Source organism: Perca fluviatilis, chromosome 4 (genome assembly GCF_010015445.1).
Source record: "Perca fluviatilis chromosome 4, GENO_Pfluv_1.0, whole genome shotgun sequence".
Taxonomy (NCBI): domain Eukaryota; kingdom Metazoa; phylum Chordata; class Actinopteri; order Perciformes; family Percidae; genus Perca; species Perca fluviatilis.
In genome coordinates this window covers 14,389,111-14,447,257 of record NC_053115.1, presented here as the reverse complement: position 1 = coordinate 14,447,257, position 58,147 = coordinate 14,389,111, and the positions used below count along the sequence as shown (strand labels likewise).

Below are 58,147 nucleotides of genomic sequence, written 5' to 3'. Positions count from 1 at the left end.
GCGGTTACCACAGTGTGTTTATACAAGCAAAGGGGTTGTAAGTAATCCAAACAAGTAGGACCCCTACTAGATTGTCAACCTCCTTTAAAAGGGGTGTGGGTAACCAGACAAAGAACACAGAAGGGGCAAACCTTCAAATCAACCTCCATAAGCGCAGAACAGCTGCGAGAACAGCTTTACATTGTTAACCCATTTCTTGTTCCCTGAAAGGGGCCTTTATGTAGAAATTCCGGAAAATGTAGTTCTACATTATTTTTTCAGTTTTGGGTAACCTTACCTTTTTTTAACCTCACACAGTTCACAACATAACTTTGTGTACCATTTCAAGCTATTCATGGGACTTGAACTGCTAAAATTTCAATACAAAACAAAATAATTGGGTGTTCTACAGCAAAAACGCTAAAACAATACAAAAACAAAAAATAAGAAGTTTGAACAATAACAAACAAAAAAATCGTGTTCAATGACGTATATTTCTATATAATAAAGTTTTCTTTATCTATGAGACCAAACTATAAGGAAGTCACACGAGGAGGTGGAGAACACAATAAGAGGACACAAAAACAATCCTCCAAAAAAAAGGAAAAAAAAAATACATAGGGGAAAAAAAACACAACCCCAACTTTAACTCAATTTGGGAATACTAATAGTAATCCACAACACCAAACCCTTCACACCCCCCCCCTGTTCCTTACCCACCATTTCACTTCCACTAAAATCCAGTATTCCCACCTACCATTACATTCTTACGTTTAAGTTACCAAATTCCCCATCATAAAAAGGAAAAAGACATACACCCAAGTAAGCAAAATAGTAAGATAAACCCACTAGAGCAGAGCAGCCATGAATTAAAAAAGGTGAAAATAGACATACAATCTAATGTAATGCAAAATATAGTAAGATAAACCCACACCCTGCCGCGGGCTCACATTTAGCATCATTAATGACATACTTTCCTTACCATTGTGTGCACACCCTCCCTCTAGGTGATATAGCCCTTTATAAAGACTTCATTTCTTAACCGTAAATACTACACTTATTTCCTCACAAATTTTTCAAAACCCTTCATTTTGACATGTAAAAGCCTGTAATAAAGCTCTTAGAATTAGCGTATTATTTAAGGTTGATGCTAACGGAGGGGACTAAACTTAACTAATGACAGAGATGAGACGGTTGGGCGTAAGACTCAGCAGAACGTGTCAGCAAAGCATGACTGGAAGTGGATAGGCAGTGATAAAACTGGGAGTGGTGAGTAAGCTATCACTGATCACGAGGAAACAGATAAAGATGCCTTGAGCGTAGGGCCGTATAAAGCCTAGGAATAGCGATATTAAGGTGATGCTAACGGAGTGGGATCTAAACTTTAACTAATGACAGAGATTGATGTTTACTGGTTGCGTAAGACTTCAGCAGAACTGTGTCAGCAAAAGCATGACTGAAGTGGATTTTAGGCAGGATAAACGGGAGTGGTGGAGTGCAAGTTAATACACAAAACACAAATCTTCAACTCCATGCTTCCTTATAGGCTCATGTCACCTCTTTAACCATATCTCTCGTTCTATTTTCATACCATAAAGCTGGAACAACTTCTCGTATCGGACCCAAAAAAGCGTAGGATCTGGACGTAAGATAGTTTTGTTTTTTTTTAGTGTCTTCATTGGACACACCACAGAGCAGAGGCACGCCTTAAAGGAAAACATACGCGCTAACGGTACACACCAGAGCAGAGGCACCGCTCTCATTAAGAGGAAGAACATACGCTGGTACTATTTCGATTTTTATAGTTAATACCCCGTATGCATCCTTTGTGCTGACAAAACATGTCAATACTCCACTTACCACTGTAAACGTTAAAACTCCAGTAAACACCCATTCAATTCACCTTTGTGGACAAGACTACACTAATCCAACTATACACGTGTTTAAAAAAAAGTGTAAGGTTACTAAAGAAAACTGAGCTATAACAATTTTAACAAAGATCAAAAAAAAGGTACTAAACATGATCCATTCCATAAGCATTAAAGTAAACGAACCAACCGCTGAGGAGGTGGAAAAAAGCTAAGGAGGTAAAACTTAACGTCATTAACTAAAATATGAACATACAAAGAACCTCTAAAAAAAGGAAAAAAAAGGTGAAGTCCTAGTTATAAAGTCTCTATATATATATAAGCATAAAGTAAACGACAACAACCTTGCTGAGGAGGGTGGAAAAAAAAGAAGGAGTGTAAAACTTAACGGTCATTAACGGTAAAATATGAACATACAAAGAACCAAAAAAAAAAAAAAGGGAAAAAGGGAAGCAAGCAAAAGAAAACAACGCTCTCTCAATTCTATAATAATCAATTTATCTTCATCAAAAAAAAGAAAAAAAAAATGCAACACAAAAAAGGACAAAGAAAGCTAGAAAACCACACAACAAAAAAACAAAAAAAAAAAAACCACCAAAAAAAAACACACCACGTACCACCCATACCCAAAAAAAAAAAAAAAAAAAACATAAGAAAGGTCTACACAAACATTATATCCCCATCAATTATTTTATATAATACATATGTGGGTTCACTCATTAGCATAGCTAGCTGTGGAGGGGGAACACAACTAAATGCTGTCGGATTGGTGGAATACAAGAAACAAACAACAAAAAAGAAAGAAAAATAAATAAACAAAGAAATACATATATATACATATATATACATATATATATATACACACATATATATATATATATATATATATAAAAACAAAAAAAAAAAAATATACATATATATATATATATATATACACATATATATATACACACATATATATACATATATAACACATATACATATACATATATACACACATACATTCAGACACATACATATATACACATATAAAAAAAAAAAAAAAAAAAAAAAAAAAAAAAAAAAAAAAAAAAAAAAAAAAAAAAAAAAAAAAAAAAAAAAAAAAAAAAAAAAAAAAAAAAAAAAAAAAAAAAAAAAAAAAAAAAAAAAAAGAGAGAGAGAGAAAGAGAGAGTATAGATAAATAGAAGTAGAGAGGTTTTTTTTTTTTTTTTTTAGAGGAAAGAGTTATATAAAAAAAAAAAAAAAAAAATAGATATATATACATATATACACATATTACATACATACATACATATATACATATATATAAGTGAATAGAGATAGGTTTTTTTTTTTTTATTTTTTTTTTTATTTTTTTTTTTTTATATATGTATATATGATATATATATAATATATAAAGAGAGTATATAAAGAGAAAGAATATAAGAGTAGAGAAAATATAAAGAGAGAGATAAAGAGAGAGTATAAAAGAGAGAGAGAGAGGAGAAGAGAGAGAGGAAGCGGAGGAAAGAAGGTAAAGGAGAAACAAATAAAAAAAAAAAAAAAAAAAAAAAAAAAAAAAAAAAAAAAAAAAAAAAAAAAAAAAAAAAAAAAAAAAAAAAAAATCAACGGTTTGGTTGAGTGGTGGCAGCGGAGCAGTCAGGGTTGGGGAGTAAACCGCTGTGTGTGTTCTACACCAGTCTTCGTCTCTTGCAGTCTCGCTCCATGTGGTCTTCAGACATGTTGGTGGCGGCACCCAGAGGAGACACTTGGTTCAGCATGGAGTCTTCTGATGCCTGACCAAACAGGGCCAATAGCAAAGCAACGCCAAATCCTGTGGCCCGCTCCCCCTGCAGACAAAATATGAGACAAAAAACAAGGGTCAGATTCCAGCGTCATTACAGTAAACTTACCCTGCAGTTATCCTTTTTCCCCCACTACCCGTAAAATGTGACTGAAACATGAGACCTTCCCCAATTCTCCATGAATGTTACTACAGTCAAGATCTTAAATCATTTGAGACAAAAAAAAAATGCACTGGTGAGAAGAACAAATATATACTGCAGGCTTCACTACATTATAAGTGATTATGAGCCCTGCTTTTTTATGAGCTGAACCACAAGACAGGGACAGAGCAACAGATTTTAAATAATATTTTTTTATATGAAAAGCTGGCACAACCCTGACACACCTGCAGGAAAGTCGTAAAAAGGAGTTTGAATTAAAAGAATACATAATGAGCAGGCGTAATAGAGTACCAGACACGACCAGTAAGATCAGCTGCTGCTGCTGCTTCCTTCAAAAGCAGTGACGAGTTCCATAATGGACTAGGAAAGTAGCAGCAGAAATAAAGCTTCTCTGCAGATGAAGTTGGTGTTTCTATAGATTGTTTGGCTCAACCAGTTTCTTTACAACATGGACACCATAACAAACATCAAGACTGATAATCAGGTTACTTGACTTTCAGGTAAAACTTTTTTCCCCCCACAAAGCAGGTACTGTGTCCCACATCACTGACATTGAAAGTGCATTAGAAATGGATCTTTTAATGTCCAATATAAAAAAGGAGAAATGCTTACACAAGAAAACCCTGTTCAGTGTTCATGTTGACACCTGACTATTCTTTTAAGAAAGAACTGAAAAGAATGTGGACCTGAGGACATGTTAGGCTTCATAGCAGAGTTGTTGCCAAATACATTACACATTCTGCTGACGCTTCTTTCAGGTTACGGAGTCTCTTGTCATAGTTAATACAGTCCTTAAGTTGTATTAACTCAGCACAGGAACATTTTCCACAGCCAATATTGCCTATGGCAATAATTCATATGCAGAGATATAAATAACTTTGTAGTACCATTGTGTTTACATTACTTTGTGGTGAAAAAAATATTAGACCAGTCATTGGTTTGGTTTATGTGATCCTGTAGAGGGCTATGTGCACACATGTCTTTGTCAACTAAAGCCAAGATTAAAAACTGCACTGAATACCAGCAGCTCTAGCGAGACATGGTCTAAACAAGTAGAATTCCTGATTCCAAAGTTGCACTGCAACATGTAATTTGTAATGATGCACTCCTGCTCTGCTCCTCTGCACAATTCAGGTTAAGGAATGTCTTGTCAAGCCAGTTGCAGGCAGCAGAAAACATGCATGGACCCAATAAAACTTTCACTTCACTAAGTTATGATCATCACCTGATTTGCTCAAAGATTAAAAAAACAACAAACCCCCAAAAAAAAACCCAGAGCATTAACTGATTGCACAATATGAGTCAGCACACCGAAGCCCCAATTACTCACAGAATGGACAGGAGAGGCGATATCAATATGGACCCAGACACCAGGCCAATCAAAGCCCAAGTGGGAACCAATGAAGAGGCCGGCACAGGAGCTCTGGGCGTTCTCCCGGTCCTGTCAAAACAAGAAAAGAATGACAAACATCAGCAACTCCCCAAAATAAAATTATAACTTCAGTCATCAAACAAATATGTATACTTCAATATACTTGGTAATATATCTACACTACTGTATGTTACTGGTTTTCAAGTGCTGGCTCACAGGCAATACTGTTGTCACCAAAACAAAATATAGTGCCCATTCCAACCATTCATATGCAGATTTACTGTAAATCAAAATCTAAACTTTAGCAATTCACACAACCTCATCTACCACCTGTATATAGCCAAAGAGAGCTACTCTATCTACCATATGTATCTACACTGAACCATGTTTTTCCGAAGAACTTTCCAGGGTCCAACATGGCTCTGATGGGAACGAAGAAAAACGCATTGGTTGTTCTCGGCTTTAAAATTGGACCAACCAAGTACCATTTAACAGTACGCACTTTGTAAGGGCACATACTAAAAGTAAAACGAAAAAGTTTGCGATTTGGAACGCAGCACAAGTGTCAGTAAAGCCTTTTTTTTTTTGTATATTTGCAAGTACACAATTACATTTGTTGTCCTTTAAACTGTCAATCAGCCAGATTCCTGTGCCCTTTGTCACATCATTTTGTTAAGGCATTTTGACAAACTTGTAGTTTGTCACTTACTGCCACAGAGTTTTTCATGTCAGCCATGGCAGAGGTGAACTCGTTGAAGTGCAGCTCGGGGCAGTAGACCAGAGGGTGAGCGAGATCTCCGCTGCTGCGGCCGGCGCGCACACATGCACCCTCCCATTGCTCACTGTTGGTCATCACGGCTGCATGGAACTTCCCTGTGGAGATCCCCTGGACAACAGAAACAGAAAAGAAAAAGGTTTTAAGATACAAAGACGATACCTGTTAGAAGGCTGAATACACTGTTGGTTTTGGTCTCGTCAGGAGCTGGCTTAAAATAAAATAATAAAATCCTGGTTTTAAGTCTATATTAATTGATTCGTGTGATAGAGGTTAAAAAAGGTTCCAGTTCATACTTGCTGTGGAAAGTTTAACACCACTCTGTAAGCAGCGGTCACCCACCTGTGCCCCAGTCAGTGTGGCCATGTCCAGAATAATATCCGCTGACAGGTCTTTGCTGGCGTACACCACTCCATCAGCCAGCACCAGCCTGCCCTCTGCATCAGTGTTATTGATCTCCACTGTCCTTGAGGACAAAACACACAAATGACAGATGCGTTTTTTAATACCAAAGCCTCCATTCATTCCTGTTAATTTAGCTTGTAAAATAATATCAGTCCCATCTTGTGTGCGATCACACCGTGACGCCACAGACCAATCCAATCAAGTAATTTGACATATTATTATTATTATTATAAAAAAAAAAAGTCTCACTTTCCAGAGTAGAGAGTGTGGATATCATCAGGTCGTGTGGCCGTGGGTCCAACTGCATTCTCTGCAAGGCAGAACACTGCATGGAGGTTGTCCTTAAAGCCCTGTGGCAAACAGAGGAGAGAGTTTGATTAAAACTACTGCTGCAGAGAAACAAAAAGGAGACTAGAACAGATGTGACAGCTGCTGAGGGATAATCCAAAAGCTCACCTGTTTAATAGTAGCTCTGAAAGCTCCTAAAATGGCAGCAGCTCCACCACAGTCTCTCTTCATGCCTGGCATTGTAGTCTAGGAAAAAAAAAAATATATATATATATATATATATATTTGATGTCACTCTAATGATGTACCGCTAATACACATTGACCAGGACAATGACCCAGCAGTTCATATATTCAGTCAGAAAACTTTAAGCTGGTTTTTAAAAACGTGTCCCTGCTAAATAAGTGACCTCTACCTTTCTATTTACATAGGACACTACATAAACTGGTGCGTGCAACAGAAATGACATGTTATCGGATTGCTATTTAGTTTATATCTTAACAGATCAGGGGTGTCACACCGTGCACGTTCGAGGCGACATTCTGAAAGGAGTTTCAGTGAATGGGCCACACACACACACACTTGTCAAAAGTGTTAGCCATGTTGTGGTTTTGCTGGTAAACATGGATACTGTCCAGCAGTTTAAGCTGTAAAATTAATTCAGTCCACAGAATCACAATGAACATCGAATAAACAACTAATTTGGGAGCACACAGTGCTTTGCACTATTGTCTGTTTGATTGCAGCAGACTACATTACAGATAAATAAAGTTCACAGTTTAATAACAATAATACACCATGAAAATAATACACTGTGATTTAGTGACTAAATGCACCATGCAAGTAGTAAGTATGCTTGTGCTTTACTACTTGATAAACAACTGTTACAAATTTAGATTTCTTCTGAATTCCATATCTAAGTTAAAGCACCATTCATAAGCAATTTTCACATATTTGCAGACAAAATCAGATGGGTAACTTTTAGTTTTTTTTGCACAATAGTTACTATCACTTCTCCATAGGAAAAATAGGCATACTTTTCCCTTGATGCTGAGTCCACCAGTGTCATACACAATGCCCTTTCCCACCCACGCAATGGTTTGGGTTGCACCCTCTGGTGTGTGGCTCAGGACTGCTAATGCAGGAGGATGCTCTGCCGCCCTGCCAACTCCATAAATGCCTGACAGGGTAGAAAGAAAGATAAATAATTGTTAAGTACCAATGATCAATCTGAGGATTTGTCATCTCTTGAATGAGGACAGATATACAAGTTTATCGCTCTATGAAAAGGCCTGTGGTTTCTCCAAATTTGAACGGTTATTTTTTTCAAAGAGTTCAATATTAGGGATGAATACTGTCTTCAACAAACATGTCGAGGCAAAGTGAAATGAAATTACAATGCGTTAGGATGGGAAAGATTTTTATGAGCATTATCTCCGCCAGGCATGAAAAAAAGTTTTGAACCGGAGCATCTGCAAATTAGTTCCACCTGATATGTTATGATCCCTTAAGTTAGGCACGATACAAGATCCCCGTTATTGTTATCTTCTCCACCATCTTGACTGTAATGGAAGCCAGTAGGAACAATTGAGTGAAATTCAACGTTTTATTTTTATTTTTTAATTTAAGAAGGCAGAGAGAGAGGAAATCTGCTCTGTGAGTGCACTTCACAAGTTACACTTTGTAATAATTGGTGAAGAATGATTTCCAGAATAACATGTGGTAGTAAATATGTGGATCTAGCTACGAAATATGGAGTCTTTATGTTAATAGTTGCACAACTAAAACTCCTCACTGGAAAATCCACATTTTGATCAACAAAGCTAAATTGGCTTTAATGCACCCTCCTCTTTTGTTTTAAGTGACTGTTGGCATTTTCAACAGCAAAATCATTCAGCAAAAAGGTAATTACCGTAACTAAGTTATTCGGACGGAGAATGGTCATAATGTAAGCTAATGACAGACCTAAAGAGACATCTCCAGACACAGTACCTCCAAATCCTCTTTGTTTCAGCTCCTCTCCGCGAATGATAACCGGAGTTATTCCAAGTTCAGTTCCCACAGCCTTGATCTCCTGAAATGGAAATTACTGTCTGTGACGAAGGGCTGCAGCAAAATAATTAGAACCATGTTCCTGTAGTAGACTCACTTACATCTAAGAAGTGATCTGTATTCATCTCATTGCATGGTGTGTCCACAATCCGAGCTGCCATCCTCACTCCGTGAGCAGCGTTAGAGAGACACTGAACAGAAGAAAAGCCTTCAGCTATGGCAGACTGTAGTTAACATGAACCACAGCATTACAAAAACATGCCATTTCTAAGTACTGCCTTAAAAAGGCCCTGAAAAAAAATGTGTTCAAAAAAGGAACATTTGTGGCCGGTTAGCTCAGTTGGTAGAGCAGATATGTAGAGGTTTATTGCTCGATGCAGAAGGTCCAGGGTTTGAGTCCGACCTATGACTGGTTCCTGCATGTCTTCCCCCTCGCTCTTCCCTTTCAAGTCTGAGTTGTCCTTTCATTAAAAGGCAGAAATGCCCATAAAAAATTATCTTGAAGAAAATACAAAAAAACAACAGGAACATTAAGAGCAAATAAATAACAATGCAGTACCTCAAGTTCTGCGGCATCCAGATGACTGCTCTCTTGCCCGACGATCACAAACTCCACAGTGACATGTTTCTTCTCAGCCCTGCGTGAGGAAGTGGAGCGGCGAGAGAAGATGGGGAAGGCCCTGGCGATGGCACAGGAGGACGCAAACACATCTGAACGCTCACACACCATCTGGAGAAGAAAGAAACACTTCTATAAGCCACTTGGTCACAGAGATTTAAGTGCCATAGGACTTTCAGAGGGAGTCGTAGAAGGATGGTATCCCGGTTGAAACCGCAGATGTGACCTCCTGAAGGAAGTGAGAAAAGGAAAGGAAATTCACTCCACATCCATGAACTACTATGTTACAGTCAAGAACAAATACAATTCTTAAGATGCTGACCACAATGCAGCGGTTGTTCCCTCCAGGCAGACAGGAACGGACCAGACGGGACACGAAGTGGGCAGAAGACTGGCTGTTGTGCCTGCTGACCCGTGAAGGAATGGCAGCCACCGCAGCATGGTTGAGGTACAGAGGGCAGCTGTCCGTAGGGTTTGGGTTCAAAGCACCGAGAGCCGCCTGCCAGATCTGAGAAAACATGAGACAAAAGTAACATTTCAGATTCACTATGGAGACAGTATGGCAGAAACAATTAGCAGACTAATTGATCCAATTGACAGAAAATGAACCTGCAACTAGTTTGGTAATTGATAATTTATCAAGCAAAACTGGCTAACATTACCCCGTTACAACTTCTCAAATGTGTAGATTTGCTGCGTTTTCTTTGTCTTATGAGACAGTAAACTGAATATCTTTGGGCTTTGGACTGTTGGTCAGACAATACAAGCAAGTTGAAGTTGTCACCCTGGAATTGGAAAATTGTGTCGGGCATTTTTTTTTAACCAATTTTGTAGACTAAACAAATGATCTAAAAATAATTGGCACATTCATTGATAATTAACATAATCAAATCATAGTATCTATTTGCATATTTGAAGGTTGAGAAGTAGCCTATTCATTCCACTGGCATCCAGGACTATTTCTCCAGATATTACTATTTAGGGCAAGAAAGTTGACCGTTTGCTATAAACCTTGTAAGACTAATGTCACCAGTGTGTCTAAGCGTGTGTATGATGTTTGAGAGCTCTTTAGATTTATCGCTCTCACTCTTGATGAATGCTTAATTTTCCCAACATCTGGACAGGCCAAAAACAGATGGAAGTCTGCCAATAAAGGGAGTGGAAAATGTGCCAAGGAGTTAAAAAAATAAATTAAAAAAATTAGAAGCTTCCAAGTGTCAAACAAATATCCAGACAGTGTCACAATTATCAGCTTAAGTATGGTAAAGAACTTTTACCATCCAGAAAGAAACAAGCAGAACAATAAGGTTGGTTAATCAATGTCAGAGGCTCCGGGAATGATGGGAAACCTTTCCTTGACCTCACAGACTCACCATCTCTGAGGACTTTGCTCGACGGTCTACAACACACTGCTGCTTACAGCTTTAGATACCATGAGAGTATTTTTTGTCCGAGTCTGACCACTGGACCTGTCAGTGCCACCATGAACAGGTTGCCACCTAGTTTAAGACTTTACATTACTCTCATGACCAAAAAATCCTGCCATTATCCTGGGAAACTCTCTCAAAGCCAGGAAATGGAAAAACCAAACCTCAACAGTCTTCAATTGTAAAAGGTTACATTGTTCCATGAGCATTTAATTATGGTGTTGGTTAACGTTAAGTACTAATTAAAAGCCAACATCTTGCACTAGCTACTATTACTTAGCTATGGTTAGGCAATCAACACTATAGGAAATATAGTTGTTATATTTGACAACATATAACGTATCCTTCATTTTTAGAGCTAACGTAAAATATAACTTGTTTATTAACCTCTCTAAGTTACTTTTACCGTTAGCTAGCTAGCTAGCTAGCTAGCTAGCTGGTTAGTTTACATTATATTCCTAGAGCTAACGAGCTAGCTAGCTAACGCTAATCAAGAGTCGTTAACGTTATATTAATTTAGCGAAAGCTTACTTGGATTAGCATAGCGCTAACATTAACGTTAGCTGTCACCAAACTATTATTTTTATTCACAATACTACCTCTTTGCTAACGACCGGCTGCAGTTTTCCTTTGATTTGGCTCCAGGCGACTTTGTGCAGGTTGGTCTGCTGTCCGATGATCAGGACAGGGCGACTCTGTGGCTCGGAGTCACCGGCAGAAGCCTTAAACTCCAGCACCACGTTCGCCATCTTTGTGACTAGCCGGGGAGATAGCTAGCTGACGGTAACGTTAGTGGACGAACTGCTGTCATTCACTGGTGCAGCGGGTGCAGCCCATGGATGTATTATATTGGTGCAGCCCGGACCGGCGACGGTAGCCGGGAGGACTGGCGAAGGCAAGGCGAAAACATCGCTCGCCCTACTCTCCCTCTGATTGGCTAGTACTCGTTGCCGTCGTTGGTTAGTTTTAGGCAAGAGTAGTGGGATTGGTTAGGGTAAGAATGTCAGTGTAAGCCAATCAGAAGCAGAGTAAGGCGGGACATGCCTTCACCATCCTGGGAAAAACTACTCGCAGCCAGGAGGTGAGGACCGGTGAGGACGAGGACCCTTCTTATATACGGTCTATGATGAGGACCAGGAACCAAACTGTTGTAACGGCAGCTTGCATGTTGCATTACTGCCATCTTCTGGAGTTGACTCCGACTTACAGTGTCCAGTATGTCAGCATTCCTCAACAGCCCTGTTCTCATTGACCAAGCATTTTTTACCTTGTCCACTTACACCACAAGTCTTCAGTATGTATCAACACCAGTCCTTTATTATCTATGCCCTCATAATAAGACATGCACTTTTGTTAAAGCCACTACTTAATGCATATATTTCAAGCATTTTGAAGGCGATTCACTAATTTGCAGATGCCATTTGGCAGGGAGTGTAGTGCTAATTTATATCAACAGTGTATACAAACTATCAAGGAACTCAAATGAAGAAAAATACTGCAAAAACCCTTCTCATAGTAGTGATTTATTTGTTTTGTCTCATATGAATAACATCCACAACTAGATCACACAGAGTATTCAAGTTGGGAGTTACACCCTGAAATCTCGGTAAAATGTACAGAGAACAGTTTGTTAACATGAAAAGCTGTAACAGAGCATTTATTCAAAACATTTCACTGCAACTTGTGTTTAGAAATGTCAAACCATTTCCTCCCAGTAATTTCATCCAAATGAAACAAGGAAGGACATGCTCGAACTGAACTGGTTTCTAATGTTTATTGTAACTTTATAAGTTGTAAAATGCACCTTCAAATTTTATATATTTGCATAAACCTAAGAAGGACACCATACTGTTAAATGTAAACTGTCATGTCAGAGTGCAAATAGTTTAAAGCCATTTTAACACAACAGGTATTATTAAAATGAAATCAATCAGCAAAAGGGGAAAACAAGGGAAAACAAAGTATGTAAACAGCTTTAAAATTATAAAAAGATAAACATGTAATGCAAACCTCCATTTATAAAACGAAAAATGGGGTAGTTTAACTGAGATCACATTTACTCAGTTACACATTCACACCTGGAAGCTGTCCAGTACAACCAGTCTGATCTGGTACTGGCCACTGAGCAGCTCCACTGCAGCAGTTGTGGTTAAGGGCCTTGCTCAAGGGCACCTCAGTGGTGGTAATGAGGGAGGGTCACTTTCCCCATCCAGATTTCTTCTGCTGGTCCAAGGGATTGAGACAAATAAATCTGGGTGGGGAAAGCTCGCTTCTCTAACCTTTAGGCCACCACTGCCCCAAGTGTTATCTTTAAAAGAGATAGAGGCAGTCTTTGTGCCATTGTGCTTATTTATTTAACAAGTAAAAAAGAAAATTAATTAATTCTGTGGGCGTTGCCAGTTTTTCTTCTCTTGATCGTAATTATGTGAAATATTTATGAGACACACAATGATTTCAGTTTCTAGTATTTAACAGAGACCGTTAGTGGCATTTGATGTGAGCAGTTTCCTACATTACATTTCAAAGCGCACGTACAACATTGTAGCAACAACAAAGGTCAAATGTGATGCTGAAACAATAAATTGATGGGTTGATCAACTGAAAATGAATTGACCATTTGATAATTAACATTTTACTAATTCGTCAAGCAAAAATGCCAGACATTTTCTGGTGCCAGCTTCTTAAACGTGAGGGATTTTCTGCTTTTCTTTGTCTGACAGTTTCAATTAAATATCTTTGGGTTTGACGCTGCTGGAAAACAACAATTTAAAAACGTCACCTTCGGCTCTTGGAACTTGCAATGTGCACTTATTCATTTATGTTAAAAAAAAAAAAAAAAAGAATCAACCTATCAATCAAAAATTAAATGCATCTTAAATTGCTGACATAGTTTATTACAAATTTGCAAAATACTTTTACGCTTAACGCTCAGAGACAGATTATTTTTTCCCTGTGCTTTAAAACGGTTCATATTAACGCACATTTATTTCTTTCTTTGACCTTTCATTTGTTTGTTTTATTCTCTGGCTTATTTAACTGAAATCTGTAACTTCTGTCATACATTTGTAACACAACATCAAGCTCAAAATGTGCTTTTTATTGCACCCACAGTACAGTACGTAGTGACCTGAGGTTAATTCTCAATAATTTGGGATATTCAAGATAATACAAGTATAAGGTTAACTTCATTTTAAGAACTATATATACACTAGACTTGGTAAACTATATTACTACTATACACATGCTTGTGACCTTACTAAACTGAAATGTAATTTATGTAAATCATGATAATATTAGAATAATAAGGTTATTTATATCAGTGTACAGTCTGCTACACTCTGGACAGGATAGAAAAATAGAGTCTTATTAATTGCATAAAAGGTTTAAAGCACCTGTTAGATATTTTTAAACAAGTATATTAAGAAGCAATGTCTAATATGCAAAACAGCGCTTGCAGACACAAAACAAACACATATTCATCCGAGTCTTCTTGCACTTGTATCAGCTGAAGACAAACATGGAGATTTCAGGCTTTGGTAGTTAACGAGAAAATAAGCCAATACTGACAGCTGATGGGGTTCAAGTGAAGAGCCTTGTGTAGCGTGCGCATGTTAAAACTTCTTCTCATTTCTAATGGTTAGTACTTCATTAAAATAACTCTACTTGTGCTGAACTCCACTTGTGTGACAGAGAAGATCATCTAAGAGGTCTGCTAATATTACTAATGTGTAAGACTAGACTTTAGAGAAGCAATCGATGCTACTGGTGCATGAGCATAGTGTGCATTCAGCTGCATATGACACAAGTATAAATGTCATGACCATACATGTTTCTGGAAACTTATGTGTGCACGTGGTTATGCATGGAGACTTTGGACTAGACCGGGATAGATGGATTTTTTGATACATAATTGATTCAGAATATTTGAAACGGTTTCAACACTCATTTTCCACACTACCGATACTCTCTCTTCTCTCCAACAGCAAGTTCTCACACACACACACACACACGCACACGCACACGCCTCATTCGCTCCGGTTGAATAGAATAACTTGCAGGTTTTGTTATTGTGTTGGCTCATTAAAGATGGCAAGTGCAGAGCTTCTGCAACTGGTTTTAGTTGACATAGAAAACAGAAGGAGTGCTGTTTCGAAATACTTTGCGTTTGAGGCAAAGGATACAAGCAAGCCCATATGCAAGCCAATATGTAAGCCATGCTACAGAGCAGTGCTAACGAAAAGGTGCCAACACTACAAATTTAGCAAAAGCACATGACGGTTTAATAAAAATCTAAGATTTTATGCCTTCAATGTTGTGTCAATTTTTCCCTGTGGTTTCGAAAATGGTATTGAATCTCAAGTATTGTATCAAAGTCAAAAATTCCAGTATCGTGGCAACACTGTGATGACATTTCACTCCATCAAACACCTGTGTGGCACCTTGACTTAGGCGTGGCACAAGTTACTGCTGGACCCACAGGTGGCAGCAATGCCGCAGTTCTTCAGGATGGGGTTGAAGTGAGAGGCTGTACCGGCGCCGGCCTCTCTCGGTGAGAAAGGCTTCATGGTGGAGAGGATCAGGGCCAGACAGTCTGCCACGTTCTTGTTTGGGGCACAGGCCAGAGCCGGCGTGTGGCCTACCAACAGGCAAAGAATTATCCTCCAGTGACATTTTTTGTTGTTGTCAGGAAACACAGAATGCTTTGGTATTGTATCACAGAAATATAATTATTCCTGCTTACCTTCCTCATCTACAGCCATGACTGCTGCTCCTCTGCTCAATAACACCTGCACTACAGTCGCCAGGCCTTTCCTTGCTGCAATGTGAAGGGGCCTGCATGAGACAGAAAGAAACCTCCTTAAAGCAACCATATTCAATGTTTTTACATGCAATGTTACTGGGGCCGATGGCAGGCGAGTCAATACTGTACACATGGACAACGTTCTTCACGTTGATATCAGGGTGCCTTGTTAATATACAAAACCTACTATTGATAATCAATCATAGTAAAAAATTATTTACCAGCATCATTACAATGCATTTCCTTTTTTTATAATACATTTGAAAAAGAAATAGCAGAAAAACAGAGGCATCTTAGATGAACAGCCTGCAGCTGACAATGACCTTAAAAACCCTCAAAAGTTCCCTCCACCTGTTTATGATTTGGATTAGATTTTGTCATGATATTATGACTTTTTTCTCGCAATGTTATGACTTAATTTTCTAAATTTCCGTTGCACGCGTTCTGTCCTTTTTCCATGTTACAGTTTGTTGTGGCTATATTGCATGTCTTTAATGATTGTTGTTGCAGCTTATTTAGCTCTACAAATGGAGACGTCCCCCCTGCAGTAAGGAGTTCGATCAAGTGTGACGCATGTTTCCATATATGGACATACCCTGTCGAAGTGGCCGTGGTCTATTGGGGTTCCCCAGGATAAAGGAACCAGGGACGCGCCGTGCGGGAGCGCACAAAGAGACTCCATACTGCCTTTGCTCCCATTCCCCTTTCCCCGCGCTTATTAGAATTGTAAAGTAATAGGCAATAAAATGATTTTCATGCATCAAGAAAACTCTTCTCTTTGGAATCTTTCCTTGTACTTAACAGTTCGAATAGAAAACACTGGTATTTTCATGCCCTGCACCATTGACCTGTGTAATCTCTTAACACATACAGTACAGGCCAGAAGTTTGGACACACCTTCTCATTCAATGTGTTTCTTTATTTTCATGACTATTTACATTGTAGATTCTCACTGAAGGCATCAAAACTATGAATGAACACATATGGTATTCTGTACTTAACAAAAAAGTGTGAAATAACTGAAAACATGTCTTATATTTTAGATTCTTCAAAGTAGCCACCCTTTGCTTTTTTTGATAACTCTGCAAACCCTTGGTGTTCTCTCAATGAGCTTCATGAGGTAGTCACCTGAAATGGTTTTACCTTCACAGGTGTGCTTTGTCAGGGTTAATTAGTGGAATATTGTCCCTTATTAATAAAAAAGCAAATGGTGGCTACTTAGAAGAATCTAAAATATAAGACATGTTTTCAGTTATTTCACACTTTTTTGTTAAGTACATAATTCCATATGTGTTAATTCATAGTTTTGATGCCTTCAGTGAGAATTTACAATGTAAATAGTCATGAAAATAAAAAGGAAACACATTGAATGAGAAGGTGTGTCCAAACTTTTGGCCTGTACTGTACAGTAGGTCTCACTGAAATATGATATTTACATGCACACTGCATCATGTGGCTTAATACTAAACTTCAGAATCCATACTGGTTGATTTCCTTATTCATAAATTCCAAGCTAATTACTTCCTACATTTCTCAGATTGATCAAGTTTTGATGAGTTTGTATTCCTAATTAACAGCATGCACGTATAGCAGCCAGCTCTTTAGGACGACTCACATTTGGAGAGCGCTGTTTGTTGCATTTATGAGGGAGGAGTCGCTGATCTCTCCAAGGATCAACAGGGCACACATCTCATGACCCTGCAGATTAAAACACATTGTACAATATTGCTATCACATCCTCACTTCGAACAAACTGCCTGAAAATGTAATAACTAGTCAATGTCATAAGTTGTGGCTGAAAATGTAATCAAATCTTTCACTTAATTTAGTAAATTTCAAACCAAACAATGTTATAACACCACATCATGTCTTGTCCATAACATCCCTAGTGTTATGAGCCATTGCAGGGTAAATAAGATAGTATGAAATGAAAAATAATGTTAATTTTGAAAACACGTTTGATTACATTCTTAACCCAATTTACTATATCTTAGCAGGTTATTATCTTACCTGACACTTGTTACATTACTGTGGCTACACACGTGCAAAATGTTTGATTGTGCCACTGCATGCATACAGTACATGCATTTGTATGTGTTTGTGTATGTGACCTTAATGCAGGCTAAGTGAAGGGCAGTGTTATTATTGACATCCACCAGGGTCAGGTCTGGCTTCGCTTTGTGCAGCAAGAATTCTGAAATGCAAAAAATAAAGACACCTTTCACAACAAACACAGACCTTTATATTTTCTAGCAACTTCCAATCAGTGCAGCAGGGAAACAGATGTGTATATGGTGTATTAAAGGTAACCATCAGTGAGGACTGTGAGGGCTAAAAAAACTGCTAAAAGGAGACATAAGAATTCCTGTTTCTAGTGCTTGAAAATAAATTATTAGAGAGGAAAGATGGATGAAAGAGGGACTTTGAATATCTCTTGCAGAAAAACATAATTTAGTGTTGTCCTCCTCTTGAGCTGAAAATGGTCCTGATGCGTTTTAAGGTTTCTCAGATGTAGATGAGGGTAATTTAAATCCCATACCAACAGCCATAGTCTGCCCGCAGGCAGCAGCAACCATCACAGCAGAGCATCCACAATGATCCACAGCATTGACTTCAGCTCCCTGGGCCAGGACCAGCTGGAGCCCAGCAACATTTCCTGAATAAGCAGCAGCATGCAGCGGGGTCCTGCACACACACACACACACACACATACACATGAACATACGGTTCAATTTGCTATCTTTCTGCAAGCTAAGTTGGGTCTTTGCTGAACCTTTCAAGATAAGAAAATACTGCAAGTTTAGCAAAATTCTACATCAGAATTATCAATACATTTGAGGTTTGAATAAAATGTTTGTAATGACTATTTTACATATCATACAATATAACCTTTTCTGACTAATATTTGCATAAAAACAGACAATTTTGTGGACCAAATGAAAGGCAATAATAATTTTAAGCTGTGATAAGAGGGATTTAATTGCATACGTACAACCACTGCTTGTAAACCTAAAACTTCTACATTTGCAATATCTGTAGACTGATCCATACCGGCAGTGCTGCATGAAACAGATTTGTTATGTTGAGTTGTTATGATAAGCAGAGCTCAGAGCAGAACCCACCTTCCTTTGGCATCGCTAACGTTAACAATTTGAGGGCCAACAGTCTTCACTAGAAGTCCAGCAGCAACATCATGTCCATTAACTCTGCGTAGAGAGAACAGAGTTGTTACACTTTGAAGAACCACGTTCAATTTAGTTTTATTAATATGTAATACACATATGCATGATGAGCGTTAACTTTTACTGCAGTACTCACAGAGCACAGTGCAATGCGGTGAAGAGATTTCCCTCCTGGTTGCTAAAAAGATTGTTTTCAAGTAAAATGTGTAAACATCCTTCACGCCCTACAGACACAAATGGACAAATGATTATTTAAATCTTTGTAAATAAATGGTAATACAGTATCTCACCAACACCAAGTGTTTTAACTGAGAGAAATGATTCAAAGGCTAAAATAATAGTGTGGATAAAAACTACTGATAAGAGAAAAATGTTCATTCATACATGCTTTTGCCATGTTTATCTGTATTCTTGTCCATGTAAGAGCAAAATATCGGGCCCAGAAAATCAGGCCCGACCCTGCATGAACCCAGTTTCCGTCCAAGCCCGACCTGAGCCTGAACCTCGCCAGCAGTTTTGTGCCGGGGCCCCGATTAAAAACCAGAATTTCCACCACTTTTTTATCCATGCATGTCAGTTGAACACACGGCCCATACATAATTGATGACATTACACAGACTATAAGCATTCATAAAGAAATAAAATAAAACACAGGGCAGGAATCGGGTTGAGTTTGCCAACATTTCCCTGACGTCTCACCGTGGTGGGCAGCCCAGTGGGCGGGAGTGTAGCCTCTGTAGTCCAATATGGAGTCCAGAGGGTCAGCTTTCGTAGCAGCTTTTAGCAAAGTTCGAAGTAGCTCCGTGTGGCCGCGGGACGCTACAAGGTGCAGCGGGGTCCTTCCCTGAGAGTCTCTACACAGAGCAGAGGCCCCATGTTCCAACAGAGCAGATACACAGTCCTCACTGCCCAACATGGCCTGCAGTGGGACGATAAACGTTATTATGTGAGAGATAAAACAACACATCTGGAACGCCAAGGACTCTGTAAAGGGACATCGCCCTCATTTGCATTATTAAGTGCCATTAATAAAGTGAGAGGACATGAACAGTACACACACACACACAAGCACGGCAAGTACACTTACAGCTCTGTGTAATGCAGTAAAGCCCTTTTTGTCTGCAGCATCAGCCTTTGCTCCTTTCTCCAACAGGATGTGGACGCAATCGGTGTGCCGTCCCAAAGCTGCCAGCATGAGAGCCGTCCTGCATATGACAAAAAGAAAACAATAGAAGAAGAATTGACTGCTGTGAGGATAATTCTCTGATTGTGTCAGAATAGTAAAAATCGGGTGGATATTTGGTGGTAAAGTAACCTGCATTATAGGTCTGCAGCTTTCAGAAGAAGTATGTTGTTTGTTAAAGATGCAGTAGGTAAGTCTTATAAAACTAACTTTCTGTCATATTTGCTGAAACTGTTCCAGTAGAACTACATGAATTATGTAATATAAAAAAATCCAGCTCCTCTGGCACCACTTACAGCCTGTAGTGCGATTGGCAAAATTCCACCGCTCCCTGTTGATTTTCTCCAATCAGGGCCACAGGGGGGGGGTCTATCTGCCTCTCAATCACTGCTCATGCACGCACACGCATATAAAGGCCGGGACACATATAGCCGACGGGCGACCGTTGACAGAAAACCCCGTCGATATGATCAGTCGCGTCCCCAAGGTCCAAAAAACTGCCACAGAACCGACCAAAAAGACGAGAGGAGACGAGACGTAATACATCTCTATAACAGCAGGCGGCGCTAATCTGTAATGTTGCCCAAGAAATGAAAACCGGCAGCTGATTGGACGAACGCGTCACATGGGTTTGTTTTCTCCGGATATTGAGAGCCAGACTGTCATGGCGGCCGTTCAGAATACGATCTCATATCGTACTAAAATAGTTCACTGAAACGTGTTTCTGAAAACATTTTAAGCGAGAAATAGGCCGTGCAGTGTCTGAATCTGTATTCATTTCAGTTCAACAAAGGTCAGTTTAAAAGATTTTCATCAGATTTTGAGAGACTGTAGTCACCTCATTGCGCTCGTCATTTCCGGGTGAGTCCCGATTTCCCTGCCGCCGACCGAACATGTCAGGTCGGCCAAAATGAACGCCGACAGCCCCCCAGACGGACGACGGCACAGGACACACTGAACAGATTTGAGTCACTGACCTCGCCAGACTGTCCCATGGCCGATAATCGGGTTAATGTGTCCCGGGCCTAAGAGCGTTCTCCCCTCACCCTTCCCCCGTGCACGAGCTGCAGAAAGGTTTCCCTAAACTTGCGTGAATATTGGAGCGGCTTTTCAGAGGCCACTCCCCCTCTCACACTACATGCACACTGACTGTCTGAGCACTAAATCTGTTTGAGTCATGACTCACTGATCTTTCACCGCTTTTTTTCTCTCTCTCTCTCTCTCTCTCTCCTCTCTCTTTCCCTCCCTGCATCACTCTCTCATCTCTCTCACTCTCTCTCTCTCTAAATCAACTCCATGACTCGCTCATACGACACATCTCTCTCTCTCTCTCTCTCTCTCTACACAGTCTGGTTCTGGTGGTTGATTAACCCAGATAGGTGCTGATTAGCTCTCATAACGGGCCGGGTGGGTAACGCACTGCCATGAGTCCATGACGCTAATGTCTGATTACTCCACATTTTCATTGTGATATTTTGTGATTACATTCTGAATCTGCAGCGTTCTCTGTCAGGTAAATCAGTAAGGGGAGTTGCATATGAAGTGGTTTGGGGTCCTTCTGTAAGTAATTTTGGGGTAGACTACAATTTGGTTTTGATGAATTCTACAAGCAGCAATACCACAGGCCAAGCAATCAGCCCGTTCCAAACGGGCCTGCGCTAGTTATTTTAAACAACAGTAATGTATGTTAAAGCTGTACATGTCAGGTCTTTACCTAGTAAACCGTTAACCATAATAATAATAATAATAATAAAAAATCAGAGTATAAAACATTACGTGACTCACTGTCCCTGTGTATCTGGACTGTCGATGATGTCAGCACTTTGTTCCCCGTTGACCAATAAAAGCAGACAGTCCATTTGGCCCTCAGCAGCTGCACAGGGGAAAAACAGTAGAAGGGAAATTTCAAGTAAAACAAATATCAGTTTCACATTTTAATTACATAGATTATAAAGTTCTATATATTTTAAAATTAAAACAAAAAAAACGTGTTAACCATAAATATATATATATTAATAATATGGTTTATTCTCATAACAATGTCCATATCAACACCAAATTTATACTGTAGACTGGTAGAAATCTTATCTTATAAGTCTTTCCTTAAACATCCCAGGATCACACACCACCCACACCCAACTACACCCACCCACACCCAACCACACACACAACCACACACACACACCCACAACCACAACCACAACACACACACACACACACACACACACACACACACACACACACACCTGCAGCATGGAGAGCCGTCCACTTGCGCTTGTGCTCCTTCAGTGTGTAAGAGGCTTGATGCTTCAGCAGCACCTCCACACATGGGGCAAAACCTCTCCGAGCAGCCAGGTGGAGGGCAGTTCTGCCTTCAATGTCCCGCACATCCAGACTCACCAATGTCTCACAAAGCAACCGCAGTGCCTCACGGTGACCATAATACGCCTGTAACAGCAGAATGCATAATAGCAGTAGAGTCAAAGGCTTGTAAATATGTGGTCTTCAAGTTAAAAAGTCACATATTTTCCTGTGTATTCACTGTAATCATGTGCCACTCACAGCTAAGTGCAAAGGACTGACTGGAATATTACTTTCAACCTCTTCTAGACAGTTGAACGAAATCTCCAGGAGCTGCAAGATTGAGAGAAGAAAAAAGAAAAAAAACACTTCAACTGGGTCTAAACTGCAACTGATTAACAAGAAGAAAAAAGAAAATCAAAACCTAAGATACCACTGACCAGTTCCAGATGCTGTTTGTTGCCGTAAGCTGCTGCATAGTGGACGGCACTGTAACCGTTACTGTTCTTCAGAGTTGGGTTCGCCCCACTGTCAAGCAAGAAGTCTAAACACCTGAACACACAGAGCACAACATTATAATCTTGTCTGGGTTTTATTCTTCTTACAGCAAGTAATCAAAGAGACCCATTATTATGTAGTGTTTTACAAACATTCACTTCTCGAGGTCTTTGGGAAATGCATTAAGGGTTCCGTTAAATGAAACATGGCTTTTATGTGTATTGCTATTGTGTGTGTTGCTATTTGTTTTTAAATATCAAGTACACCAAAGCAAAATCCATTTTTTATGCATTTTTATTACATCAAAAATAAAACACTTTTTCTGTAAAGTGTCCAAATTCTTACAAATGTTTACATAATCTTACATAACAAAAGTCATATTTTAACCTTTTCTTGGAACAATTTGGTGTCATAGCTGCACAGATTTTATTGTGACTTTTTTCTGACCTCTGATTTTGTTCTTAACTACTTTTTAAAAGAACGGAAAAGGTTCGCTTTGCTCGGTTACACCTATTTCATACACATATTTCAACACTACATCTAGATGTTATTTACTGACTGATTATTGTGGATTCTGCACAGAAGAGCAGATCTATTGTGTAAAGATACGAATGTGAATTAACATGTGTTTAATATGACTGACATATGAGACTTACAGAGAGGCTTCTTGTTCCTTTCCCTCACTGTGGTCAGGCTCAGAGTTCGTTTCCTCTCTGTGGAAAGAAAGGTGGACACTTTTAAAACTGGCTTGAATGAACTCGGGATTTTTAATGAAAAAGTGTCCACAGGATGTTGTCCTTGCAGCTCTGAGTAAAATGAGCAAAACGTTGAAATGGCAGTAAATGCTATCTCACCCACAAAAGGTGTGTGAAGCAGCAGCGTAGTGCAGAGGGCTGCAACCCGTCAGATCCAGCTCATTGACCTCCGCGCCGGCTCTCACCAGGGAGATGGTGCATTGGCTGTTACCGTTAGCTGCAGCATAGTGCAAAGGAGATCTGGGAGGTGCGATAGGAGACAGCTGTGATATCAGGTTACACCAGAGTTAAACTCTTAGCTCCAGCTATTCATTGCTGCTTACCTTCCCAAATGATCTTTTACATCCAGTTCAGCAGCAGCACTATTTAACAGCAAGTTCAGACAGTCAACATTTCTGTCACAAAAGAAAGAAAGTTGTCAGTAGTGTTTCAAGTAATGACACCACACTTGAAGCAGAAGCTATTAGCAAATAAAATGTATAATACTTCCAAAATGTAAGAAAGAATTGATTGTGTAATTTAAAGCTGCATTTTCATACAGTATTACATTGCATGTATTGTTTATTACTATGTATTGTATATTAATATTCTGAAATCATCCATAAGTTTAGAAAACATAACACTAAAACAGCAAGACCAGATTTAAGCTATACAATGGATTTTATGGTGACCAAAATCTGCCCAAAAAATAAGCAGAAGACGTTCCTAAATTATTGTCACTATTTAGACATGGGAAATCATTCGTCAAACTGTCTAGATGATAGGCATTACATTTCAAAAACATTCCAATATCTTTAACTATGTTAAAGATGTTGTAGAATGCAGATTTTTAACAATAAGTCAAACTATTCAGCTGTATGTAAATGCAGTGTATGTAAAGTAAAGATAAAGTAATACATATAACAGTGTGTGTGTGTGTGTGTGTGTGTGTGTGTGTGTGTGTGTGTGTGTGTGTGCTCACCCTCCAGAAGCAGCTGCATGCAGGCAAGTCCTTCCGTGGTCGTCTAAGAAGTTTATATCATCCCCAGTTGACGGCACTTGAGACGGCATGATGTAAAAATGGCCTGAATGATACACAACCAACAATAACACTTTGTAAAGTGGAAACATTTTGGGTTGTGTCACTGTCAGTAATTAACATGTTAAAAGGGATAGGATAAATTGACAGATTCTCACCATTGGACAGTAACTTTCGACAACAGTCTGGAAATCCGTAGAGCACCGCCAAATGCAGTGGAAGCATCCCATGAATCCCCTGTCTTTAGAGATCATAACAAAGATAAGTTACTTTAGTATGTGCTTAGGGGGAAACAATTTCTTGTATGAAATTGGAGTTTGTTGGTTTGGATGTTGAAGTATTGATATAGCTTGATATTTTTTCTGTTGATATATATTTTTTGTTGTTGTACTTTTTATACTCTTTATTGATCCCCAACTCTGTTGTTATTTGTGTATTAACAACACTAAACACAGGCCTGAAATACACACACGCTCAGGTCCTTTTACATGCACTAATGGAGAGATGTCAGAGTGAGTGGGCAGCAACTGCTGAGCAGGCGCCCTGAGCGGGTTGGGGGGGGTTCGGTGCCTTGCTCAAGGGCACCTTGGCAGTGCCCAAGAGGTGAACTGGCACCTCTCCAGCTACTAGTCCACCTCCGTATTTCTGTCCGTACGGGGACTTGAACCAGCAACCCTCCGGTTCCCAACCCAACTGCGCTACCAACCCAACTGCGCTACTGCCACCCCACAATTTTACTACTTTCACTTCCTAGTCTGGAAGCAGAATACACACAAGTCTGTGTGTATGTGTAATAATGCTTAATGCTTTTCTCTTGCAGCTTAACTGCAAGAAGAAAATAACACACACATAAAACAATCTCAGGTTTGGACAGATATACTGTACCTGGTCTTATCAGCACCGTTTGTCAGAAGAGTGCTGACCAGCAACTCCTGACCATATCTGGCAGCAACATGAAGAGGCGTGTTTCCAAACATATCAGCACAGTCAATCTCCCCGCCTGTATACAGATGGAGAAGGAAACATGATGTGAATATGATGTGTGTCAGCTGAGTGAGGACATGCGCTGATATTTGAAGTCATTTTATGAGTATATCGTGAGGGTACATTTTTGTTTTTCAGAATCAATCGTGTTAAGAGACAATGCTGGGGATAGTGTAAATATGCTACCATTTTGGATCAGAATCTGGGAGCCCGTGAACCGCCCGTGCATAGAAGCCATATGCAGAGGGCTCTTTCCTTCTTTATTCTGTTAAACAGAGGAAAAGGAAACATGTTCAGTTAAAAGAATGACATAAATCATCTGCACATTGTACATTTAATCCTGTGAACAATGACTACGATCCAGTTATACATCATTATTTCTTCTTTTTGTTCTTTTCAAATCCACAATTGCTCTAAAAACAGGCTCTTTACCTGCACGTTGACATCAGCACCATTGTTGATTAGCAGCTCGAGACACAGCACCCCGCTGGAGGAGGCGGCAGACAGATGCAGCGGCGTGCTGCCGTTGTGGTTGGGCTGATTGATGTTGGCACCACAGTTCACCAGTTCAGTGGCCACAGCGTCCTGCCCCGTGTGACAGGCCATGTGGAGCGCTGTGTTCCCAAAAACGTTAGGTTCATCAGTCTGAGGAGGAAAACAATTGTGTACAAAATTAAACATGGCTGGGGATTTGTAAGCATGAGAGTCTCTTGGCAGCCGAAGAAACACTGAAGATTATTATCAGTGTCAAGAGTCAAGTGACTTTGCTGATGATGCCTGGAGGAATCTTTTAAAGAAAAGGAAAAAAAGAAATCAGGTTTGAAAGATTTGGCTTGTTTAAATGGTGATTTTTAAAACTAATATTAGCTTTAGTTGTGAATGTAGTAATGCATTTTCAGACCAGATGGTATCATCAGCAAAAAGCAGATTACTGATGATGAGGCAGCAACATGATTAGAGACATAGAGCAGGATCAACATGAAACCAAGCCTGGAGCTCTGCAGGATACCATGTTATTGGTGCCTAATCTTATATCAAACCACGGATAATTACAGCATGGTGTGTTTTGGGAGTGTAATGTTTTATGACATCTAAATTCTGACTTTAAAGAATTAAGATGTCAGGAAACTAATTAGGTAAATTAAGAGGCACAGAACATACAGTACATAAAATACATGACAGCTGTAATCATTTTTACGATTTGAGTTTACTTATAGTGATGGGAGTGAGCTACGTTACCTCCACCACCAGTCTCAATAGATATTTGACCACGTCTAACTGTCCACTGGCAGCTGCAGCGTGGAGCGGAGTGTAACCACATTTGTCCTTGCACATCACATCAGCACCGTGAGACACCAGCAGCTTCACAACCTCCACATGGCCTGAAAGAAGAGCTTTACATTTACTACAAGTCTCTGCCATGCACGCACATCACATTCCACCAGTCTCTCCTGTTTGAAACAATATCCACCAGATTTTTTTTAATCTTGTTAAGACACACTTTTTTTCTGTCAAAAACCCCTCTAACTTAAATAGACTGAGGTTGTGTTGATAAGCCAAGCCAGTCCTATATTGTTATAATAAATCAACAGCTGTTTGTTAAAAATGTTGTTTTCTGTATGTGTCTCTTCTCGTTTAAACTTTCAACTATATAATCAAATTCATAGCTATACCAATCAAATAGCCAATGTGCAATGATGCCACAGCCATCCAGTAAGACAGAGGTCTAAATTAGATTTGACAGCATGTTAGCCATATACATTCCCTGTAAACACAGGTTGACATTTAACTCTTGTTCCTCAGTGAAATAACCTGTTGCTTGTTAAAGAGTCTATTCTCCAAAAATAGAAAGAGATAAACAAGAGAAAGCTTTCATTCTGGGTAAAAAAGTGACAATATATTTGTGTCTCTTAGGAGAATGACACCACTTACCAATGTATGCAGCCCAGTGGATTGCCTGCCTTTCCTTCTTATCTTTGGCACTCACATTGGCACCTTTGCTCAGGAGCAAGTTCACCAACTGCAGAAACGTAATAAATGGGTCAACCAGTGTGTCTATAACTATAGTCCAGGGGATTGCGTCATTTTGTCTTGACAACAGTCTAGGAAACATACTTGAAAAATTACTCTAATAGGGCTCTGGTTATAGGAGCAAATATCAGGTGAAACTAGGTTACTATATCAATCTATATGAAATGCTGCAACAACTGCCAGAAACCAAATAAATGTCCTCCAGTCATTCAATTTTCTAAAGCAAATGTACTTTCCAACATTGTTATTTATTGAAATTATAACTGTCAAATCTATTACATTAGACATGGAAAAAGATCAGGAGGAAGACTTTGGTTAATACCATCAACTTTACAGTGTACCTCTTCATGGCCGCTGTGCGCTGCATGATGCAGTGGTGTCCTTCCTGACCTGTCGGCAACATCCAGGCCGCACACATGTGGTATCAGAGCTTGAGCGCAGCCTATGGCCCACTTCGCAGCTGCCATGTGTAAAGGTGTATGCAAGTACTTGTCCTGTGTGTTGACCTCCGCTCTGTGCTTTAGTAGTAACCCCACAGCTTTCTGGGGAAAACACACATAATTCAAACATTACAATATGGTATTCAAGTCCTTAGAAAAGTCCTTCTCCCTCTGTATTTCCAAAAATAGGAACATACTTCATTTCGAGAGGCAGCTGCTCGATGTAAAGGAGTCAGCAAACACTGGTCCTTAGCGTTGACATTTGCACCTGAAATAGAACGCAAAAGCAAACATTTTGAGTGTTGTGGGTTAATTTCAGTTCCTCTGTAATTGACTGACTTACTAGAAAGGCTGATTTGTATGTAGTTGATGATCAGCCCTTTTTTTACTATGACATATTTCAAAGTGAGATAAATGTTTTTTTCTACCTGAAGTAATAAGTAGGTCCATAGTGTGGACATCACCCAAATAAGCAGCAGCATGAAGGGGTGTGCTTTGTACTTGGTCCTGAGAGAAAAGAGAAACACATTTTCCTTCTTTTTAAAATCAGATAATCTGTGTATTATATGTTATATTCTGACTAAATGTTTGCACAGTTGACTCTTGCCCTCCATGTCCATATGAAACTTTTTATCAAATAGACATTTTGCATCAAATGTGTCCAGAAAACGTGCTTACAAAACTGAAAGTAACCAAACACATACACAAGTTTGACTTTTCAAGTAAAGAAACGCTGTGCGGCAACCAAGAAAGCTACAGCGAGTACAGCAGAGATACATAGCTGAACCATTTGTAGAAGCTTCATCTTAACCCTTGACCCAAATTATGATTGCAAATTTGACACCACAACAAAAAAACAACATGAGTGCAGAGTTAACGAGGGATAATATTACCAGTGAATTGACATCTTCATTATGGTTCAACAAAAATGTCACTTCTTCTGCGTTCCGGCTGAATATAGCCTGGACCAATGGAGACTGAAAGAGAGATGACACACAACAAAAGAAAATGTTAGAGAAGAGAACATTCCTGCACACTGTCAATCAGTAACACAGTCTGCACTTAGCCTATTATAAGGCACCTCGCACCATGGGACTGTGAGATGTCAGGCCCACAGTCAGTGTGCATATGGCTATTTATACCTCACATCATTGAAAATTGAGATTCCACCATTTATAATAAAATGGACAGCAACCATATAAGTGCATAAACAAACACTGAATAGCATAACGTGCAGGAGCCTTCCCAAAAACAAATGTTAAAATTAGATAAAAATTAGGTGCAGTTCATTATGTTTTTCTAGATTCTTTTTGTTGCAGAAAGCAACACAAACCATAAAAGCGGTGATTACGCTTAGTTTCAACCATAGACTGTTAATATTAAGGCAATGGTTTAAACTAACAGCTTTCATCAGCAGACTTGCTGAAACCCAATGGGACCAAAAATACATTCAAGACTGCTGAGATACCAATAAAACTGTTACATGTCTGAGTAAAGAGTGAGTAACAATCTCTTCACTTTGCAAGTCCAGAATATATATATATATATATATATATATATATATATCAATGTTTGAATTGTCCTGAGAAAATGTTTCAATTGAAATGATGCGGTCTGTTTCAGTAAAGATAAAGACATCACGTAAAACTAAGCATTTGACTGAAGAACATTAACACTTTCCTTGGGTGAATCATGCAAAACTCCTAGCACTTTTAGCGAATATTTAGAAAATTGAGGAATGACTCGCCAAGATTAGTCTTACACAGATAATGTTAAGCAAACGTAGGTAACGTTATACAAAAGAGAAATATGCATCCAGTTAAATACTGAAACGTTTGTTTACCAGGATTTGGACTTCATGTACCAGGAAGCCCATTTACTCTTATGATAGGGTCTAGGTGCATTACACAATTGAAACATCAAACTAAACTAAATCTAATGTTGCAAGGCAAAGAAATTGTAACATCAACTAGCCTTGTAGCAAACTTTTGCTCGATATGTCGCTAACATGAATAGCCAGCTGTTTGCAGTGTTTGTGAGAAGTAAAGTTAATCTTAGTTATCTAACGTTAAGTTTTATTTACTACCTGGTCCTTGATATTTCTTAACTCCATGTCCCAATCACTCAGGAAGCTCCTTTATTGAGACTGAGTGTAAAGTTGACTACATGTCACTCTGTAGCAGCTAGTTAGCCTAGCTTTAGCTTAGTTAGCTGATATGTGATGTGTTACACCCAGGTTACACCACAGTTGCCAGAATATCGCGAGGGAAGGTACAGAAACGTGATTTGGAGGCATGTTCCATATTCCATAGTACACGCATAGTACACGTCCAAAGAAATAAAATAAAATTTTTCTTTTATTCAAATACAAGTTCTTCATGGACTGAAATCTTTAGGACTTTCACTTTAAGTAACTTACACAGTTGAGATACTTAACTTTGGTATTTTCATTTTATAGGACTATATACTTCTACTCGACAATTCAGAAGGAAATATTGTACTTTTTAATCTAATACATTTATTCGACGTTTTAATATTATAATAATAACAATAACAACAACAATAACAATAACAATAATAATGAACTTTATTTTTATCTAAAAACAATAGTTTACAAAATGCTTTGACAGAAGCACAAACAAATTAATACACATACATATCATTATAATACTGAAAAAGATACTATAACGTTACTTACTTTACAAGTTAAGATTTTACATTCAAAACATACGATGATCATGTAAAAATATAATGCATTTAAATAGATTAAACTACCCAACGCTTTAAATAGTTTAAATGAGCTCCATCTGAACTACAGCAATATAAATGCTAGCTACTTACGCATTAATGCATCAATAATATAATAACGTTGATTGAGATGGTTAGAGCATGGATATAGAGCAAGACCGTCAGCGCCGCCTGACAAGCTAAAACCAGGGCAAACCTTTCTTTCTATAAACAGCTCACCCATTGACCAATCAGAACAGTTGTGTTAGTGCACATGCGCATTGAGTCTTAAACTTACAGTTGATATGGAAAGATGATACGACTTTGGAAGAATTTAGCTTGATAACGTGCTACTTAGCTAGCTACCTTTTAAATTTACACATATTGGGTCAGTTTAAAAGCAGCTTTAATCGTCAAAACACAACCTGTAATTTAACCCTCCCATAAAGTGTACCCAGGTAAGGGCGTTTTTTATACTATGATAAGGGTCACGTTATAGCAGCTCCCAACAGGACAGCTAACACACCATGAGAACTACTTGTTAGCTCTATCACACTGTAGATCGACAGTGTTGGCGCACCAGAGTTTATGTTATCGGGTTTGTCGGAAGGGTTTAAAGGTGATGAAGGCTGCTCTGGTTCACATACATCGTTAGTTAGCGGACAGGCTTGGTTTAATTTTTTAGCTAGGTTTGGTTTAACTGCAGCCACATCACCATGTAGCTAGCTAACGTTAAGTTATCAGGACGAGAGGTCAAACGTTGAAGTTCAGGTTAGCTCTTTACTACTAACGTTACTTACTCTGGGAGTTTGTAAAATCAATTGACATTATTTAAACACTATCAGAGTAAGTTGTATTATACAGGACAACATGCTGTTATTAATACTACAAGTGTTGCTGGAGGTTTTAGTTTTGACCCATTAATATTGTTTTCCTTAGCTACATGATATTGTGCTGGAAACCCCTACTCTACTAGAGTAGGGTATTTGACAGCCATACCCTAGCTAAATTAACTGAATTTGGTCCTCTGTCCTTTTGTCAGGCAAGTTTAAGGTGTTAGTTGCTGAAATGTAACCGTGAATGGGATACACGGGAAACTAATATCTTCTATATTATATATCTTCTATATCTCCTTCTAACAAATATCCGAGGTGTGTGCATGTTCTTCTTCAAGTTTTTAAATTTCCTGATTAGACAGAGCCAGAGATAACTCTTCTTTTAACCATTAGAACATCTGAATGCTTATTATTGTTAAACATAGCAGTGTTTGCGTTGGAGATGGAGGGTTTTATATTTTTGTGTAGCTGCTGAGTTCTCATTAAAAAAAAAATAGTAAGAATGTTTTTGTATTAATTCAGGAAGAAGATCTAGTTTTTCATGTAGGATTCTTGTTTAACATTTAGAATCAGTTTTCTTTGGCATTATTGTGTTGAGATTTATGTTTTCTTTTGCATGGGGTATGAAACCCTGCAAGGGCCATAATTTGAGGGGTGTAACATTAGAGATAATTTGCCAGTTTGGGAGTTGTCATAGATTTAGTGATCGTAAAAGCTGTTCTGTGCAGATTAGGCCTCTATCGTGTTTGTTGAGGCCAAGGCTTTTTGGAGAAGTTTGATGAATGGGTGATCAAGTAGTGTGGTTTCTTACTAGGCTTACCAATTTTTAATTTACATGTACAACCTTGGGCAATCTAACTTTACAACATTTGGTAAAGTCAAAATGAATCATGTAGTTGATGACATAAATTTTAATTCCTGAACTTTATACTGAGTGCTGTCATTGAATAATGTTTAGCGTATTATATGGATTCAATTTTACCAAATTATTAGCTGCTGCTGGGAAAACATTGTCAAAGTCTAACTCTTTTACACATAAACATGGTTGCCCATGGTGTTTGACAAGATTAGTGCAACATTGTGAGTGATTGTGATCTGATCTAGTGAGATTACTCCCACCATCCTCCAAAAGAATGTTTTTATTCTTTCATTTTATCTTAAGTTACAGACAGTTAGTGAGTTTATGTTAGGAGGAAGTAAACCTGCGATCCACTGGCTTCACAGGTTAAGATGAAATACTTCCTTGTGTTGAACCCTGTAACACGGCTGACTGAATAAACTGTTATTAGAAGGGTGTGTTTAACAGGGATGTCATTTAGTACTTATGGTGGTGTGTGACACATGGTCGTTTGAGAGCTGTTTGGACTTGATTGAGTTTGGGAAAAATGATTGAATCAAACTGATGCACCTGAACCACCCGTGATCATCACGTATGTCTAAATGACAATGGTATTAAACTGTAGGATCATTTGTACTAGTTCAGGATCATAGCTGGCTTGGTTTTGATCATGGGTCTTTATGAGCCACGATAACTGTACACAATAATATAATAATTGAAACCTCATTTTGTACTATTTCTAGTGTGTTCATTCACTAACTGTGACTGCTGACTGCAGCCACATGAGGACACATCAGTGCCTTAAGAGATGCAGAAAACTGAAGTGTCCCGCAGCCAAGTGATATATAACTTTCTTTGGTATCTTTGTTTTGTGGAATGATCATTGTGTTTTAGCTGACACTCTCTGCCGTGAAAGAGGCAAAGCAGCGGGTGTGGGAGAAGTTTGGAGAAGACATGGAGAAGGACTTTCGGTCGGCACCAAAGTGCTTCTGGAAAACTGTTCGCCACCTCAGGAGGGGGAAGCGGGGAACCATCCAAGCTGTGTACAGTAAGGATGGGACACTGTTGACCTCAACTGAGGAGGTAATAGGGCGGTGGAAGGAGCATTTTGAGGAACTCCTGAATCCGACTAATACACCCTCTGTGTTAAAGGCAGAGCTGGAGGATGACGGGGGATTGTCGTCGATTTCCCGGGCGGAAGTCACTGATGTAGTCAAACAACTCCACAGTGGCAAAGCCCCTGGGATTGATGAGATCCGTCCAGAAATGCTCAAGGCTCTGGGTGTGGAGGGGCTGTCTTGGTTGACACGTCTCTTCAACATTGCGTGGAAGTTTGGAACAGTGCCAAAGGAGTGGCAGACTGGGGTGGTGGTTCCCCTTTTTTAAAAGGGGGACCAGAGGGTGTGTGCCAATTACAGGGGTATCACACTTCTCAGCCTCCTCTGGTAAAGGTCTACCCAAGGTGCTGGAAAGGAGGGTTCGGCCGATAGTCGAACCTCAGGTTGAGGAGGAATACGCGATTCCGTCCTGGTCGGGAACAACGGACCAGCTCTTCACTCGCGACGATCCTGGAGGGGGCCTGGGAGTATGCCCAACCAGTCTACATGTGTTTTGTGGATCTGGAGAAGGCGTATGACCGGTCCCCCGGAGATACTGTGGGAGGTGCTGCGGAGTATGGGGTGAGGTGCCTTTTCAGGGCCATCCAATCTCCTGCGACCAAAGTGAGAGCTGTGTGTCCGGGTTCTCCGGCAGTAAGTCGGACTCGTTTCAGGTGAGGGTTGGCCTCCCGCCAGGGCTGCGCTTTGTCACCAATCCTGTTTGTAATATTTATGGACAGGATATCGGTCGTAGTCTGGGTGGGGAGGGGTTGCAGTTCGGTGGGCTGGGGATCTCATCGCTGCTTTTTGCAGATGATGTGGTCCTGATGGCATCATCGGCCTGTGACCTTCAGCACTCACTGGATCGGTTCGCCCGAGTGTGAAGCGGTTGGGATGAGGATCAGCACCTCTAAATCGGAGGCCATGGTTCTCAGCAGGAAACCGATGGAATGCCTTCTCCAGGTAGGGAATGAGTCCTTACCCCAAGTGAAGCAGTTCAAGTACCTTGGGGTTTTGTTCGCGAGTGAGGGACAATGGAGCGGGGAGATGGTGGTCGGAGATCGGTAGCGGGTGCGGTATTACATTCAATTTATCGCACGTTGTGACAAAAGGAGAGCTGAGCCAGAAGGCAAAGCTCTCGATCTACCGGTCAGTTTCCGTTCCTACCCTCACCTATGGTCATGAAGGCTGGGTCATGACCCGAAGAAGACGAGATCCAGGGTACAAGCGGCCGAAATGGGTTTCCTCAGGAGAGTGGCTGGCGTCTCCCTTAGAGATAGGGTGTGAAGCTCAGTCATCCGTGAGGAGCTCGGAGTAGCCGCTGCTCCTTTCGTCGAAAGGAGCCAGTTGAGGTGGTTCGGGCATCTGGTAAGGATGCCCCTGGCGCCTCCCTAGGGAGGTGTTCCAGGCACGTCCAGCTGGGAGGAGGCCTCGGGGAAGACCCAGGACTAGGTGGAGGGATTATATCTCCAACCTGGCCTGGGAACGCCTCGGGATCCCCCAGTCGGAGCTGGTTAATGTTGCTCGGGAAAGGGAAGTTTGGGGTCCCCTGCTGGAGCTGCTCCCCCCGCGACCCGACACCGGATAAGATGGATGGATGGATGGATCTCTTACCTCAACTGAAAATGTTTCTGTTTAAACCTGAAAAAAAGGAGCACAGACGGTTGCAAGAGATGTGGACAATTGATCCTTTTCGGTGTAGTAGAGAGTCATATAGTTCAATGTATTGTTAGAAAAAACAACAAGTTACCTTACTTTGATAGTCTTATAGTAATATCTTATAGTAAAAAAATGCCGCTCATTTCAAAATAACTTCTGGCCTTGAGGAAAGGTTGATTCATTTTGACATATGAGGTTTTAGGGGTTTATGTGGTTCTTATACAAGAAGCCACTCATATTTTGCTGGTAACTGATAGTATTATTTAAAGGTCCGATGACATGGTGCTCTTTGGATGCTTTTATATAGACCTTAGTGGTCCCCTAATACTGTATCTGAAGTCTCTTTTATATAGACCTTAGTGGTCCCCTAATACTGTATCTGAAGTCTCTTTTAAATAGACCTTAGTGGTCCCCTAATACTGTATCTGAAGTCTCTTTTATATAGACCTTAGTGGTCCCCTAATACTGTATCTGAAGTCTCTTTTAAATAGACCTTAGTGGTCCCCTAATACTGTATCTGAAGTCTCTTTTATATAGACCTCAGTGGTCCCCTAATACTGTATCTGAAGTCTCTTTCATATAGACCTTAGTGGTCCCCCAATACTGTATCTGAAGTCTCTTTCCCGAAATTCAGCCTTGGTGCAGAATTACAGCCACTAGAGCCAGTCCCACAATGAGCTTTCCTTAGTATGTACCATTTCTGTGTCTGAAGCTATTGAGGAGGAGAGGGGGGGGGCAAGGTGGAGGGTGGGGGTGTGGCCTTGACTAACTGCCACTTTTCTCGTTTGAAAGCCATGATGTCTTTCTCTCATGGGTGGGCCAAATTCTCTGGATGGGCAAAGCAGAGAAAGGGGAGGTAACCTTGCTCCTTATGACCTCATAAGGAGAAGATTCCAGATCGGCCCATCTGAGCTTTCATTTTCTCAAAGGCAGAGCAGGATACCCAGGGCTCGTTTACACCTATTGCCATTTCAAGCCAATTGGGGACCATAGGCAGGCTAGGGGAACTCATATTAATGTTAAAAAACCTCATAAAGTGAAATTTTCATGCCATGGGACCTTTTAAATTCAAATTTTGTTAAATTAATTGTTGCTACTAAGCAGTTACAACTTGTCCTTGTACCACAGGTACAAAGGACCTTATGGCCCGTTACTCAGCGCATGTGTTAAGTTGTAAACCAGAGGAAGTGGCACTCTGATGGAAACTTTGACTGTTGGGAAAGCTGCTCCGTCTGCTTCCTCAGCTCGTCTAATACCTCACATGGTCCCATAGTCATGTGCTTTTAGAGGAGCTACACTCTCTGTCTCACAGAACATGGTGTTATAAAATGCAGTTTTCTGGCTGGACTGAGGTGTTGTATTTGATTTTTTGGGTGGTAAGTTTAGTTAAGAAGTGAATCTGTGTTAGAGGAAGGATCTACGAGGTGGAAGTGAAACTCTGACGCCAGTGGTCAACTCAAGGTTTCCGGTTAATGCTTCTCTTTAATCTAGTGAGTGACCTCTCACATGCTGTTAATGTTGCTTAGTCATTTTTATGACTCGTGAATTCTGTTGCTATTGATGGGGGAAAGAATAATAAATGTTGCACAGTCATGTCTTATGTTCAAGTTGTTTGTTCCTCATGTGAAAATACCTGAAGTTCCTTTGACAATCCAACAAAGGAATACAAAACCAGTCATTTAAGCTTGTTAGTTTAAAGAGCAAAGCGTCACTTACGTGATAATTACTGTTTTTCCCCTCACGTCTTTCATGCACCTTCAGATTATGTAACTGTTGTTGTCTTATTCCAGGGAGGCTGATATTCATCCCTCAAGTTCCCAGGGATCCCTCAGCCTGCCCTGATGAAGGCCGAGCAAGACGGAGACCTTCTCGAAGGTAACTGCTTAAGATAACAGAAACATGACCATCACATTACATTATTACAGACACACCTGCCATGTTCTCCAATGTTAAACACTCTGGGCATTCGGTTCAGGCTGCAATACACATTCTGTGTCAGTATGAATGTTGACGGAGCAGCTTAAAACAACATTTTGTCTTAGATGCATGTAACCACAGTGCCATGGTTTTAACTTTTGAAACCTCAAACTCAACATATTTACATAAAGGAAGATTTCTTTTCTTCATTCCTTGGAATTCTTTTAAGAATCAAAATGCTTTTAATTGTCCTTGCTTCTTTTGTGAACTTTATCACTGCTTGTTTGTTGCTGTGTGATTCGTTGAAGTGTAAAGGGCAGCTCCCTCTCTTTGCGGTTCATTTATAGAAATGTGATGCCGTTGTGACATCTAATGACAAAAAAAGTGATGATTAAGGCAGTGTCGTATAAAAGCCGAGTCACTGTTAGGGAACAGTGGACTTTGCGATCAGCAGTGAGTTGGAGATGAAGGGAGGAAAGAATGAAAAGTCCAAACTCAGTGAGTAGTACACATTGTTTACTGGTAGATTTAAGTTTGTAAATATTGAATAGTCTTTTGTTTGTAATCATTTTTCTTTAATTGTGTTCTTATAACCAATGTTGATGGAGTCATTGGTTTTAAGATTTGAATGATGTGGCCCAAATCACAGGTTATTACTGACTGAGCAAATCTATCTATAATTTCAGGAACGTCTTTCTGTCTGTGTGGGTGTGTGTGGGTGTTAAGCGCATATCTCTTTAACCGTTAGTCCGATGGATTTCAAACTTTACAGGTGTCTTGCTACGGGCACGAGTAAGTGCAGTGCCAATTTTGGCGTTGTTTGGATAAGAAATGCAAAATATATTGTTAAATATATAGGTAAAAGAAGCACACATTGGCTTTTGCCGTTCTAGCCGCTGGCCACTCCCCCTCTCACACTGAGGACTAGAGACAGAGAGCAGCGGAGCTTTGGCAGCTAAAATGTGACATACACCTCAGACCCACAAAAATGTGCAAAGTTGTAGTACTTTGGACTGTCTTTGACTTTGAATAAACAAACCACAATTCCCGAATGTTTTGCGAATGTGGTGTTGATGGCGCAGTGGATATGACACTTGCCTTTGGTGTGGGAGATCTGGGTTCGATTCCCACTGTGATACATCTACCAATGTGTCCCTGAGCAAGACACTTATACTAGTTGCTCCAGAAGCGTGCGACCTCTGACATACATATACAAATATATATATATATATATATATATATATATATATATATATATATATATATATATATATATATATATATATATATATATATATGGATAAAAGTGTCAGCTAAATGACAAGTAATGTAAGGAAGGTTACCTGCACATCAGTGCCTCTGACTCTTTTCCTGCTATTGTATTAAATTGCTGTGAGATATATATATATATATATATATATATATATATATATATGGATAAAAGTGTCAGCTAAATGACAAGTAATGTAAGGAAGGTTACCTGCACATCAGTGCCTCTGACTCTTTTCCTGCTATTGTATTAAATTGCTGTGAGCTGGCAGAACATAACGTAGCCTAATCTCGGAGATTATTCCTTCAGAGCACACACACACACACACACACACACACAAACACACACACACAGTCCTGAGGCGTTTTCATTTCATTTTCATCCAAGAGACGCTGTGATAGACCTTTTTCACGGCAGACATGTTGACCTGTCATAGTAGGAAAAGCACACGTGTATTCAAAATCATTACTGATGGCTGCATTCCACTTAGGAGAGGCCCTGGTATTGTGCATGCTGACTCACTGAAATAGCTTACTGGGACACTTGATGGAATTGAGCCATCGTTAAGGTTATCAGTTTCAGCTGTGCTTTTCCTACTATGACAAGTCAAAATGTCTGCTGTGAAAAAGGTCCATTGGTGGATAGGATATGGAGCAGGGGACTGACAGCGACATAACCAATCACATTATGACAGACGCTCCACTCAGCACCAATTGCAATGTTTAATTTTAAATGAATTTAGCCTACTGGCAGTCTGGCACACGTGGGTGCTCGGTATTTTCCGTGGGTGCCTATGTCTTCCTCTGATGTAGAAGTAGCCTACAATAAGTCAATAAATAGTAGGCTATACAGTGGAGTTGCATATGAAGTGGTTCAGGGTCCTTCTGTAAGTCATTTTGGGGTACACTTTGGTTTTGATAAATTCTACAAGCAGCAACACCACAGGCCAAGTAATCAGCCCGTTCTAAATGGGCACATTTTTAACTGGCACTGCACTAGTGCATGTCAATTTAACTAAATCACTTATGTAGCAGTTTTGAAAGCAAGGTTGAATTGCTTTTTGCTTATCAGCAGTGAGGTTTTTGCGATGGTTGCTTCTGGTCATTAAACTGGCTCAAATGGCTTAATCTTTAAGTGTATGCAGTAAAGCTCCTTCACAGACACGTCTCCGATACTCTGACTAAAGATTTAATAGAGCTGTGCTTTGTGCTCTTTTAAGTTATTTAAGAAAGCTGGAAATGTCTGGTTTTGTTTATTTTTATTGGCAGAGCTGTTGCTGTTCTGCATGTATCTGCTGTATCTCTGTTCAAATATAAAATCTCACTGGTCTCTCTTTAGAAGGCAGCCTAATTTATAAAAGAAAATCCAGTTTAGCGAGATCCCACTTTCTTTTTATAACGTAAATAAAATTTATTTTTTTTTCTCTTTTTTTTTAACTTGAAGTGGAGAGTTTGGTTATGGATTTGTTGAAAAGAAGCAAAGGTTGCACTTGCAAAAGTGTTAGTCGTGTAGCACAGCAGATCTCTAGAAATGATTCTTCATTTCCATGAGATAAATAGTTTTATGGGGCAAATTCAGGTTCACTTATTAAGTTGTCAATACAGCGCAGGTGCCATAATATACAATAAGGTCACTCAAATCATGTTGCAGGGCCAACAGCACATTGTTGGAGTAATTGTGTTGCATCTATGAAACGTTCAGCATTTGAATGTGTCCGTGAAAAGTTGTAACTGATCAGAATGAAGTTATCCAGGTAGAAAAAATTTTTTTTCCGTAATGGCACCTGCCTTGAGATACAGAAAGTGTGGAATTGATGGAAAGATGTATTAGTGTTCCAGCAGTGGATAACTTTTTCTGTGTTTATGTTACTCTTACTCTTCTCTCATCACTAATTTTAGTTTTCCTCCTCTTTGGTTTTGTTAGACTCCTCTCAGGAGGATGGAGTCCAGACTAACCAGTACAGCTCCATCTCTCCTCCGGCCTCCCCAGTGGCCCAGGATGAACCCTTCTCCACATATTTTGAAGACAAGGTGGCCATTCCCGAGAATGTCAGCCAGGTACTGTCTCACAGCCGCTGTTTCGTGTCAAATAAGCAGCAAAACTGAAGTTTAAAATGTTGGTTCATTTGTAATCATGTACAGAATGTAGTAGCTGGGTTTATCTGTTTGAAAGATCAAGTATAATTCTTTTATCCTTGTTGGACAGTTTATTAGAATTTGTTAGATTTGGGAATCAAAACACATTTTCTTTTGGAATTGAAACAATACTATATTAATCAAATTACAACATAGGTAATAATGATGAAATTCTGCTGTCCCTCTATTCAGGTGTTCAGTTTCCGTAAGCTCTGGGCCTTCACCGGACCAGGGTTTCTGATGAGCATTGCTTACTTGGATCCAGGGAACATTGAGTCTGACCTGCAGTCTGGAGCTAAAGCTGGCTTTAAGGTGATACACAGTATAAAAGATATCCAAACAAAACATGGCTGTTCTGCAAGTTTACTTTGCTGGGTAATGGATGTGGGTTTAGGACAAAATGTGAACCATAATACAGTGTCCTTTTGATTGGTATCTATTTTAGCTTTTTTATTTTTAACTCCATATTTGAGGAAGTGGTTCCACAGGTTTTTGTTGTTCTCTTCACACCGATACATATCTTCTCCCCTTTTCCTTTAAAAGTGTCATTATTTAAATTTGAAGGCAAAATGGCCATACTTCTGGTCATATTTTGTCTGTCTTTGAGCACAATGCGGCTTGTTCTCTTAGTGTTTGTGTCTTAGAGGAGTGACACATAATGAGCTTGATCAAAATATTTCTCTAAGGAAAGGCATCTCAAAAATGCCAGTTTTGAATGTTAACATGAGCAAGAATTTACACATGAGCTATTATTTAACTTTGGCAGTCTGCCCAAGTAAAACTTCCCATATAGGAAGTATTACATAGTAGGATAGTATTACAAAAGTAGGAAATGCTGATTGTATACTTCTTTTTTTAGCTCCTATGGGTGCTCCTTGGAGCCACTGTCATTGGGCTGCTGTTGCAGAGGTTAGCTGCACGCCTCGGGGTCGTCACTGGGATGCACCTGGCTGAAGTCTGCAACCGCCAATATCCCACGGTGAGCATTCCCTACTCTCATTACACATGAACTTCCCTTTTCTTGTTGTACATTAACGTTTTATGCGTTGGATTGTACTTGTGTAAAATCTCTTTTCTTTTTCAGGTTCCTCGGATCATCCTGTGGCTGATGGTGGAGCTGGCAATTATTGGCTCAGACATGCAGGAGGTCATTGGCTGTGCCATAGCGTTCAACCTTCTCTCTGTGGGCAGGTACCTTCTTCACTGCTTGTCCATGAAAAGTGACTGCAAACATTTTTAGAGATTTACAAAGAGTCTGTTTCTGATGATGGTGAGGACGGAGTTACTGTAGTTCTTCTCTTTCTCCTGCAGGATTCCACTGTGGGCAGGAGTCCTCATCACCATCACAGACACATTTGTGTTCCTCTTTCTAGACAAATACGGTACGGATACACCATCACTTACTCATCAATCAATGTCTAAAGAAGCTGTGCATCTCAGCATTGATACAGTTTGTATCTCCTTGTAGGCCTGAGGAAACTTGAAGCTTTCTTTGGCTTCCTCATCACCGTAATGGCTCTGAGCTTTGGTTACGAGGTAATAGGACCTTGCAATTTCCAATATAATTCAAGTGTTTGTTAACAGCTGACAGAGTTTTTGCCAAGACGTTTATGACACCATGACATGTTTGACTCTGTTTGTCTGTAGTATGTGCTGGTAAGTCCAGACCAAGGAGAGCTGCTGAAGGGGATGTTCTTGCGTGCCGGTGCCGCGGCTGTGGGCCTCCGCAGTTGGAGCAGGCGGTGGGAATCGTAGGCGCCGTCATCATGCCCCACAACATCTACCTGCACTCAGCGCTGGTCAAGGTTAAAAAGCATATTAGAACTTGTCACTGACTCTAGGAGAACCTGAAGAATTTTTTGACAAACTTTTTTTCTAGAGTATTTCTAAATACATGTTTATGTCAAATTGACTCTTGTCAATAATTTTTGATAAACTGATTAGCCGTCCCATCCATATTTTTTATACAATTTACAAAAGTTACAGCATATTTGTCAGTGTTTGACACAAAGTATACATTTTGACACACAGTATGAATTATATCCATAAAGCTCAGCTGTATGAATGCAGTTTTAAAACATTCCTAAAGCAGACTCTGGGTGTTTGATGAAATTTGAGAGTTTTTCTGTTTACTTCCTTATGTGCCAGTCTCGGGACATCGGCGCAAAAATAAGAAAGAAGTAAAGGAAGCCAACAAGTACTACTTCATCGAGTCAACTGTCGCTCTCTTCGTCTCCTTCCTCATCAACGTCTTTGTCGTAGCAGTCTTTGCTCAGGCCTTCTACGGGAAAACCAATATTGAAATGGTGGGTGTACAATATTAAGAATCCACTCCTCTTTACTGCTGAAGCCTGTGTCTTTCATATGGAAACACAGTGGAGTAATTGTTTTCTGATAAGTACTGCTGACACGCAGTGTCCAGAGCTTTAAGTTGTGGTTCATTATGTGTGTGTGTCCCTGGTTGCAGAATCAGGAGTGCAATGCAACCGGCAGCCCTCACTCAGATCTCTTCCCTCTCAACAACGGCACACTGGAGGTGGACATCTACAAAGGGGTATGTTTGGTCAGCACCACAACAACAATAAATCACAGTTGTATTGACGTCGGAGGACATAGAACATCACTTACTGTCAGTACTTTCAATTCCTGTTGGTATATTTATTTTAGTAATTCTATACTATTCATACAACTAGTTATGTAGTATGGAACAGAGACAAACCTTTTCAAGGCAGACATTTGAGCTGTGTCCCAATTCCATGCTACATACTAATTGTATGTAGTATATGTTATATACTAATCTGTATTGTGCTGTTTTTTTTTGCAGTTAGTATACAATAAATCAACATATTTAACCATTTATACTAACAGGAAATTATGCAATATGTGCATGATTGGGGGTGCTGAGGTACTCTGCAAAATTAAAATAATTAGATAATAATGCTATTCAAGTGCATTTCATGTGTGGCACAATAATGTAGGATATTCTGGTCAAATCAAGAGCCGGATGCTTGACTGTTTTTCTTTTTTTTTAGTTTTACTACCATTAGAGCTACATAAAGAATATGTTGATGACCTGAGACTTATGTTCTCCTACTACTACTACTTCCTCTCTGTAAAAGACAAATGACAGACAATGGAAAAATAATGAATATTTCATACTGACTTTTACTCCTTGAACAGCTTTCCCCTTCCTTCACGCATTTCAACCACTGATGATAGATAATTAATTTCTCTGTGGCTATGTCTGTTTGTTCAGGGAGTGGTCCTGGGCTGTGTCTTTGGGCCTGCAGCCCTCTACATCTGGGCAATAGGGATCCTGGCAGCTGGACAGAGTTCCACCATGACAGGCACTTACTCTGGGCAGTTTGTCATGGAGGTAAGAGTGCCTATTGGTTATATACCTGGAAATGGGTAAACACTAAAACAAAGAAAAGTGTGTGTGCTCATGTGTTTATTTTTGTGTTTGCAAAGGGTTTCCTGAACCTACGATGGTCCCGTTTTGCTCGGGTGTTGCTGACCCGCTCCGTCGCCATCATACCTACACTGCTGGTAGCCATTTTTCAGGATGTTCAGCATCTGACCGGGATGAACGACTTCCTCAACGTGCTTCAAAGCATGCAGGTCAGGAAGAATCATTTAAGAAAGCCCTCACAATTAAGTCTGTCAAAGAAATTTATAACAATAACCTTCTCTTACTCTGTCCTATTGTGTTTTACACAATACTGTAAAAATATTCACTTTGACTTGACTTTCCATTCAACAGCTACCATTTGCATTGATCCCAATTCTGACCTTTACCAGTCTGACATCCATCATGAACGACTTTGCAAACGGAATGTGAGTGAAAGATATCGCGTTCTTTATCATTCATTCCTCAGGATGTGTTTTAGGATCAATTCAATTCAAGTTGAAACTAAGAAAGTGAAAGACGTGATCTCTTTTGGTTTGACAGCCAGTTGGTGAATTTCTTTGTGTTTAGTTATTCATCGACAAATCAAATGCAACTTGTTTGCTCAATGTGACCTGATTGACTCTGTTCCAGACAAGTTTATTATGAAGTACGATGTTTATTGAGCGTTTCACCTGCTTCGGACATGTAGACTGATAATTTACAGTAATTTGATGCTGTTTATGAAAAAACACATCCAAAGTTGTTTTTAGACAGGCCAAGATTGAGTTACGCAAACTAGGAATTTCCTCAGTGTTACTGTCAGAAGGACATATTTCCAGGAGACTGTTAGTTTGAGAAAAAAACATTGTTTCTCAATGGTCTAAATAAACTGCCTGTTTCTTTAGGGTGTGGAAGATTTCCGGAGGCATCGTCATCCTGTTGGTTTGTGCAATCAACATGTACTTTGTGGTGGTTTACGTGACGGCGCTGAACAGTGTGCTGCTCTATGTTTTCGCTGCTCTGCTCTCCATAGCCTATCTGTGCTTTGTAGGCTACCTGGTGAGTATGATTACTGCAACACTACATTCATTTCTCAGACACTTTTAGTACATTTTGTAACCTTCTTTTAATGCAGACAATGATTCTCTGACGAAGTATAGTAGTATAAACTTGTTACTAAGTCTGTCTTGCTCTTTAAGATTTTTTTTTTCTCCACAAAGATGTGTTTATAGTACATTGCCTACTGGCGGGCTTTTAAATATCAATTTTCAAACGAACTTGTAGGAGTGTTATTTCAATGAATACATGTCTAATCTTTATACTTGAATTTGTTTCAATTGTAAGAACACACACACATACACAAGCACAAACAAAAGCATTTTAAGTAAATCAAAATCAAACTTCATACTTAAAGTGATGGTTCGGAGTAATTTCACCCTAGGGTCCTTTGCACCATGATCTCGAGCCAAACACCCCCCCAGAAGCTTTTTTCACCTGGGTCTAACATTGGGAGCGTTAGCGTAGAGTAGTGTTATCAGCTGAATAGCTTAGCACAGAGGCTAATGGATCCGAAGTGTCTCTTAACATTACCCCACTAATAATGCCCGAAATGATACCAAACGTCTACAGTAGTACAAATAGGTTATGCTCTCATAAAACGATGGATTGTAAAATTTGTAAGTACACCAGAAGTTTATGTAAATAACACTTGCCTGCTGGCTTCTGCTCTCTGCTGCTGCTGCTGCTGTTACTACCGGGCAGTAAGAGTGCTTAGGGACATCTACAAATTACAACACCGAAAAGAGATGCAACAAAAATATTTATTAATTTAATGATTAAATAAGGTAATGTCTCCAAACTTACCTCAATTATTACTTGTCTCCTGCTAGTTATACTACAGCACTTACTTAAAAAAATAAGTTAAATTAAAAAATATTTTTGCATCTCTTTTCGGTGTTGTAATTTGTAGATGTCCCTAAGCACTCGTCTTACAGCAGCAACAACAACAGCAGAGAGCAGAAGCCAGCAGGCAAGTGTTATTTACATAACCTTCTGGTGTACTTACAAACTTTACAATCCATCGTTTTATGAGTGCATAACCTATATATACTAGTGTAGACCTTTGGTATCATTTCGGCATTATTAGGGGTAATGTTAAGAGACCCTCGGATCCATTAGCCTCTGGCGCTTAAGCTATTCAGCGGCTAACGCTTCTACGCTAACTCTCCCAATGTTAGACCCAGGTGAAAAAAGCTTCTTGGGGGGTGTTTGGCTCGAGGTCATGGTGCAAAGGACCCTAGGTGAAAAATAAAAAAAAAATTAAAAAAAATAAAAAATTTTTTTATTTTTTTAAATTACTTTAGAGGAGGCAATTTATACACTGATGTGGTAAATATGGACAGCTGTACACGTGCATTTGTTACGATTACATTACTTAGGATCAAAAACTAGAGAGTCCACAACTTTGCTAACACAGCCAAACATTAAGCAAGTGCAACAACACAAGACATAGCTAAAATTACTCGCTGGTCCAACAGCAAGATGGCGGGCTCGGCGTCTGTCTTGCAGCCTTTTATTTTCGCAAAGCTCTTACCATTCTCCCTGTTACAAGTCAGAGTAGCATCAAAATGATTTTGAAGCTGATGTTAAGGTAAAATAGTGACATAATGTTGCTGTAATTAGGATACAGTAATCCAAGGTTAAAGGCGCTGTTAATCAGATTTTTAAACTCAACATGGCCATAACATAATTACAAAAAGATAAATATTAAAAACAGTTTTATTAATTGTGATGTATTGGACAGTTTTCTAATGCTTTAAATAGTATTTGTTTGCAGGATGATGATGATGGAGTAAACTTAGATTCTATTTTGAAAATGGACTGTGTTTGGTGTTTTGAGGTCTTCTGTCTCACTGTTGTTTTAGTTAAAAAAAAAAAAAAAAACATATTTCATGCATAAGTGTGACTTCTGTCTCCTGTGTTGTTGTCTGCAGGCATGGCACTGTTTGGTTGCCTTGGGAGTTTCCTGCCTGGACTTTGGCAGCAGGGTAAGCAATCGACCTGCTGTGCTCATAGAGGAGCAGTCTGAGTACGACTCCTAGAGCCAAACAGGACAGTAACCACCAGCATTCCTCTTTCCTCTTGGACACACTGAGCCCTGTACACAACCAAGACTTTTCTAGATCATGTAGGATCTTGAAAGCACATTTACTGCTAATGTCACGTGTTTATTTTGTGTCGGGCTGGGTATCAGAATTTGGTGCTATTTAGGTACCCAATGAACCAAATTGATAGTAAACCAGCAAAGAAAATTCAAGGCCAGTGTTTGATGATTACGAAGACTTCTAGGAAATGTAATTAGTGTCAATTAGTGTTACAATCCTCAAAGGCAATATCTATATTCACCTCTGCTTGTAAAGTAGCATACTGTGGCATGAGTGGTTTATACAACATGTAACTCTATTGATTAATAACCCAATGATCTATATCTTTAAACCAGATTTTTCCATTTTTATAAAATTCTATCTACACTTTAAAAAAAGAAATAGCTTGTATTTTCACCACATCTTTGTGAAAGACATTCCCGACAGTTTTCACACACTGTGGTCATCATGAGGAGAATGACCGAGAATATCAATTAAAAGTTAGATTTTACACCGAAGTTCTAATGTTTTTAGACTTGAGACCACGAGTTGGGTTTAACTTGACATTTTCCTGCCTGTGGGAGAAGCAGAGCATGACAGAGGAAACTCATAATATACAGTAGCTACAAAAGGTTATTCAGCATCAAATAACCTTGAAAAGGCCCATTTGAATTGCCACAATTCAAATAATAATGAAACAAAACAAGAAAAAAGTTTGATCACATAAATACAACATAACATACGTATGAAAGGTCCAAGGTTTGCAGTACAACAATAATGGCTGCTGTGTTTCTGCCCAAGGTTCTGTGGAGGTTAGACTGAAGCCGTTTCTTTAATATTTTGCCATTGTTTCCATTAAGTAAGAACTGACCTAACTATCTACCTAAAGTAGTGGTCTTTTTAAATTTTTTCTTCCTGGTTATTTCCCTGGTTCCCTAAGACATGTACGTATGCTAGCTGTACCATGCTCTCTGTGAGCCCTCTTACCTCCCAGTGTCCTGGTGGAAGGAGGCAATGCTCATTAATTATTGCCACTCAGTCTACCTCAACATCCTCATCTCATGTAGCTGTACTGTCTCTGTAGCAGTTTGATTCACTGGATTTTTGCATCTAACACTTCAATAGCAATTGATATTTTTAAGAGAATATAATTGTCACATAATTCACAGGACAGTTATGTTAGACCTACCAAAATCACCAAACGATATCCAGCCCCTTATTGTGTGAAAGGAAAAAAAAAACGTTTTGGTACATGGTTTTGATATTGTGAGCTGATCCCTGTCTAACATGTCGAAGAAGCTAAAGTGGCAAGTTTTGGTATCCTGCATAAATTATGCATGTACTTCATTTGTCACATCCCAGTGTTCTCTCTCTGTTCTGTACAAGTACAGAGTGGACATCTGGTCAATACAACCAAGTCTGTGAATGAGGGATTATTTTTTTATTTATATATGAGGCAAAATCTGTTAGAGTTCACTCGGTCATTGCTGCCTGATGAAAACTATTGTGTTAATGTGATCAAGACCGAACTGGTCCATGAAATTAGTTGATTGTTAACAGATTCCATCCAAACTAGTAACACTTTATATGACTGCAGCCTTGTCCTCTTTTAGTGCCTAAATAATCAGGATGCCAGTGACTCTGCTTAATCAACACACTCAAATGAGCTTATCGGTGAATTAAAATTGACTGTGAAGGAAGATAAGTTTGTAGCACTGTGCAGTTGATGCAGATGTTGTTTAATCTCTTGTTGACTGAGAGATTAGGTGTTGGATTTTTTTTGCTTCTCTTTAGTGAAACCATGGTAAACCTCTACTCCACATTTTATTTAGTATTGTTTGTCTGTGGGTAAAAGCTTCATAGAAATGCATTGTAATATGTCATATTGCGATACATATGGTTATAATTTGAAAACTTTGAGACTTATTTATACTGCTATGCAGAGAAGGAAAGTAATTTATGTGATGTGGTAGCTTCAAAATAATGTTGTAGTCATAATTGTTATTTCATGACAAAGCTGTTTAAAGGAGAGCTGAAAACAAAAGTTAAAACAAGTAAAGAGGACGTCAAGATTGTGACACAAGTTTGTCTCAGAGGGATTTACAGTCTGTAATCTATCGTTAAACCCTCGAAAGCAGCAATTCTGTGAATTACATTTAAAAAATGCTACAGCTCCGAATAAAATAAGGTCAAAACAGATTAATTCAAATATAGAAAATGTTTACGCTAATTCTGGTGCATCTGTTAATTAGGCTACAGTGTGCCTAGCGTTCTGCACTGATTCATTTAAGACTAACTTCAGAAATGTTTTTGTTCTCCCTTCTCAATGTTGTTAGTTTATTTTTAAGTGTATGTCTGTTTCTTTCCACTAAGAATAAACTACTATTACTATTAACTGTAGATTTTAGAAGTCCACAGGAAGCTTAAAACATAGCCTGTTTCCCTAAAACAATAGACATATTAAATAAAACAATGCAAAGAGAATTAAAACTTGTTTAAGTCAAATTAATTATTCATATTTTAATGTAAGACAAGTGCCATCATTTCCACTATCAGATGCCGTAGATTACAGCACAATCTGCCTTCACTCAGCTTTGTATCAGTCTAACATGGCTAAACACAAGTTTAGCAGCAGCAGTTTTGATGTGGAAATTAATATGTGGACAACGGCACAACAGCTTTACTGTTGGTTTAATCCAAGTATCCAATACGTTGGAAATGAACTGTGTAGCATACAGTTCATGTGATCACATTAACGATCTCAGGTTCTTTCATAAGTTATTGATTTTTAATGTTCGCAGTGTGGTGAATCAGTTTCAGCACTCCGGTTCAGAGTTCTCAAAAGCGTTCATAAAGTTTCTCAAGGTTTTCAGGCTTCTGTGACTTCATACAGTGTCACATGAATACTTCACTGGCAAAAAAAGAAAAAACATGGCAAAGGCACATTTAAAGTGTTACAGAGAAACCTTCAATGCAGTAAAATATACACTGAAGCTATCACTCATTTCTACTCTTGGGATTGAATGAATAAGTGTCTGTCCTTGCTACTGGATAAAGCACCCCATGTGTTCAAAATAAATGGGAAATAATGGATATGTGGACATTTGTTGGCGTTTTCTGTCTGAATATTTAAAGAAGGATTCATGCATTATGTGTTTTAACTGTTTTAAATAGAAAGAAAATTATATTAAAAAGGTAATTTAAAAAAAGGACCATGTTCTGAAAAATGACTAGAGAATTACCTTAAAGGTGCTGTAGGTAGGATTGTGAAGATCTAGGCTTTAGCCAAAGAATTTGAACATCGACAACTTCTCAGTCCCTCACCACTTTCTGCTAAAGCCCAAAACGGTCTCCTAAGCCCCTCCCCCCACAAGGGAGAATTAATAGGCTCGTTGGAGATGAACTGTGCCTCGCCTGTAAAGTAGACAAGAGCAGGCGGCAGCAGCCAGGGGCGGTGACAAAAATCCGCTCTCAAGTCGGACAGTTTTCCAGCTGATTCCAGCCAGCAGCCTTCAGGCTGAACAGGAAGTGACAGAAACACTGTGGTCCGATTCCGATTTAATAAAATGTTATCAGACCCATATATCTGCTCCTACACGTCTTCAGTTGATTTTATTATGACAGAGTAGCTGTCAAAATTCTCTACATGTGATCTGTTGCTGATTTTAATTATCAACAGACTGTAGATCTGAACAGACTTAGTCTCTCTGACTTCTAAACGTAACTATCAGCCTCACAACATGTGTTCTGTACAGAATAAGCTTTTAAATCAGACAAAACACAGTTAAAATCCCTCAGATTCAAAATCAATAAAAAGTTTATATAAAACGTCATCATGTTGAGTCGATTCTGAACCAATCAGCTGTTCAATCAGCTGAGAGGCCGGCGTTTCCCAGCATGCACTGGGTCCGCCTGCGTCCGCCTGGCTCTTGCAGTTGGTGAAAAGCAACAGCGCTGCCTGCGTCTCAGAACTGCGGCCGCCTTGGTCTCGTGAGATTATCGTTGCCCGCGTGTGCATGACGTCAGAGCAAGTCGGGATCAAGTCGGACAAGAATCTAACCGGCATGCGTTGGGCGGCGATCGATTCTGTGCAGATCTGGCTCATCTCGAACGAGCCTAGTGTGTGTGCATGAGCAGTGATTGACACGTAATTTCCTGGATTAAAGGGTCAAAGGGCCAAATTGTTTTTTTTTTTTTTTTTTTAAGATCAATTTTTTCTTTATTTTTCATTTAAACAACAAAAACAGAACAGACAAACACACTTGAACAACAACCCCCCTGTCCCACCCCCCACCCTCCGCGGTCTCGAGGAAAAGAAAGGAAAAAAACAAAACAAACAAATAAACAAAAACAGAAATCGCACCTTGCCTAGTCGCCCTCCTCTATTTCTTGTGATGCTGAGGTCATTAGGACTGATACTTGTGCTGTTGCACCTTTCCGTAGGTCTATAGTCGATGGTTTATTGTTCTTTGTTTTTACTTTATATAGCCAGGGTTGATAGAACATTATGGTAGGCAATAGAAATGCTTTTTTGCAGGACTTTCCAGGATTAAATGAGGAAAGTTGGGTTTGGAAAGTATCACTTTGACCCAAGGTGAGCACCCTTAATTAATCTGTAAAACAATAAAATTCAAATTGTGAGCTGATTGGACCATATTCACAACTGATCAAAACCCTGCATTGATTGTGATCTTTTCCTCATATTAGTATTACATATTTCATTTTGCATATGTTTTCTAAATTGCAACACAGTAAACCACTTACACTTGTCATTCTGGGTATCTGCAGTCTCTAGGTTTATATTGCCTGAGAAAAGCTAGCCTATATGTAGATGTATGTATATGTAAAATGAGCTGCAGTAACACTGATGCTTTCACGGGTCATAATAAGCACAATGTGTGTAGCTAGCAAGTAGTTGTGTTTTTTTTCTTCTTTACAGGTAAACAGAGTAGGGTCAGAGTATGTTCTTAATTTTTATAATTTATAGTTTACACTTTTATTTTGCTATGAAAATTTGAGAATCCGGTGTAATCAATTAGCCTGACAAGCCAGACTCACATTTGCTGCCGCTAGGGTGCGTCTAGATTTCTAGGCTAGTAATCAATATAAATTGTGGCAAAATCATATGAATTCTTTTCTTCTTTTATGATTCAGGTTGTCATCATGAATGATAAAATAATGCTAAGCTGATTCATGTGATGAGTTAACCGTCCGTATACAGCACTCTCCTCACCAATAAAATCTCCATCTCTTCTCTCTCTTTCAGATGCAACGGTCACCGCACACAGGCATTTTCTTAATGAGTGACATGGATACTGATAATCTGATTGAGAGATAGGAGGACTCATTGGGGGGATGTTGAACTGATGACCCGACAGAAGTGTGGGACCACTGAAGCTCGGCCAGTATGTTTGTCTTCACCTCTCTGTGCCTAACCGGTTTCTGAAGTGTCCTTACAGTTCACATTGTGTGATACACCAGCCAATGTCTAATCCAATGATGGATGTTTTCCATCGCAAAGGTCTCAGCAACCTCAGCTAAATAATGTTTATGCAAATAATGGTTAAATATGTCTAAAGGATTTAGGTTCCTGTGACAGTAAACTACATCAGTTTTTTGACAAAACAAGTATGTTAAGGTCCAATATATCACGTTTGCCAACCAGACGCTACCGTGATGAGATTATTGCTTTCCATTTAGAAATCGCACAATAATTAACTCACTATTCCACATCACTGAGATGCCAGTCTTGAGTTCAGAGACATGCTGCACTAAAGATGCTATGGGCCTCCATTATGGCCACCAGGCCACACAATTAATCTAGTTTCTTTTTTATTTTATTTTTTATTTCTTTATTTTCCACTTCTTTTGGTTCAGTTTAGCTGACATGACATAAAAAAATCAGATTTTGCCATTGTCACACATCCCCACAGAGTGAGAACAGGATTAATATCTGATGTAAATGTTGTATGATTTATTCATAAAAAGGAAAATTCAAACACCAACGCTGCGGCATGATGTTAACAATTCTTTTATGTGTTTGGTGGGGACTGAACAGCTTCCCTTTATTCTAGTTTATATTCCAATAAAATCTCTAGTGATTTAAAGCATTTGTCTATATGTAAATATGTGACTAAATGTTTTTAAATAATATATTAAATATGACTATACCACTTGAGAAATATACAATATATTTGTGTAATTAGTCACAATTTTTCTGGTGTTTTATACTATATAAAAGAGAGTGACAGTTTTATGTCATTCTATGGCCAGTTATACATCTATTTTAGATTCTAGGAATTTCTGTTCTTGAAGATAAGGTCTGTACTGTACATATTTTTTTGTATTTTCCAAGTCTTTCAGGACCAGAACAATTGCTAATTGTAAATTATTGCCACCATGTGTAGGATTTTCACATTCTATTTCAGTGGTCCTTGGTGGTATAGTATCTAAAAAAAAGACACTGGCAGCAGACACTCACTTTAAGCTACATAATACATGTGTTCAGCACATGTATACATTCCCAATAATTAATTTATGAATTTTAGTTCATACATTTGCAGTAGACGTTTCGTATAATTGATCAGTGAATGCAGGACTTGGTGTTTGATCCACTGAGTGTTTCACAGCCTGTTACAGGCATCTTATTCAATCAATGCTCACACATTACAACATAATCATGTTGTATCTTCTATTATTTCTATTCTCATTTAAGTTTAGGTAGTTTGTTTTTAGATTTGTTTATTTATCTGTAGTTAATATATTTTTTTTATAGATGCTACTTTGGCTTGTATGGAGTTTTAGTTCATGTTTAGTTTGGTTTAAAATGTTTTTATTTTGTTACATCAGCAGCTAGCCTTTATTAAGCCAAATTTGCGCCAAACGGGGTATGATGTGTGCAAAAAAGCATTAGTTTACAGAAAAATATGGCATTTAATTTCTGAAATGAATATGGAAGAAAAAGTTGAGTGAGGTAAACGGTAAATCTATAAGAAGTAATGTGGTGTATAACGAGTAGCAGCACGGCACGTGTTCATTGTATCTCAGTGCTCCTCGTGTCCTGGCACAAGATAGTTTTAGTTACTCCACTCCGGTTTACCAGGAGATTCATGGGAGTTTGTAATTGTACAACACATGAACAAGTTTGACTGTTTCAAAATGTGGGAGACCAGTGTTAGCTTAGCAACAGAGTGCTTATACGTATGAAAAAATGCCTCTAATTGGGAGAGTTGGACACTTGCGTGTCTTCTTGTGCACTTCACTAACTTAGCACCTTTTGAAAAACATATATATATATTTTTTTTTAACATAAAATAAAACAAGAAAAAGAGTACAGAGAAGAAACTAGAGAAGGAGACAGAAAATTATATGAAATAATAATGCCAAACAACAATGGAATCTGTCATAAAAATCAAAAACATTTCAGAGGTATGATTGTGCACTGCTGGTGCTTTCCTTGACCAAATACTGAACTGCACTTGTATATTAGAATTGCTGTGCAGACAACCAGAGTGCTTCGTGTATTCACCACTGTGCCTCATTTCTAGGATCTCTAGCACACTATTCAGTCAATAGGATTACAAGCCAATACAAGAATCTCACAATGTTGTAGGTGGAACAACACAACTGTAGTACAGTGAGCAAAACAATTAGAACACTGTAAGAATTTGTGTTTTAGGGTTGGGTATTACATTTTTTGAAAGTCTAATATATTTTCAAATTTGTTTTCTTTTAGCCAATGTGTTCTGCATTTGCCATTATACTTTCTGAAAGACTAATATTTTTCTTAGGAAAGATATATGTATATTTTTCCCCACTGCGAGTTGCATAAAATGATTATGTGACTAATTCCAAGTTTGAAATGACATATCATGCCAAATAAAAACCAAATATTTGTGCAAAAGACCTTTTTTAGTAATTTCACTCCAGCAAAAAACACTTGTTTTGACAGTTGACATTGTAAGCTGTATAATAAAATAGTTTTACATTATGGAGGACCATTGATGGCAACACAGCATTAGGTTAATACTTGAAAGTTATTAATTTAGTTAGTAACTAAGTTAGTTCAATCAACATATCTCCGTGCCGGAGAAGTGCATTTGGTCGGAGTATGTTAGTCACGCGTGACGCGTACATGGCCTGGCTGTGTTCTAATCTAACTTCTAGTGAATTCTATTGAAAACATGCTACTGCCCTCAGTTAAACCATATTTCTTATTGATAACTGTGTCATTTGTTGCATGTGAAGTATTTTAAAGTGTCGGAGTATGTTGGGATTGTCAGAGACCATTTTCTGGTTTCTGGTAAATGTGATATTTCTGATTTGATTCAATTGTAAAGTATGATACAGTATTGAGACCGTACTGAAAGTGTTTTTTCCAACATCTGTTTTTTTTTTTTCTTGTTGAATAAAAAAAGGAAAAATACTTTTAAAATCTTTATTGTTTCCAAATCTATCTATTATTTCTTCTTTTAGTAAAAAAAAAAAATAAGACAAGAATTAATTACTGGGGTGTATATTGGATCTTATTCATAAAGATCTTATAGAAAAACACTGCAGAATGAATTACACTCAGCTGCTCCTTACTCTGTATCCCCACTAACAGAATCTATGTTGCTATTTCTTTCTTACTTGAAATTAGTTTAGATACTGCTCATTTTCCCAAATGTGACTAAGTTGACCTAGGTGTATAGGTTGTTATTGGCGACCCCTTAACATCCAGCCTGCTGAATATAAAAATGTTCCTGCTATGACTGCTGGGGATTTCACCTACATCCGTGTCTGATTTGACAGCACCAATGTTATTGCTGAGGAGCAGTAGGCCTATAGCTAGCCTACATCGTACATTTTAGCCCCCTTATCACAAAATAAGCATGATAGCCTGCAGGGGTTTGATAGGGCTCCCAGCGATTAACGTTACTTCATGAGTAGTGACTGACTTTCAAAACTGACTTGCACCTATTTCAGCAGTTTGCTCCTTTTTGTTAAATCACTTTATAGCTAGTTCTTTCAAAGTTTCACACAAATATGCTATCCTTGTTTGTAGTAACGTTAGTAATAGCTGTTGTTTAAAGAGGCTGCTTTCTTCTAAAGTAACGTTAGAAGTTAACTGAACCAAGCATTTTACGAGAGCTAAAGGGAAAATACCTTCACCCGCCGCCATAAACCTACAAAATACCTTTGCAGTAACGTTTACTGTCATGGATGTATAATAAACCGGTAACGTCAACTGTGCAGAGCATGATGCTGACTCCGAGAGGTTGCCACAGTAACGTTAAACTGAAAGAACGAAGCCGTTGGTATCTTCCCGGCCACACGAGGGCGCCGTCTTTCTTTTACAGTATAGATCCATTTGTCCGACACGACCATAGACTGTTAATATTAAGGCCACCAACTTTAGAAAAAATATATTTAGGGATAAAGTTCTGTAAGGTTTTGGGGTTATTAATAAACTGTCTAATCCAGTTTATTTTGAAAGTGTTATTTAATGTTTAAGTCTAAAAAGTTCAGACCCCCCCCCCCCCATTGATTAGAGTTCATTATAACAGATTTTTTAATGTAGTGTATTCTGTTTTTCCATATAAAGTTAAACAACATTGAATAATTTTTTTTGGACACACTACTATCTACAGCTAAAGAGAGAGCACCATAAGTAAGTCTGGATATACCATCAGCTTTTGAGAGTAGGATTCTACCACTTAAGTCTCTTTGTAACCATGAATTCAGTTTCCTTTGTGTTTCCTGAAAGGTAGGACTAAAATTTAGGGAGCACCTTGTAATTTGGTCTTTGGCTATGATAATTCCTAGATACGTGACCTGATCTTTTACAGGGATTTTATGTATAGAGGGCACCAAGCAATCTTTTATAGCCATAAGTTCACACTTTTTTAAGTTCAGATGAAGACCAGAGACTTTCGAGAAACCTTTAATTAATTCTAACGATAGAGGAATTTGGGAGGCGTCCTTCAGGAAGATTGTGGTGTCATCAGCAAGTTGACTGAGTATATATATATTTCTGGGTTTCTGCATGGTCCCAGTGAGTTATTATAAGATCCTTAACTTTTTCTTTGACCTGTGCGGAGTTCAGAAGAGAACTATTCAATTTCCAGAATTATGCTTTTGGGCCTGTATGACTACCAGGCAAGGATATTGATTGATAGATTGCTTTATGATCAGTCAAAGGGGTATTATAAAAATGAACTAAAATCTTATTTATCAGGCATCTGGAAACCAGCCAATAATCAATTCTAGACTGTCTTGATCTGTCCTTATTAGACCAAGTATATTGTCGCTCACTAGGAAACAATTGCCTCCAGACATCAACTAGTTCAAACTTCTCCATAAAACATTTCAGAGTTGAGTTGAAAGATACTGAATTCCTTGGGGGGAATCTGTTTATGGTGTTATTTAGGGCTATATTAAAATCCCCACCTAAGATTAGAGAAGCATTGGGATATTTGGTTAACCAGTAAGAGACTTTATCTTCCAAAGTATCAAAGAGTGTACTATTTTCCAGAGGGGAGTGGTATCCATAAATGTTGATAATAATAATATTAAGGGTGTTTATGGCTATAATCATACTGACAAAGTGACCTGAAACATCTGCATCAGTCTCCATAACATGTCCCTTAATGTTGTGTTTGAAAGTCCCTACTCCAGCCGAATGTTCAGATCCGTGAGCTAGCCATAACTCGTTCCCCCACTGTGATTTCCAAAACTTAAGAGTGATTTGGAGTTGAGTGACATTCTTGAAAAAAATAAAAATCTGGCCTTGTATTTCTTTGCAAACAAAAATAAAGCCTTGTGTTTCACATTATCTTTCAGACCCCTGACATTAATTGACAATAAAGACAAAGACATAGAACAATACTATGAAGGAAACACAGATAACTAGAAAATTACAAATTACAAATTTTCCCTCTAGGAACACTTAATAGCAGACTAACTGCAGTAGAGGAACAAATTCTGTAGTCAAAATAGCAAGGGCATGTTTTCCATTCTGTTCAGTAATATACATGCTGAATAAGCACCAGGAGATAACCTATTAATTTCAACACAAGGATACTTTAACGACTTAAACTCCCCCTTCTTTACCTAAAATAAAAAAAAAAAAAAATAAAGTTGGTGATATCAAATCACATAACAGAAGCGCCATTTTCCGGCAATTAACAGTAATGGCCTACGAAATTCGCATATGAAAGAACAGAAA

General features: G+C 38.9%; 3 protein-coding genes across 4 annotated transcripts; 1 reads left to right on the top strand and 2 right to left on the bottom strand.

The window, feature by feature from the left end:
- Positions 1–3,452: 3,452 nt before the first annotated feature.
- Positions 3,453–11,617, bottom strand: npepl1 (aminopeptidase like 1). The gene is made up of 12 exons (XM_039798670.1): positions 11,332–11,617; positions 9,628–9,813; positions 9,246–9,416; positions 8,788–8,877; positions 8,627–8,708; positions 7,672–7,814; positions 6,803–6,880; positions 6,596–6,696; positions 6,284–6,407; positions 5,876–6,052; positions 5,125–5,235; positions 3,453–3,677 (listed from the first exon to the last, which is right to left on the bottom strand). Exons 1-12 carry the CDS (start codon positions 11,479–11,481, stop codon positions 3,519–3,521), a joined length of 1,572 nt encoding a protein of 523 aa, XP_039654604.1. The 5' UTR covers positions 11,482–11,617; the 3' UTR covers positions 3,453–3,518.
- Positions 11,618–12,235: 618 nt separating this feature from the next.
- On the bottom strand, positions 12,236–30,822 carry ankrd52b (ankyrin repeat domain 52b). 2 transcript variants are annotated; one of them, XM_039798651.1, is made up of 28 exons: positions 30,767–30,822; positions 28,819–28,902; positions 28,354–28,432; positions 28,123–28,193; positions 27,827–28,027; positions 27,387–27,474; positions 26,694–26,836; positions 25,887–26,099; positions 25,641–25,719; positions 25,356–25,470; positions 24,629–24,711; positions 24,414–24,516; positions 23,776–23,847; positions 23,552–23,692; positions 23,354–23,410; positions 22,640–22,751; positions 22,461–22,532; positions 22,145–22,346; positions 21,684–21,771; positions 19,803–19,920; positions 19,415–19,634; positions 18,852–18,939; positions 18,656–18,739; positions 18,073–18,218; positions 17,645–17,727; positions 17,149–17,231; positions 15,474–15,565; positions 12,236–15,368 (listed from the first exon to the last, which is right to left on the bottom strand). In XM_039798651.1, exons 3-28 carry the CDS (start codon positions 28,373–28,375, stop codon positions 15,178–15,180), a joined length of 2,967 nt encoding a protein of 988 aa, XP_039654585.1. In that variant the 5' UTR covers positions 28,376–28,432; positions 28,819–28,902; positions 30,767–30,822; the 3' UTR covers positions 12,236–15,177. The 2 variants fall into 2 exon arrangements, with proteins under 2 accessions (XP_039654585.1, XP_039654584.1); XM_039798650.1 differs by lacking the exon at positions 30,767–30,822 and adding an exon at positions 30,012–30,169.
- Positions 30,823–30,920: 98 nt separating this feature from the next.
- LOC120557942 (natural resistance-associated macrophage protein 2-like) lies at positions 30,921–55,329 on the top strand. Its single transcript, XM_039798667.1, is given in 19 exon segments — positions 30,921–31,110; positions 36,873–36,957; positions 40,193–40,326; positions 40,597–40,716; positions 41,264–41,383; positions 41,489–41,595; positions 41,716–41,786; positions 41,873–41,940; positions 42,052–42,105; positions 42,108–42,209; positions 42,553–42,562; positions 42,565–42,710; positions 42,872–42,958; positions 43,661–43,780; positions 43,876–44,025; positions 44,168–44,241; positions 44,701–44,854; positions 46,789–46,842; positions 52,205–55,329. Coding segments are annotated over 18 exon segments (1,677 nt in total). The 5' UTR covers positions 30,921–31,110; positions 36,873–36,923; the 3' UTR covers positions 52,277–55,329.
- Positions 55,330–58,147: the final 2,818 nt, after the last annotated feature.

What these genes read in the sequence shown, in the direction of transcription:
- npepl1 (XM_039798670.1), bottom strand. Translation starts at nt 11,481, where the DNA reads ATGGCGAACGTGGTGCTGGAGTTTAAGGCTTCTGCCGGTGACTCCGAG. An exon ending in GACTCAGCATCAAGGGAAAA is followed by an intron (nt 6,881 to 7,671) that starts GTATGCCTATTT and finishes TTTTTTTCCTAG; the next exon opens with ACTACAATGCCAGGCATGAA. An exon ending in ACATGAAAAACTCTGTGGCA is followed by an intron (nt 5,236 to 5,875) that starts GTAAGTGACAAA and finishes TTGTTTTGACAG; the next exon opens with GACCGGGAGAACGCCCAGAG.
- ankrd52b (XM_039798650.1), bottom strand. Translation starts at nt 30,038, where the DNA reads ATGGAGTTAAGAAATATCAAGGACCAG. An exon ending in CCACTGGGCTGCCCACCACG is followed by an intron (nt 18,940 to 19,414) that starts GTGAGACGTCAG and finishes TTGTGTCTGTAG; the next exon opens with GGCGTGAAGGATGTTTACAC. An exon ending in CGGGCAGACTATGGCTGTTG is followed by an intron (nt 17,728 to 18,072) that starts GTATGGGATTTA and finishes TTTGCATTTCAG; the next exon opens with AATTCTTGCTGCACAAAGCG.